This window comes from Rutidosis leptorrhynchoides, chromosome 1 (assembly GCF_046630445.1).
Source record: "Rutidosis leptorrhynchoides isolate AG116_Rl617_1_P2 chromosome 1, CSIRO_AGI_Rlap_v1, whole genome shotgun sequence".
In the NCBI taxonomy this organism is placed as follows: domain Eukaryota; kingdom Viridiplantae; phylum Streptophyta; class Magnoliopsida; order Asterales; family Asteraceae; genus Rutidosis; species Rutidosis leptorrhynchoides.
The window spans coordinates 166,982,239-167,054,327 of NC_092333.1; positions in this window are offsets into that span (position 1 = coordinate 166,982,239).

Genomic DNA, 72,089 nt, shown 5'->3' on the forward strand with positions numbered 1-72,089 from the left:
TCTTTTGGGTGAATTGAGGTAAGATTTTTTCGAATTTCCTAAATATTCTTTGCTAATTACTTTTTAGAAAAAAGAAAATTTTCAAAATTTGGCATTTACGGTTTTCTTGTGTTCTTAAATCTTTACCCAATACTTCACACTTAGAAGAACATTGTCCCTAATGTTCCCTAAAATAGAATATTTTAATACTTTAATAAATTAAGGACAATATCTTCTAGAATCTCTATGTTGGTTGCGGGAATTACCCCACACTTAGAGATTTTAGTGAGTAATAATTGAAAGAGGTTTGAGGACAGATTACTTCCCTACGGTCAAGTTATTCTCCTAGTGCTGGGCTTTCTTATGGTCGGGCTCCTAGTGCTGGAAAGGATCAGTCTCGTTGATAGAATTCTGCATGAAGAACAAAAGAGAGTAGTATTTCCACTATATATATTTTTGTACAATGCTTTTAAAGATAAAACTAAAAGAAAAATAAAGCAGTCTACGAAATACTGTCCTAGCCTATTTATAGAGCAGCGTCTGCGAAGTATCCATTAGGTCCGAAGATATCGTCCTCTCCTCGAGTCTTGGAAAATCTTTAAGCGGCTGTTCCGTATCCAACTCAGGGCCCAACAGTGTGTCTAAACATAGGTCTGATGGTAGCTCCAGGTGTGATACACTCGGGAATGGCTCCTCATCAGGGATGTTCCCGGTGATCTCAAAGACCTGGGCCATATGTGGCTCTACTGAAATAGGGATTGTGACCAAGTGGCAGCCCTCAGATAGCTCATGAATAGGGACTGTCTCAATGACTGGAGCAGGTGAAGCAGCTAAAACAGGTGGTGTGATAGGAGTAGCACTAACTAGGGCGACTGTTGAGGCTTCTGAATGAACCGAGACCGGAGTAGAGCGCCTAAGAGTAGCTTGTCATGTAGGTGGAACACAATGCGCTAATCTGAATGATAAAGGGCCTAGAATACTCTGGGGCATTCCTTCACACTGAAGATATGCTCTACAAGCTCTGTATAGTCTCTGATGATCTTTACGTAATGCCCATGTGACAATTGGATCACTTATGGTACTCCATGGTGAATCACAACATGCGGCTCATGCGACTCTAATGGCTCTGGATGCTTAGCAGGTCTAGCAGCTAAACGTCTGGAGCGTCGTACTGGAGGAGCTGGCAGTGTCATGGTGATATCCTCCTCAACACTCTTTAGAATCAAACGGCTCGGGCTTAGTTGTCCCTTCGAAGGCATGTGCTGATATGTACTGCTCTCTGATAGGTAAACCCTGGGAGTCCTCCTCCTACGGATGGGAATGGTATAGGAAGCTCTTGAACTTAGCATTTTTCCTGGATACATTTCAATAAACTAGTAAGTACTAAGTGCAAGTATGTCGCTTAGGGTTAGTGCACAGTAAAAATAAATCGGAGACTAAAAATAAATTGAAATAAAAATTAAATGGATAAGCAAGGGGTGCCTCCCAAGAGCGCTTTGTTTATCAAGTTGTTACAGCTTGACTTTTCCTGGCATGTCTTCAGAATGGATCAAGGGAGAATAGATATTCCTCCCTGTTGTGGTCTTCTAGATAAGCTTTCAATCGGTGGCCATTAACTTTGAAATTTTCGGTGGGTCCTTCTAATTCTACGGCCCCATGCATAAAAGCGTGTATTACTTTAAATGGTCTACTCCATCGTGATCTGAATTTACCATCGAACTTCTTGAATCGAGAATTGAAGAGTAAAACTTTATCTCCAGGAGCGAACTTTGTTAGTATCAGCTTTGCATTGTGTGTCAGCTTTGTCTGTTCCTTGTAGATACATGACGTTTCGTATGCTTGGTCTCTTAATTAAGCAAGTTCATTCATCTGCATCTTCTGATGCCTAGCGGTTACTGAAGGATCACTGTTACAGGTTTTCAATGCCAGAGAGCCTTGTATTCAATTTCAAGCGGAAGGTGACAGGCTTTTCCATAGATCATGCGATAGGGTGTAGTTCCTTGAGGGTTCTTGTTAGCAGTCCGGAATGCCCACTGAGCATCATCTAGTTTCTCGGCCCATTTATTCTCATGATGGCCGACGGTTCGTTCTAGAATACTTTTGAGCGCTCTATTAGTGACTTCTGCCTGTCCGTTAGTCTGCGGATGATAGGCAGTGGGCATCTTGTGGGTAACTCCGTATTGTCGCATCACCTCATGAATTGAGTATTACAGAAGTGTGTGCCTTTATCACTTATTATAGCGCGGGGAGCTCCAAATCGGCAGAAGAGTCTCTTCAAGAAAATGGTGACGACCTTGGCATCATTGGTAGCAAATGCTTGGGCTTCGTCCCATCTCGAGACGTAATCTACTGCTACGAGGACATATTCTTTCCCATTAGACTTGGGGAACGGCCCCATAAAGTTTAGTCCCCATATGTCGAAGATTTAGCAAGCTTGGATATTGGTCTGAGGCATCTCATTCTTTATAGAGATATTACCTTGACTTTGGTAAGCGTCACAATGCTTTACAAGATCTTGCGCATCTCGAAATATAGAAGGCCAATAAATTCCTGAATCGTAGACCTTTCTTGCGATTAAATTTTCTCCATGATGACCTTCAGTTGGTCCGTAATGACATTGATGGAGAATCCATGTTGCTTGTTTCTCATCTACGCATCTCCTGATTATCCGATCAGGGCAAATTCTAAATAGGTACGGATCATCCCAGTAGTAGTACTTAGCATCCCAGAAGAACTACCTTCTTCGGGATGTGCTCATTCCTTTTTGCACTACTCTCGCAACTATGTAGTTAGCTATGTCAGCGTACCAAGGGGTATCAACGAATTGTGATCCTATGCTTGCTTGTCCTAAGCTCATAAGCTGTTCTTTTGGAAATTTATCTCTAATATCTTGTTCAGCAAGTTGTTCCATCGCTGGATTTTCCAAACGACTAACATGATCTGCTGCGAGGTTCTCTGCTCCTTTATTATCTTTAATCTCAATATCAAATTCTTGAAGGAGTAGGATCCATCGTAGGAGTCTCAGTTTAGTATCTTGCTTAGTAAACATATATTTCAGGGCTGAATGATTTGTATAAACCGTAGTTTTGTACAAGATGAGATAGGAATAGAATTTGTCGAAGGCGAAAACTGCTGCTAGCAGCTCCTTTTCCATAGTGGTGTAATTATCTTGAGCTCCGATTAAGGTTTTGCTGGCGTAATAGATTGGATGGAAATGTCTATCTTTCTATTGTCCTAGTACAGCTTCGACTGCGAAGTCACAAGCATCACACATTATTTCAAAGGGTGAACTCCAATTAGGAGCTATCATGATGGGTGCCATGTGTGAGTTATTCCTTTAGATAGTTGAACGCCCGAACACATTCTTCATTAAAGATGAACGCAACTTCCTTTTTGATGAGATAGGCATTTTTATCCGCCCTCGCGCGAGATCAGGCTTTTGCCGTTTCACACAGGGAAGAAAAAGGTAAAGGTCATCAAACTTTAAGGATCAAACTTGCCAACATCAGAGGGTAAAAAGTGTACATATCCACAAAATCTGAAGGCCTAACTGTATCTTTCATATTAAATATAATAAACATTAAATAAAATCCACCCGAATTTTTAACGGGCTATATCCTTTTTCCCACTGCGCGTTAAATTTATCTGTCGTCACCGTTTAACTTGAAATAACTTTATGAACAAAATGCAACTAGCTATATACAAAATGGAGCTTCTTTTAAAAAAACATTCTATATATATATATATATATATATATATATATATATATATATATATATATATATATATATATATAGTAATAGGTCGTGTGACCTTTAAAAAATATTTGATAAAACGTCGGTAGAATCCGGCGTGTCCAAGGAAACTCCTTACAGATTTTACTGTGGTAGGTTCTTGAAGTTTGGTTATGGTTTCAATCTTAGCCTTGTCGACTTCTAATCCTAACTTTGATATCTTATGTCCTAAAACTATTCCTTCTTTCACTATGAAGTGACATTTTTCCCAAATTAGAACTAAATTCGAATCTTCACACCGGGTGAGCATCTTATCAAGGTTAGAAAGGCACGAATCAAAGGTACTACCAAATACGGAGAAGTCATCCATGAAGACTTCCATACAACGTTCGATCATGTCATGGAATATAGCCACCATACACCTCTGAAATATAGCAGGTGCATTGCATAACCCAAAGGGAATGCGTCAATAGGCAAATGTTTCGTAAGGACGGGTGAAGGTTTTCTTTTCTTGGTCCTTTGGATCGAGGGGAATTTGCAAGTATACGGAAAAACCGTCAAGGAATCAATATAACTCATTTCTTGATAGGCGTTCCAACATTTGATCAATGAACAGTAGTGGAAAATGATCCTTCAGGGTTGCATCGTTTAGTTTACGATAATCTATGCAAACCCTCCAACCGGTGACCTCCCGAGTTGAAATAAGTTCATTATTCTCATTTTTGATTACGGTCATTCCTCCCTCCTTGGGTACCACTTGAACAGGACTGACCCATGGCGAATCAGAAATAGGATAGGTCATTGGATTAACCCTTCTTTGCCTCTGAACTGATGGTTTGAAATCATTTTCCATGAAGATCTTATGGGTACAATAGTTTGGATTGATCCCTTTTATGTCGGAAATCTTTTAAGCAATTGCCCTCTTATGTGATTTCAGAACCTTAATCAATTCCGCCTTCTCATGTGGCGTGAGATCTTTATAAATGATTACAAGGAGTTGTGATTCTTCATCTAAGAATGCATACTCCAGATGTTTGGTTAACTTCTTCAACTCCAATTTCGGAGGTTCCTCGATAGACGGCTTCATTCTTGTTATCTCCTTTCTATCTAACGAGTCATATCTCTCCTCGAATTCTGATTCTTTTTCCTTAATAGCAGTCACTGATGCTATCTGTTCTTTGGTTCTGGAAATTGTCCTTCTTAATGCTTCGTCTTCAGAAACTTCTTCCTTAGTTTCAAAGATCGGCTCAGGAATTTCATCACAATCCTCTTTTAACTGTGGTTCCTAGAATACTGGAATGAAATCTGTTTCTTCATTCGGTCTTCTCTTTAACGGAGGTAGGGAATACCTTGACCTAGCGGTGCTATTTGGATAGTTTTGCCGAGAAAGTTACTTTCGGAGAGGGGAGATTTATATTGACCAGGATCTATAGGTGAATGGTTATCAAGATTTCCTTCAGGAGGTGTAAAGAACAGATCCTTAGAAATTTGATCTTGACTGCATATAGCCATGGTATCTTCCAGATATTCGTTGACGATTTCTTGAAAAGAATCAGCGAGATTGAGATCTTCCTCGCAAGGATGGGTCATGAGTCGGTCGACATTGAATGTTACTTCTTCATTTCCAAATCTTAATTTCAGTGATTTCTCGTGTACATCAATTATATCTTTGGCAGTATTAAAGAATGGTCTGCCAAGTATGAGTGGGACCTTCGTGTCTTCCTCAATATCCATAATGACGAATTCAAAGGGGGATCCAAACTTATCCACTCTGACTAGGACATCCTCAGCTATTCCTCGAGTAATCTTAACTTATATGTCCGCGAGTTAGATAGTCATTCTGGTAGGTCTTAAGTCATTATGTCCTAGCTTTTTGAATAATGAATATGGCATTAGGTTTACACTGGCTCCTAAGTCTGCTAATGCATTGCTGATTTGGACATCTTGCAGGTAGCAAGGTACCGTAAATCTTCCTGTATCTCCTAACTTAGGGGGAATACTATGTTGTAACACTAGTGAACATTCCTCACTTAAGGGTAAGCTAACTATCTCTCTTAATTTCTCTTTGTTTGAAAGCAATTTTTAAATAATTTAGCACAGTTTGGCTTTTCTACTAAAGCATCTACTAGTCGTACATTCACATGCAGATTCTTAATAATATCCCAATACTTAGCGAATTGCGCTTCTTGCTTTTCCTTCCTAAGCCTACCTGGAAAAGGTATGCGAGCTCGGGGAATAATTTTCAGAGCTTTAGGAGAGATAGGTTCCGATGGATTGACAACTGGGTCAATTGGCACAGGTTCCGTATCGGAAAAATCTTTATGGGTATATTAACAGTTGTTTCCTTCCCAACTCTAGCTACTACTAGGGCATCAAACTTACTACACTATATCTCAAATTTAGTGGTTAATCGTTTAAGAGTAAGCTGAAATTTGGATATTAATTCTTCAAAAGGCTTTATCAAAGTATCAAATTGACTTGAAGGTTTATCATGTATTGCTTTTTCATAAAGTCGACTAAAGTTTCCTTAGAGTGGAGAGTAGGTTGGGGTAATAGGAAGATTATGTTAGAGTCCGAGCTATTCTGTTTTTTATATGCCCATCTAGAGTAGGGTACCTTAGAGTGGTTCTAGTAGCATCGGGACTTTTAAGAATTGGTGAACTTTGAAGAGTGAGGGTGAGATCTTGTAACCTGGTTTCCAGCATTTTCACCGTTTGAGTGAAGATGTCATCCTTCTCAGCAGCTTCATTACTCCAATCTTCTTATTGTGCAGCTATTGTTTCTAAGAGATTCCATGCTTCGTCTGCTGTTCATGACATGAAATTGCCTTGCGAGGCCATGTCTAGGAGAGACTTATCATCTTTGGTCAAACCATTGTAAAGCGTGCAGATTATGTATGCCGGACTTAACGAATGATTCGGACATCTTTTAAGCATCACCTTTATGCTATTTCATGCTAGACATAATGACTCATTTTCTTTTTTAGAAAAGTTTGTGATGTCATTTCTTAAACTAGTTTGTAGGGAAGGTGGATAAATTTATTTAAAAACTTTGTGACTAATTCCTCCTATGAATGTATTGAATTTGGTTTAAGCTCATCAAACCATGTTAAAGCGTGTGTAGACAAAGAATATTGGAAAAGGTGAAGTTTCAAAATATTTTTCTCGTTTTCTTCCTTCTTAAAAGAGTCAACCAGACTGATAAATTTATTTAGGTGAAAGTTTGGATCGTCAGTCGGAAATCCTTGAAATTTACAGATCATACTGACCAGTTTGATCATATGTGAACTGATTTCAGGAATTCCTTTGGTTCCTAAGGTAATTGGATCTCCTCTTTCTTCTAAGCATGACTTTTGCATAGAAGCAAGGGTGATTTGTTGTTTCATTTTTTAAAAAAATTTCTGTTTGAAAGACTTGGAGAAGTGACTTTTAGAAAATATTGATATCGATAATTTAATTAAAATAATTATTCTTGAAATTCGGTCGCTAACCTTATCGGATATTTCAATTGATAGGATTTCTAACAGATTACTTTGTACCTAAGTGGCCAGATCGACTACGGAGATGCAGGATCATTTTGGTTCCAATATAATTGGAGACTGTTCGGAAAATCCAACAACCAAGTCCATGTATAATTATCTTTCTTAGACACCACCAAATAATACTTTTGTCTGTTTAAAATCTTTCTCTATCAAAATATTCGAATCCCCAGCAGCAGCGCCAAAAACTTGTTATTCCTATGATATGACTGAAACGAACGGTTTTATTTATGCTGTGTCGTTAGGCCACAAGGCGTCAGAATCAGCTATCTATAGGGAGAATAGTGGTTTATTATTTATATTTTGTGGGGCCTAAATTTACTTTTAACTTCTAATATAGAAGGTGTAAGTTAACCTAGGGTCGTATTTTTGAATGGTTTAATGAATTGAAGATCAAGTGGATAATTGTCTTTGATTAAATTACCTAGATTAAAGATAGTAGTTAGTTTTAAGCTAATAGTCCTAATTGCGGAAAAGTAAAGGTGATGAAGGGATATCCGGAGTATGCAGATCAGGGAAATGTTGACCAAGATATCAGTTTAGGTTAAGGAAATGTAAGTATGTTTATGTTAAAGCTATGATTAGAATGGTGTCGATCTGGTTGGATGAGCTAATTACACAGACTTACTTATCTCTAGACTCTCAGAGTTCTCGTTGAGCAATGAAAAGTATGTAACTTGGTTGTATAATTGAAAGGTAACTATACCTCGGAGGTTATCCTAAGTAAAGCACTAGGTTTATTAGTAAGTTGAGTTCTAATCCTAAACCTCGTTATCAGTTTGGATGACTGAATAACAACGTGCCGTGTTGAGTGATCACTGATCACAAACAGAAGGAGTCCGTCGGGTCAAGTTGACAAAATATTAATGTAAACTAACAACCATTTCATCATATTAATGAGGTCATACCAGTCTAAACAGTATACATCATTATAGTTGATAAACTGAAAGTAAAGCAGATAGAAACCTAATAGATACCTAAACAGTTGAGGCACTAACTAGATCGTAATATGCAATAGGTTTGGGTCACACAGTTAAGGCACTAACTAGATCTTAACAGCTCCTAAGAGGTCTCTTTGGAACAGTCAATAGGCATACTAGGTTTAACGACTCGTCAAAGTACACTTGACGACCATCATTATCTTAGTCCCACAGCTTGATCGAAACTCTATATGAATTTAATAAAACAACCTTGCGTTCTTTATTTAAAAATGATTTCCTATAAAGGAAACCTACCCAAAATGTATAAGTTTAGAAAAACTATACATAAATACTTTAACCAAAAGTTGACCAAAACAATGTCAACAACACCCACTATTTAATGTATCAAAATAGAATGCAAGTTAATGTTTAGCAAAAGCTGCCATCATAAATATGCAGACTCTCTAAGCACAGCGGAAGCAATCAATCATGAACCTGAGAATAAAACATGCGAGTAACTGTCAACAAAAATGTTGAGTGAATTATAGGTTTAATATTGCAAACAATATTTAATTTAAACCATCAAAATTTATGTTTGAAAACATAAAAACTCCTTTTTGGACCACAAAATTATATGCTAGAAAACATATAAAAATATTATTCCATTTACCGTGAGCCACCTGGTAATCACTTAACCATTTATTTACCCTTTCCAAACACAATAAATAATATACACCGAACAAGTGTATCTTCAACTAAATACGAAGTACTAAACATTCCGATTATAAATTGCTAGCGCGAATAGCTCGAAATGGGGTTGTCAAACCCGATAGATCTATCTGTAGGATTCGCGTTCACCAGTAGAAACCAGTGATTACAGTTACCAGACTAGGGAATATTTTTGTTCAACTCACAATGAATAATTTAAACCAACATCCACATGTGTCCAAAATATAAAATAAATTGCATGTATTCTCATCCCAAAAGATTTAAAATAGAAAAATGGGACTATAACTCACCTTAATAGCAAACGAAGTGACCATACAATATGCGAATAGCAAATGAAGTAAAGTGATCAGGAATGATCACGACGCAGACCTATAAATAAAGCAAGTCGATATAAATAACTAACTTAGGTCAAGTCTTAGTATGATAGCTATAGTACTTGTTGCAAGTAAACATAGAACAACACTCAGTATGCTTCGGTTCGATCAGGACAGCGTAGTAACACGTACTTTCTATTTTTTAGAAAGTTTCTATTTTTAGCAAGTTTCCATTTTTGGAAAGTTTCTATTTTAGGAAAGTTTCTATTTTAGGAAAGTTTCTATTTTCGGAAAGTTTTCAAATTTAGAAAGTTTCCATATTTAGAAAGTTTCTATTTTTAGAAAGTTTTTAAGTTAGGAAAGTTTCCTTAATTAGAAAGTCAACAAAAGTCAACTGAAAGTCAAAGTCAACCGAAAGTCAACTCAAAAGTCAACCTTGGTCAAACATAGTCAACATTAATTTTAAAAGTGTAAGTTGTAATAATAATATAAGTTATGATGTTAGTTAAAGTTAAATATGTATGATTATGTTATAACATAAGTTTAATTGAATTAAAATGAATTATTAGAGTTAACATAAGTTTAAATGATATAATTAATATAACATAAGTATTTAATTAATTAATTAAATATTAGTCATAATATAAGTATTATTAATTAATTAATTAATAATAAATTTTAAATCATACCATAAGTATTATTAATTAATAATGAATTACTAATCATATCATAAGTTTCTAATTATAATTATTAAATCATAAGTATTTAATAATTAAATTATAATTAAATAATGACTAACCCTTATAATAATTAAACAATTAATTAATCTCTATTATAAGTCTTATAATAATAATCCTATAACATAAGTTTAATACTTACCATAACTATTTTCCATTAATAATAAAAGTATTATTAATCATAAGTTTAATTAAAAGTTTAATTAAATCATAAGTAATTATTAAATGATATAATAAATACATATCATAAGTCTTAAATTAAATTAATTACTTCTTATATCATAAGTAATTTAATAATAATGAAAATCATTATTTATCATAAGTTAAATTTTATAACCATAAGTTTTATTAAACTTCTTCGGGTCGTAACTTGAGCCTCGGGTGTCGGTTTTTGACGAGTCTTATATATATCCTCATCCCAACAACTTTCCTGACATCTTAAGATGCTCAAGAACACCACAAACCAGTTCCTAGGTCGTGATAATCAGCCAACAAATCAGCCATCACTTTAATTCGATTTAAAATTCGTTTTAATCATTTCGGGTGATCCGTAGCTCGGATTTTGATGATCCGAACATATAAATTTGCCAAATCATCTATCCCAAAACATTGGATCACTCAAAAATATCAGATTATGGCTCAAACTTCGAGACAAAACCTGAATTCATTTCAATTCCAATTAAAACTTGTTTTACGCGTAGATTTTGATCCGTAACTCGAAAAGAGGTGAATCAAAAGCCTAAAATTATGTAATAAATGAGAGTAACTCATTTATACCCTTTAATTAACCAAAAACCTGAGTTAAGCTCTCTAATTTTAAAAAACAAGCTGATGTCCAAAGTTTTATTAACCGAAATCATACGTGATCGAACAATTCTATGCATAATAACAACAATACAATAACATACAAGTACCATAGCATCATTATAAGATCAAAATCAGTAAAAATGAATGAAAATTAAAAAGCTAGGGTTTATGATTATACCCAAATTGAAAAGCAATTGGTGTAGATGCGTAGAGAACGAAAAGAGGAATCCGAATACGCAAACGAACTATTGATCCAAGCCCTTGATGATGAACAAATGATGGTGATGATGATGATGGTAAGAAGTGGCCAAAAATGGAAGAGAGGAGGAGAGGGGAATCAAGTTTGATTAGGTTAAAATGTGATTAAATGAGAATTTTGATCAATTAACATTCAAGTTTCAAGAATTGGCATAATAACCCCCCCTCCTTTGGGGCTATCGGCCGAAATAAGGTGGGATTGGGCTCCCACTTAGCCCATCATGTTTAAATGTACAAAAGCTTGTGGCCTGAAAGCCCGAAACCTGAAACGCGAAAACACGACTACGCGATTGAAAATTCGGAGAGATAACAAATACGTGACGAAAAATATATAGAAATACTATATATAATCATATCACATTAAAATATCATATTTAAAATAATTAGAACTTAAAAATCCCAAAAGCTTGACCGTTGGTTTGAAAACCGAAAAGATTCGCCGGATGGAAATCCGCGACACGTAGAAACGTAAAACTTAAAATATGAATACAAATATTCACATAATACGTAAGAATTAATATATTATTACAAAAATAATAATATATAGGTCATAGAAATGACGTGGCACGAATAACAGTTAACAGTCATTAAATAATTAACGGCAAAAGATAACGGAAAAAGTAGGGTCGTTACAGTACCTTCCCATTACAGAAATTTCGTCCCGAAATATAAGCAGGTGCAGGGGTTGACTCAGCATCTGGGAACAAATGCGGGTACTCCTGCTTCATCTGATCTTCACGCTCCCAAATGAACTCGGGACCGCGTCTGGCGTTCCATCTAACCCGAACAATAGGAATTCTACTCTGTTTAAGAGTCTTAACCTCTCGATCCATAATTTCAACAGGTTCCTTATTAAAATGAAGTTGCTTATCAACATAAAGTTCCTCCAAAGGAATAGTTTCATCAGCCTCGGCCAAATACTTCTTTAAATTCGATACATGAAAAACATCGTGAACAACACTGAGTTCTTGTGGTAATTTCAAACGATAAGCCACTGGTCCAACTCTCTCAATAATCTCAAACGGTGCAACAAAACAAGGATTCAACTTTCCCATTTTACCAAAACGTACCACACCTTTCCAAGGTGATACCTTCAACATAACACAATCTCCAACCTGGAACTCAATATCGTTCCTTCTCTTATTAGCATAACTCTTTTTCCGACTTCTGGCGGTTCTCAATATTTCCTTAATCTATACGATCTTCTCAGTAGTCCCGTGAAGAATTTCTGAACCTGTGAGTTGAGCATCCCCCAACCTCATTCCAATAGACAGGAGACCTACACTCTCTACCATACAGAGCTTCAAACGGTACGATTTTAATACTTGCGTGATAACTGTTGTTATAAGAAAATTCAGCTAGCGGCAAATATTTATCCCACCCATTACCATAATCAATAACACACGCTCGTAACATATCTTCTAACTTTTAAATGGTCCTTTCACTCTGACCATCCGTCTGAGGATGATAAGCGGTGCTCATATCTAACTTAGTTCCCAAGGCTTCCTGTAAGGATCGCCAAAACCTCGATACAAATCGGCTGTCTCGGTCTGAAATCATAGATAGAGGAACACCATGTCTAGAAACAATCTCTTTCAAATACAAACGAGTAAGCTTCTCTATCGAATATGTTTCTTAATCGGTAAAAAGTGAGCTGACTTAGTGAGTCGATCTACAATCACCCAAATGGTATGGTAGCCACCCGCAACTCTCGGTAACTTCGTAATAAAATCCATAGTAATACCTTCCCATTTTCACTCGGGAATCTCAGGTTGCACCAGAAGTCTGGATGGTTTCTGATGTTCAGCTTTAACCTTAGCACAGTTCAAACACTTAGCCACATACGTAGCCACATCAGCTTTCAAATTAGGCCACCAATACAGCTCCTTAAGATCATGATACATCTTTCCTGAACCAGGATGAATAGAGTACCCAGACTTATGAGCTTCATCTAAAATAAGTTGTCGCAAATCACCAAATTTCGGAACCCAAAGACGTCTCGCAAAATACCGAGTACAATCAGTTCATACCTCTAACTGTTTACTCAAGCTTCGGACCATCCCGTTACAAAATTCTCCTCCTTCAAGGCCTCTTGTTGAGCTGCAAGAATCTGCCTTGCGAGGTTTGTTCAAATGGTCATATTCAAGGCCCTAAACCTACGAGGTTCAACTCTCTCTTTTTGACTCAAAGCATCAGCCACGACATTGGCTTTTTCCCGGAATGGCTAAAGGAGTTCACAATCATAATCGTTCAACAATTCAACCCATCTTCGTTACCTCATATTCCACTGTCTTTGATCAAAGATATGTTGAAGACTTTGTACACTGTACATTTGACCCCATATAAGTAATGTCTCCAATTCTTGAGTGCGAACACGACAGCTCCCCATTCTAAATCATGGGTTGTATAATTCTGTTCATGAATCTTCAACTGACGTGACGCGTAAGCAATGACTTTCTTTCGCTGCATCAAAGCACAACCAAAGTCTTGACACGAAGCATCACAGTAGATAACAAAATTATCATTACCCTCAGGTAGTGATAATATCGATGCAGAAGTTAACTTCTTCTTCAGAGTTTGGAAAGCAGACTCTTGTTCACTCTTTCACTCGTACTCCTTCCCCTTATGCGTTAAAGCAGTCAGAGGTTTCGCTACTCGTGAAAAATCTTGAATGAACCTTCTATAATAGCCTGCTAAACCTAGAAACTGACGAATCTGAGTAGGAGTTTTCGGAATTTCCCACTTCTCAATTGCCTCAATCTTGGCAGGATCAACTTATATTCCCTGTTTACCAACACTGTGTCCAAGGAATTGAACTTCTCTTAACCACAAAGCACACTTAGAGAACTTAGCATGCAACTCTTCTTTCCTCAACAAATCAGGCACCAACTTCAAATGTTCTTCATGCTCTTCATCACTCTTGGAATAAATTAGGATGTCGTCGATGAAAACAATAACGAATTTGTCCAGATAAGGTCTACACACACGGTTCATGAGGCCCATGAACATAGCAGGTGCGTTAGTCAATCCGAACGGCACAACAAGAAATTCGTAGTGACCATAACGGGTACGGAAAGTGGTTTTTAGAATATCGGTTTCTTTAACGCGCAATTGGTGATAACCAGAACGAAGATCATTCTTAGAATAAACGAACGAACCTTGAAGTTGATCGAACAGATCATCAATTCTTGGAAGAGTAACGGTTCTTAACCATAAGCTTGTTTAACTGGCGATAATCAATACACCATCGAAACGAACCACCTTTCTTCTTAACGAACAAAACAGAAGCTCCCCAAGGGGACGAACTGGGACGAATGAAATATAGTTGCAACAATGAAGGAATAAATATATGGAGTAGTCACATAAGTGGCATAGATATTTAAGGTAATTCTCTCAAAGGAGATAACGAGGATCATGGATTTCAAAGTAAATTTTCATTACATTTCTGAAAGGAAGACGTACGAAAGGTGTGATATTTCAACGAGAGTGAACTCCCTTGCTCAATGAGCGAGGAAATCTATGATTCATCCATATTCTTAAATTTATGTGCGGATGAAAAGAACGCGAATCATGGGTTATAAAGAATGGCCGACTCCAGGTGGGATGAATCTCCAAAAATAATTTCGTGCACCTCAAAGTATTGAATCCTAGGATTGATGTTTACGAAGGTGTTGCGATTGACAGCAAATATTGAGAATAGAAACTCCTCAAATGGTCTAGTGTAATATATATCCATGATATCCACTATAACAACAGTTGGGGTAGAAACCCTCCTAGCGCCTTTTCTACAATAGGGTGATCACCGAGTGTACCCCAGAAAATTGATTTATCGGTCCGCGTTTCGGCCATGTCCAACCATAAGAGGGAAATTTTGTGAGCGCAAAGACTTTCCAACAAATTTTATAAAACCGGCATCCAAAGTAGTGTAAGAGTTTCTATCAATGAACTTAATGGTAAGTTTCATCCTTAAAAGGAGGATGAGAAGAACTGTGATCCAAACACTCTGTAGAGTAATGCGAAAATTTGATAAAATCAATCAAAGGAGTTTTGATAAAAGCTTTAAACGTTTGATGTGACAACATAGATGGAACGAAGTTCTTAGTAAATTTAGAAGTATGTACAACGTGTACCATTTTATATAAAACAAATTGACTTAGTCAAACAGCTCAATAAATGAGTGGTTTTTAAAATAATTTTGAAGGTATGATTTAGTATATACTAGCCAAAATAGGTAAGGGTAAATTTATTCATTTGAATCCATACGTACATATATGATGGTATAAAATGTATACATGACAAAATATTTCATTACTTCTATTTGCCCATAAATCTCGTGAGAACCGTCTAATTAAACAAACATGTAAAACTCCCAATGATGAACAGAGTATCTGTATTTTGGAGGTTACAAGTTGAAGTAAGATCGTGAAAGATCGAGTAAAGGACTTGAATCGTCATGCGACATTTGACCAACAAATGTTACGAGGTCATGAAAACCAATGAGTTAAATGTTGTTTTGACTATTATCAGGACATAAGTCATTGGGCCAAAACTGTTCCCGAGCGAAGCTGTTGCTAACAAGCGAGTTATGAAGGATAGAGCATGAGATAGATAATCGGGTTAAAATGAGCTTCTCGTATATCAACAAATAAGATAATGAATATTTTCCCTACCCATATAATACATCGGAATTTCTGAATGGGTAGTGTAGAAATTTTCTTTGACTCGCTTTCTGTTCCCCATGTCACAATATTAGGACTTCTTTATGATTTAACGTAATATAATCACGTTGGCCTGACGCCATTATATTTCACTAATTCATAGTTCCATTCCAATAGCACTACATGAGGTCAGGACACGCGATCAACCTCGAATTTTCGCACAATTTCTCTAAAACGATTTCTTAAACAATGTTTTAAGGATAGCATAAGAGACAAAAACATCAAAAGTAATGAATAGGAGCAACGATGACATAAAAATGTTTTCGAAGTACCAAGAATCTCTAAAAGTCAAGAATGACGTTTTCCGGTTCAAAAACCAAAGCACATAGGCTCAACGGCACAAAGGCACGTAATATAACAAGAATGTCATATACCTAAACATAATAGCTGTCATTGAAATGTTGAGCCTTTAGAAGTCACGAATGACATCTCGCGTAATATAACTCAAACGTTGTATACCTAACCATAATAGATGACATAGAGATGTCAAGAATTTCAGAAGTCAAGAATGACATCCCTCGGTTTTACTACCCGAGGTGTTCTTATAAGGATAAGTTCGCATGAGTCAGAGAATACGTTTAAATCAGAATGGGAGTTCCTCCCGGATTCAGAACATAATAGGGATGTATGTATGATAACAATATACATACCAATACGATACAAATAATCATATATAATAATATATTATGGGCCGGGCTGTAGACTAGACTCACTAATGCACCCTATTGACTCGGGTAACGACATCAATGCAGCCTAATTCCCTACAACCAACGCTCTGATACCAACTTTAACGACCCGTCAAAGTACACTTGACGACCATCGTTATCTTAGTCCCACAGCTTGATCGAAACTCTATATGAATTTAATAAAACAACCTTGCATTCTTTATTTAAAAATGATTTCCTATAAAGGAAACCAACCCAAAATGTATAAGTTTAGAAAAACTATACATAAATACTTTAACCAAAAGTTGACCAAAACAATGTCAACAACACCCACTATTTAATGTATCAAAATAGAATGCAAGTTAATGTTTAGCAAAAGCTGCCATCATAAATATGCAGACTCTCTAAGCACAGCGGAAGCAATCAATCATGAACCTGAGAATAAAACATGCGAGTAACTGTCAACAAAAATGTTGAGTGAATTATAGGTTTAATATTGCAAACAATATTTAATTTAAACCATCAAAATTTATGTTTGAAAACATAAAAACTCCTTTTTGGACCACAAAATTATATGCTAGAAAACATATAAAAACATTATTCCATTTACCGTGAGCCACCTGGTAACCACTTAACCATTTATTTATCCTTGCCAAATACAATAAATAATATACATCGAACAAGTGTATCTTCAACTAAATACGAAGTACTAAACATTCCGATTATAAATTGCTAGCGCGACTAGCTCGAAATGGGGTTGTCAAACCCGATAGATCTATCCGTAGGATTCACGTTCACTAGTAGAAACCAGTGATTACAGTTACCAGACTAGGGAATATTTTTGTTCAACTCACAATGAATAATTTAAACCAACATCCACATGTGTCCAAAATATAAAATAAATTGCATGTATTCTCATCCCAAAAGATTTAAAATAGAAAAATGGGACTATAACTCACCTTAATAGCAAACGAAGTGACCACACAATATGCGAACATAAAATGAAGTAAAGTGATCAGGAATGATCACGACGCAGACCTATAAATAAAGCAGGTCGATATAAATAACTAACTTAGGTCAAGTCTTAGTATGATAGCTATAGTACTTGTTGCAAGTAAACATAGAACAACACTCAGTATGCTTTGGTTCGATCAGGACAGCGTAGTAACACGTACTTTCTATTTTTAGAAAGTTTCTATTTTTAGCAAGTTTCCATTTTTGGAAAGTTTCTATTTTAGAAAAGTTTCTATTTTAGGAAAGTTTCTATTTTCGAAATGTTTCCAAAATTAGAAAGTTTCCATATTTAGAAAGTTTCTATTTTTAGAAAGTTTTTAAGTTAGGAAAGTTTCCTTAATTAGAAAGTCAACAAAATTCAACTGAAAGTCAAAGTCAACCGAAAGTCAACTCAAAAGTCAACCTTGGTCAGACATAGTCAACATTAATTTTAAAAGTGTAAGTTGTAATAATAATATAAGTTATGATGTTAGTTAAAGTTAAATATGTATGATTATGTTATAACATAAGTTTAATTGAATTAAAATGAATTATTAGAGTTAACATAAGTTTAAATGATATAATTAACATAACATAAGTATTTAATTAATTAATTAAATATTAGTCATAATATAAGTATTATTAATTAATAATAAATTTTAAATCATATCATAAGTATTATTAATTTATAATGAATTATTAATCATATCATAAGTTTCTAATTATAATTATTAAATCATAAGTATTTAATAATTAAATTATAATTAAATAATGACTAAGCCTTATAATAATTAAACAATTAATTAATCTCTATTATAAGTCTTATAATAATAATCCTATAACATAAGTTTAATACTTACCATAACTATTTTCCATTAATAATAAAAGTATTATTAATCATAAGTTTAATTAAAAGTTTAATTAAATCATAAGTAATTATTAAATGATATAATAAATACATATCATAAGTCTTAAATTAAATTAATTACTTCTTATATCATAAGTAATTTAATAATAATGAAAATCATTATTTATCATAAGTTAAATTTTATAACCATAAGTTTTATTAAACTTCTCCGGGTCGTAACTTGAGCCTCGGGTGTCGGTTTTTGACGAGTCTTATATATATCCTCGTCCCAAAAACTTTCCCGACATCTTAAGATGCTCAAGAACACCACAAACTAGTTCCTAGGTCGTGATAATCAGCCAACAAATCAGCCATCACTTTAATTCGATTTAAAATTCGTTTTAATCATTCCGGGTGATCCGTAGCTCGGATTTTGATGATCCGAACATATAAATTCTCCAAATCATCTATCCCAAAAGAATGGATCACTCAAAAATATCAGATTATGGCTCAAACTTCGAGACAAAACCTGAATTCATTTCAATTCCAATTAAAACTTGTTTTACGCATAGATTTTGATCCGTAACTCGAAAAGAGGTGAATCAAAAGCCTAAAATTATGTAATAAATGAGAGTAACTCATTTATACCCTTTAATTAACCAAAAACCTGAGTTAAGCTCTCTGATTTTAACAAACAAGCTGCTGTCCAAAGTTTTATTAACCGAAATCATACGTGATCGAACAATTCTATGCATAATAACAACAATACAATAACATACAAGTACCATAGCATCATTATAAGATCAAAATCAGTAAAAATGAATGAAAATTAAAAAGCTAGGGTTTATGATTATACCCAAATCGAAAAGCAATTGGTGTAGATGCGTAGAGAACGAAAAGAAGAATCCGAATACGCAAACGAACTATTGATCCAAGCCCTTGATGATGAACAAATAATGGTTATGATGATGATGGTAAGAAGTGGCTGAAAATGGAAGAGAGGAGGAGAGGGGAATCAAGTTTGATTAGGTTAAAATGTGATTAAATGAGAATTTTGATCAATTAACATTCAAGTTTCAAGAATTGGCACAATAACCCCCCCTCCTTTGGGGCTAGCGGCCAAAATAAGGTGGGAGTAGGCTCCTACTTAGCCCATCATGTTTAAATGTACAAAATCTTGTGGCACGAAAGCCCGAACGAAACCCGAAATGCGAAAACACGACTACGCGATTGAAAATTCGGAGAGATAACAAATACGTGACGAAAAATATATAGAAATACTATATGTAATCATATCACATTAAAATATCATATTTAAAATAATTAGGACTTAAAAATCCCAAAAGCTTGACCGTTGATTTGAAAACCGAAAAGATTCGTCAAATGGAAATCCGCGACACGTAGAAACGTAAAACTTAAAATATGAATATAAATATTCACATAACACATAAGAATTAATATATTATTACAAAAATAATAATATATAGGTCATAGAAATGACGTGGCATGAATAACAGTTAACGGTCGTTAAATAATTAACGGCAAAAGATAACGGAAAAAGTAGGGTCATTACACTAGGTCATTCATGTCTCAATTCCTAGGTTCCATGTCCTAAAAGCGCATTAGATGCCTCTCGGGAACTCCGGCTATACCGAGTTCATAGAATCTTCAGATATAGTATAACTAGGGGTCTTAATCCTATGAAGTAGCTAAGTGCATATAGGTGGACAGGTCCTACCACAACCTAGGTTGTTCAATCCTTAAGATGCTAGCAAACAAATCTATCGGGGCACAAATTCAGCATAACAACTGTAATCGTACTAATTTAACATAACTTAGCTAACCCAAACTTCTATCATGGCAACATACAGATTAATTAAGCTAACATGGTAATATCGGAACGCATTATTAAACATAAATGATAACAATACATGTTAAGTAATAAGACAAGCGTTTCGGATAAAAACCTAAAAAGACTGAAGAAATCTGCCCGAGATCGAAGGGACTCACCGGGATATCCTCCGGAAAATAAAATCTAAGTTAGCTACTACTAAAAACTAACTAAAATACTTGAAAATCTAAATTGAAGTACGAATTGAGTGTGTGTAAAAATGAATGCAAAAAGCTACTTAAATAGGTAAATTTTTCCTGGCATACGGATGGCAGGCCGTATGGCAGGCCGTATGCCAGGGCAAGCCATTTTGTGTGCTCGGATGATGGTAGACCGTTTCCCATGGTGGCAAGCCGTATGGCTGCCCTGGTCTGCTGTTTTTCCGAGATCGTAACTTGATTTCATGGGTCTTAACTTGTCTTTCACCGTTTTAGCTCCATTTTACTTGATTCTTTTTGCATCACCTTTGTAATCATTTAATCTATAAAATTAACTGACAACGTGATTATCTTGCCAACAAAGTTTGGAACTTTATTGATTTAGGGCTTAATATCGGGGGTAAAAACGTGACATTTTGGCCGATATCAGCACTGCATCTGAAATTTAGACTCAATTGGAGAAAAGGTTTACATTAAGCAATGTTTCAAGGAAATACAAACTGCACAAGGAAACCTATTCCTTAGAACAGTCTGGAATGCCTATTAGTGAATACTATACTAAGATCAAGTGTATTTGGGAGGAACTAGATTCAATGAGTCAATTTCCTTCTCTTAATGCTGGTACTCCAGAAGTTGTAGTGTTCTTAAATGCACTAAATTAACAAAAGAAAGAAAAACATCTGTTCCGGTTTCTTAATGGCTTGGATGAACATTATAGTGCATTGAGAAGCCAGATGTTGTTGATGAGTCCACTACCTTCTATTGAAACTGCATGTTCTATGATTCAACAAGAAGAATCTCAAAGAGATATGTTTACTAATCTTGAATCTACTTCCTTATACAGCAAAGTTGATCAGAAGTCAAAGGACAAATGTGAAATTTGTGGCTATAAGTGGCATCCTCTATAAAAGTGTTAAGAGAAAGTTGGCTACCTTGTGTAGCACTATAAGTACAAACAGTCAAAGTTGAATGGTCAAGGTAAGTCAAAGAGTGGAAGTTTTACTGGTACTAAGAAGACTGTGGCTCATGTGCAGAGTAACAATGTGATCTTTACCTATGAGCAATTTGAAAGGCTGTTGAAAAGCATTCCACAGATGACTCAAAATGACATCACTTTTATGATGAGCTTGAGCATCCTTTTGCTGTAGGTATTATGCCTAAATATGTTCATAAAACTGAGTGGATATTAGATACAGGTGCCACAGATCATAAGACTCCTTTGATTGACAATATGTTTGATGTTAAGTCTTTGTGCTTTAAGCCTCACATTAGGTTACTGATGTGTGCAGCGGTGTATACGAAATAGTTATTATTTTTACTACGAAATACGATACAAATAACACAAGTTTTAGTAAGTCCGGTTCGTTCCACAGGGAGATGGCTTATTTCACACTATATTTTAATTAACTATATTTGTACAAAATATATATAATTATATATAATAATATATAAAAGGGGGTTTATCGTTTAATGACCGGTTTGTCGGTTTTATATTTTAAGTCACAATTAAAAAATAATGCAAAATATAAATGACGATAATTTAAGTGCGTAAAATAAATAACAATATAATAATTATGCTTATTTAAACTTCCGTAACCATGATGTTTGACGTTTTGATTATTTATTACCCTGGGTTAATTGTTCTTTGTCCTGGATGTAATTAAAACCTATCTGGGTTTTGCCCATAATAGTTCATCGGTCATAATTATAAAATGCTCGACAAATTTAACCTTATACCTGAAGTCAAATATTCCAACTAATTGGGGATTCGAACTGTAACAACGTCTTAATACTTTGTTTAATGAATACACCAGGTTATCGACTGTGTGTAATCCAAGGTTTTAATACTTTGTTAACAATTACACCAATTACCCTTGAATGTAATCCACCCCTGTTTTAATGAGTCCATTAACTATTAATCCATCCCCGTGTCCAGTCAAATGAACAATAATTCGTACTTATAAATATCCCGCCCATCGTGTCTGATTAAGTTTATGTGGTTATATATAGATACGTCAAATCATAACCTTTATATTAAATTAACGGGGTATCGTTAATTTAATATAAAGTCCATTAATAGCCCATAGTCTAATTTTCACAAGTGTCATTCTTTTGTCCAAACCCCAATTATGGTACAAAGCCCAATAACCCCATCTTTAATATTTAGTCTAACATCACGATTACTTTGGCTTAAATAAGCATAATAATAACTTAGTTACGAGACATTAATTTTAAAAAGGAAAACATAACTTACATTGAGTATTTATCGCGTAGTGTTACACGGACAGAATTTCGACTTCAAAACCCGTAAAATAACCTTTACATAACCCAAACTAATCTAATATAAAACTAAACTAATATATATATATATATATATATATATATATATATATATATATATATATATATATATATATATATATATATATATATATATATATATATATCTTACAGAGGGAGTAATATATTTATGGTATATATTTCGGCCAGAATTCTGTGGCTTTTATAGACCTGACCAAACTTTTGGGGCCATGCGATCGCATGGCTCCCCTTTGTTATTTCCATGCGATCGCATGGCATAGAAATCCAGCTCACATTGCCTTGGACACTAGCTTGTCGACATGATATATAAATATATATAATATATATATATAATTTATATAATTATATATATATATTATATTATATTCTTGTGCATAGTAGACTTGTAATTTTTGGTCCGTTGAGTCGGGCGTTGATAGTTGGCTCAGGTCCCGGTTCCGGATTTTTGAACGTCCTTTCGTACGATTTAATATCTTGTACTTTGCGTTTTGCAATTTGTAATTTGCACAAAAAATTATTTTCCTTAACTCCCAAAATCCGCGCAAGTCTTTTAACTCAATTTTTGGGACGCTTTTGAGTGCACTATGGCTTTAAGGACCCTTTTTCAGTTTTAGGATGCTTTTTCTTCATTTCTTTAATCTTCGTGCTTTTCGTTTCGTAACTTGTACTCTTGTCAATTTTAGACGTTTCTCATCATTAATTTGAACCACTTGAATTGTATCTTGTACATTTGAGCTTTTTGGACGTTTTTGTCTTCGAATCTTCATTTTCGCCTTTTGTCTTTGCACTTATTTATTATAAACGAATATCACTTGGAAATAGAACAATTGCAACTGAAAACTTTACATATCGGAAGGATATTGATACTAAATATATGTTTATTTGGAGCACTATCAGTTACCAAATGGATATACTTCTGTCATTTCACATATTGGTCAAGTCAAATTGGAAAATGGTATAATATTCAAAGATGTACTTTCAGTTCCTACCTTCAAGTTCAGTCTGTTGTCTGTTCCTAAATTCAAAAAAGATCACTCCTGTGTAGTTACATTTTACTCACAGTTTTGTGTGATTCAGGAATTGACAACAAAGAAGGTGATAGGACTGGGTAAAAGGAAGAATGATCTATACTTGAATGTACCTCTGCATCAGATTGATAAAAATTGGTTAAACTGGTTGTTTCTATTGTTGATGATTGTAGTTTGGTTTCAATGAAGAATGGGATATGTGCTAGTTCTAGTAAGCTTGTAAATGCCGATAGCCTGGGGCATCATAGGTTAGGGCATGTGTCTAATTCTAAGCTGAAGCACATTCCTTCATATAACGACCCATCCTAATCCATAACGACAAATACAATAACATATGGTTACATTGCGAGGTTATGACCTCTATATGATACATTTTACAAACATTGCATTCATTTATAAAAGACAAACTTTCATTACATTGAAAGTTGACAGGCATGCATACCATTTCATAATATGTCCCAATCTATAAATGACTTAATAATAATCTTGAACTCAATGACTTGAATGCAACATCTTTTGAAATATGCCATGAATGACTCCAAGTAATATCTTTAAAATGAGCAAATGCACAGCGGAAGATTTCTTTAATACCTGAGAATAAACATGCTTTCAAGTGTCAACCAAAAGGTTGGTGAGTTTAGTTTATCATAAACATTCATTTTCTTCATTTTAATAGACCACAAGATTTCAGATATTTAATTGTACACGTAACCTGAGTACAAAATAGTACGCATAACCTACGAATTAAAAATCATTCATATGGTGAACACCTGGTAACCGACATTAATAAATGCATCTAGAATATCCCCAAATATACAGGTACACTCATCTGTATATAAAATTGAAGTATTAAAGCATCCGTAACCCGGATGGGACGTGTCAAAGTCCATAGATCTATCTTCAGGATTCGCGTCAATTTGGGGGTCTGTTCCCAAATTCTTAGGCTACCAAGCTAAAAAGGGTGATATCCGGTATAATAATTCAACCATAGAATGTAGTTTTAGTACTTGTGTCTATTTCATAAAACGGTTATAAAAGCAGCGCATGTATTCTCAGTCCCAAAATATATATAAAAAGGGAGTAATGAAACTCACGATACTGTATTTCGTAGCAATAATGCAAATGATTACTGAACAATGCAAGATTGGCCTTGGATTCACGAACCTATATTAAATATATATATATATATATATATATATATATATATATATATATATATATATATATTGGTCAATATCTGTCTAACAATTTAGGTCAAGTCGTAGTGTATCACAATCCTAATGCTCGAGATTATCATGCATAAGTTAACAAAAGTCTTCTAATTCTAAAAATGTCTTTCAAAGTTTATACTTGTTTATTATATATCTCAAATATAGTCATTTTATATATTTAAATATATTTATCAGATTTTATTAGAGTAAATAATACAAGTCATTTATTAATAAATAAAAATTTATATTAAAATTTATATATGATAAAATATGCTTTTATATATTTCAAATAATAAAATTTACACAGTTTACTCAATATCATAAAAATATAGTGGTATGTATTATTAATGCAATTATATTACGTGTGGTAAAAAATATCTTTGTATCACATATTTATTTGATAAAATAATATTGATAATAATAATAATGAGTAAAAGTTGTATTACTTTGTAATAATAATAATTATTATTATTCTACTAATAATAACAATATTTATATTTACTAATGATGATATTAATTATGATAAAATGATAATTCTAATCATGATAATTTTAATCGATACTTTTAATATTAACTTTAATAATAATAATATTTTATAAAAATAATAATTCTATTCAAAATGATAATTTTTAATAATAGTAATACTAAAATGATAATAATAATGATATTTTATAATAACAATGATATTTCTATTAAAAATGATAATTTTAGTAAAAATGATAGTTTTAATATTAATAATACTTTTAATAATAACAATAAAAATAATGAAAATGATATCTTTCTCTTAAATAAATATCTTACAATATTTTAATTTCATCATGATACTCATACTCGTTATTTTCTAATCGATTTGTTTAATAGCTTTTAGTTCTCTTTAATATCGAATTCATAATAATGATAAAAATATTAATCATAATAATTAGTTGATACTAATATCGGTTTTTATGATAATGGTACTAATTATAATAATACTAATGATAATACTAATAATTATTTTAATAATAATAATAATAATAATAATAATAATAATAATAATAATAATAATATTGATATTGATAACGATAATGATAATAATAATTATTATTATTAGATAATAATAAAAACGTCGATAATAACGACGATAGTAATAATAATAATAATAATAATCATTTTTAATATTAATACTAAAATTCAGTTGACCATATCTTTTAATCCGTTCATCGAAATCACACGAGTTCTAAATGAAAAGTTCTTAATTTTTCGCCAGCTTTCCAACGACATGCATATCATATACCTTTTCTCAATCGCATATGTATCAAATTCGTGGTTTAATACCTTGTTAACGTTTCAAGTCATATAATGGATTTCATAACATATTTTCATGGCAACCAAACCGTTTAATGCTTTATTAATATATCACAATTTAATATACATATATATATATATATATATATATATATATATATATATATATATATATATATATATATATATATATATATATATATATATATATATATATATATACATATCTATTCACACATAATTGTTCGTGAATCGTCGGGCACGGTCAAAGGGTAATTGATTACATGAATGTAGTTCCAAAATTTTGAGATTCAACATTACAGACTTAACTTATCATGTCGGAAACATATAAAGATCAAGTTTAAATTTGGTCAGAAATTTTTGAGTTGTCACAGTACCTACCCGTTAAAGAAATTTCGTCCCGAAATTTGATTAGAATGGTCATAGCTGACAATAAGTATGTTTTCATGACGCATACGAGCTGAAAATAAAAGTTTTATCATCAACGAGTAACATGGATAAAAAAAATTTATTTATGTGAAGAGTATAAGTGAAGCTATCGCAAAAGAGTGAAATGAGTAAATGCAGATTCGTTTTAACCGATGACGTAGTCACGGTTGATTTCCGGAATTCAAGGGATTTTAGAGGAAATCTTTGTAATAAGATTTGGTTCTTCGGTAATTAAGGAAATTAGAATCTTCTTAGGTTATATGTGTAACGACCCGCACTTTTTCGATCATTCTATACTTATAAGATTAATATTTACATAAATTAAACCTTGCCAACATGATAAGCAATCCAAATTGTCGAGACTTATATTTCCGAAAAGAGTTTTACACAACGTTTGACCGTCTAGTTTGACCGATGATATCACGAACTATACAATATATGATAATTATACGTTTGTGTATATATATATGTATATATACATATTTAACATGATTAATGAATGTTTTAATATCTCATTTTGTATTAATAACAACAAGTTATATGTGTATTTTGAAACTACTAACTTAAGTTTTCAAAACGATAACAATACGTAACGTTATTTGACTTAAATACTTAAGACTATAATGTTTATACATATATTGTATAAGTAATGTATTTAATCACTTTTAAGAACTTAAATACATAAAATCATATAAGTGTATTCACAAAAGATAGCTATATTTGAATCCTCATTCCATTTTTCACAAAATTTCTATACGTATATTTAGAGTATTTGTACTCGTATCATACCTAGCTTCTATACGTATTTACTAATAGTAAATACACATCAAAATCACCACCTAACCAGCCATGTTCATGCCCTTAGAGCTAGGTAATTGTATTTGGAAACAATTAGGACTAGATACATAAAATGATTACTTGAAAATTTTGTCCATATACTCCTTATGCCACGTTTTTTTTGTAGTATATATACATGATCATTTTGCTTCATTTACTACTTCAATTTCCTAGCTAAAACACACACTCTTTCTTACTCTCTAAACTCCATAACAACCCAGCAAAATTCCATAAAGATCTAGCTTCAAAAACCATACTAAAACACCATAAGAAAACCATACAAAAACACTTCAAGAAAACCTTCCAAGAACACCAACTTACTACCAATCTTTCATCCATTTCTATCACCCTTTTGATTCTAGCTTCTTACTCCTCTTTTACAGCAAACTTATCCAAGGAACTTGAGGTAGAATCTATGTTCATAACCTTATTCAATTCATATATATATAGCTATCTTATTTTGTGGTACAAAAGTTTAACAACAAGAACATAGTTTGAATGTTTTCAAACTTGTTTGCAAACTAAATAGATCCTTCTAACTTAACTTTTAAAATACTTCAAGACATGTAATATAACTTATTTATATGTTAATTTAACAAGGTAAAACTTGGTTTTTCAAAGTATAAGTATTTTTGGAAAAATGGTCATTAAATGATTTTGTTGTAACAAAAATGTTTAACTTCATATGTTTCACTAAACTTTCACCTATGCCGTATGATTTTGAATACAAACCAAGGTATTTACAGTTCATAGTCTTAAAGAAGAACTCGATCCAAGAAGATGGCAATTTGAATCAACGAAAACGGACTTGTAACGAAGAAACTATGACCGAAACAAAATTGGCTATCCTAGACATTTTCAACTTCGGGATTCATTGGAAAAATTTACATAAAATCACATACTTCTAAGATAACATGATATTTTATATATATGTACTCATAATTCAATTTCATATGGTTCAGGATCACCCGTAAGCAACACGAGAAGATTAATCATAAGATCCCCGCAACACGTCATTTGACAACACCGGTACCATGGGTCAAGATTAATCTCGACCAATACATTTATGATGGGGTTTTACGGGAGTTTTATTTATTTCGTTGGGGGTTGTATTTATTCATTGCGGGTATATTAAACATCTAAAAATGAACCATTAAAATTGAATTGCTAACCTCGGACTGCTAACTTCGGACTAAGGAAATATTCAAAGTATTAAAAGTATAACAAATATATATATATATATAACGTTTGTTTAAAAAGAAAAGGTATTGATATATTATATATGGATAGGTTCGTGATATCAACCGGAAGACCGAGTCAAAATATATATATCATCAAGACAAGAGTGAGTATATAGTCCCACTTTTAAACTCTAAATATTTCGGGATGAGAATACATGTATTTTATGTTTTACGATATGGACACAAGTAACTGAAAAATATGTTCTACGTTGAGTTGTACCACTGGCATACTTCCCTGTAGCTTGGTAACTAATATTTACAGCGGTATTGTAAACGCGAATCCTGTTGATAGATCTATCGGGCCTGACAACCCCAACCGGACTGGACGACCAGTATTCAACGGTTGCACAGTACTTCGTTTTGTGACTACACTTGGTACGGTGTAGTAAGATTTCATATTAAAGGGAATATGCGACGTGAAAATGTTAAGTATGGTTACCAAGTGCTCAACCACTTAGAATACTTTTATTAAACTGTTTATATACGAAATCTTGTGGTCTATATATATATTGCTGCCGGCATTAAACCTATATCTCACCAACTTTATGTTGACCTTTTAAAACATGTCTATTCTCAGGTGATTTCTAAAGCTTCCGCTGCATCATGTTGGATCTAACCAGGATCTTGCGTACGCATGTTTGTGTCAAAAATAAAACTGCATATCCGAGATGTTGTATTGTAAAATATGCTAGAAACCGTGTTGTTGTCATCATTTGTAAAGTTTGTAAGTCGAAGATTATCGCTAAACGTTAATCTTCTTTTTATTGTCTTAAGCTTGTAACAAAAATAATGGTTATGGTTTGTAATGTATAATATATGCAGTTTTCTTTCAAAAATGTCTCATATAGAGGTCAATACCTCGCAATGAAATCATACGTTATCTAACGCGTTCTTATGGTTAAGGACGGGTTATGACATGTGGTATCAGAGCGTTGGTCTTAGCGAACCAGGTTTGCATTAGTGTGTCTAACCAAGAAGTCGTTAGGATACATTAGTAAAGTCTGGACTTTGACCGGGTCTGATTTTAAAAACCATTGCTTATCACTGTTGGTTAAAATTTATGTGTAAATATTATGTAAGTACTAATGGGTTAGTTGTTGTGTGATAGATGTCGGGCTCGAAACTTATTATCACATTCAGCGACTCCGAATCAGAACCTTCAGATTGTGTTTCAGTCATTAACATATCCGATGACGAAAGTGGTATTTTTGGAGAAGACTCACAATTTCCGGATGAACCGACTATAGAGAACCCGGAAAGTGAACCCGAGGAGGAAAGTGAACCCGAGGAGGAAAGTGAACCCGAGGAGGAAAGTGAACCCGAGGAAGAAATACAGGAAATTACAAAAGACGAGTTCGAACTAGGAAAGAAACGAAAAGCTAGTGAATTAGAAAATCCAAATCCCGAGTTTAATGAGAATAAAGTGGCACCAATTCCACTCAACACTACCACCCCTATCCCCGCTATTCCTATTAGTGCTATCCCCGCATCTAGTTCTTCGGCACCTCAGCCAAAACGTAGGGAGACAGCTAGGATTCGCGTTGGGGGATTCCCTGGACATAAATGTTTTGGGAAATAGACCAAATGATGCGCTGCCGTATTAAACCATGGAATCACATAATGTTTTGTATAATATTATTAGTGTGGTTTGTTTAAAGTTTGATGTAAGCATATGTAAAATAGCGAAGTATGAAATGCAATAATTTTCCATGGTTAAGTATTATTTAGATTGTAGTAATTGATTCTGTACTAAGCTATTAAGTATGAACATTAACGGGTAGGTACTACCCAAGATATAATTATAAAACGCTAATAAGAAGAAAAGGCTTTTATAATAATACCTGGTTCATATTATTAACAAGCTATAAATGTACTATAAATACACACTACATCTATAATATTCCATGTGAATAATTATTTTCTTTCATTAGGAAATGGCGCGATTGAATCGAATGACGGAACAAGAACTCGAGGAACTCATCAACCAGCGAGTGAACGATAGAATGCTATGGGTCGAAGCTGCAAGAGCTGCTGCAGTTAATCCAAATCCTCGTGTAGGATGTACTTACAAGACTTTCCAAGCTTGCAAACCTTCATCATTCAGTGGAACGGAAGGACCGATCGGTTTAACCCGATGGATAGAAAAGATGGAGACTGTGTTCAAAATCAGTGGTTGTGATGAAAAAGACATGACCAAGTTTGCATCATGCACTTTACAAGATAGTGCACTCACATGGTGGAAGAATTATGTGAAGGCGGTAGGAGGAGATGTAGCTTATGATACTCCATGGGAAGAATTCAAAGCAATGATAATCACCGAGTATTGTCCAAGGAATGAGGTTATTAAGTTAGAAGATGAGTTACGAAGTTTGAAGGTGGTTGGTACTGAAATCACCAACTACAATCAGTGATTCATGGAATTGGTTTTACTATGTCCTGAATTGGTTCCAACCGAAGCACGGAAGATTGAAATGTACAAAGGTGGTTTGCCCAAAAAGGTCAAGGCAAACGTTACGGCGTCGAAACCTAAGACAATTCATGAAGCTATAACCATGGCGAACGAGTTAATGGATCAGGTCATTCTGGATAAGAAAGCATTCACTACTGAGGTGAAGGTATCGAGTAACAAAAGGAAGTGGAACGGAAATTATGATCGAGGTTACCAACAACAACCTTATAAGAAACAAGAAACCACGAAAGGTGCGGGTAGCGGTTCAGGCTTTGGTTACAAAGGACAAAGTCCTTTATGCAACCGATGTCACAAACATCACTTTGGTTACTGTAGTGTGTTGTGCACCAAATGCAATCGACAGGGTCATCTTGCTGAAGATTGTAAGGCTCTCGTTACAAATAGTAACAAAACTCCTGCCACCAACGCAAATAGAACTGCTTTGGCTACCGTTACTTGTTTTGGTTGTGGAAAACAAGGTCACTATAAGAGTCAGTGCCCGAATCAGAATGGCGGACCTGCACGTGGAAGAGCGTTTGTTATTAATGCTATAGAGGCACGTGAAGACCCGGAGCTTGTTACGGGTACGTTTACCATTAATAACTTATCAGCATCTATTTTATTTGATACTGGCACCGATAGAAGTTACGTGTGTAGAAATTTTTACACTAAATTGAATTGTTCATCATTACCTCTAGATGCTAAGTACTTGATTGAGTTAGCTAATGGTAAACTAATTAAAGCCGATAAAATTTGTCGTGGTTGTGAAATAAATCTAGCCGGAGAAACGTTTAAAATCGACTTAATACCCGTAGAATTAGGAGGTTTTGATGTAATAGTCGGCATGGACTGGATGTCCAAAATAGGAGCGGAAGTTGTTTGTGCCAAGAAGGCAATTCGTATTCCTGGTAAGGATAAAATGCCAGTGATGATTTATGGAGAGAAGGGTAATTCAAAGCTAAAACTCATAACTGTTTGAAAGCCAAGAAGTGTTTAGAAAAGGGATGTTATGCTATTCTAGCACATGTTAATAAAGTTGAAAAGAAAGAAAAGTGTATCAACGATGTGCCTGTGGCAAGAGATTTTCCTGAAGTTTTTCCGGAAGAATTGCCGGGATTACCTCCATTTAGATCGGTAGAATTTCAAATAGATTTAGTACCAGGAGCTGCACCAGTGGCTCGTGCTCCATATAGACTTGCACCGTCCGAGTTAAAAGAACTTCAGAGTCAGTTAAAAGAATTACTGGACCGTGGATTCATACGACCGAGTACTTCACCGTGGGGAGCTCCAATTTTGTTTGTTAAGAAGAAAGATGGATCTTTTAGGATGTGTATAGACTATCGTGAATTAAATAAGTTAACTATCAAGAATCGATATCCACTACCGAGAATTGATGACTTATTTGATCAGTTGCAAGGATCAAGTGTGTATTCGAAAATCGACTTAAGATCGGGCTATCATCAACTACGCGTCAAAGAAGAGGACATTCCGAAAACTGCTTTTCGGACACGTTATGGTCATTACGAATTTTTAGTCATGCCGTTTGGATTGACGAATGCGCCAGCTGTATTCATGGACCTCATGAATCGAGTTTGTAGTCCGTATTTAGATAAGTTTGTTATCGTTTTCATTGATGATATTCTTATCTATTCCAAGAGTGAGCAAGAGCATGAAGAGCATTTAAGGTTGATATTGGAGTTGTTAAGAAAAGAACAGCTATATGCTAAATTTTCTAAGTGTGCTTTTTGGTTGAAAGAAGTGCAATTTCTTGGCCACGTTATTAATAGCGAAGGAATTCAGGTTGATCCAGCAAAAACTGAAGCTATTGAAAAATGGGAGACTCCTAAGACGCCAACACAGATACGCCAATTTTTGGGTTTAGCCGGTTATTATAGAAGGTTTATTCAAGATTTTTCCCGAATAGCTAAGCCGTTGACAGCGTTAACACAAAAAGGGAAGAAATATGAATGGACCTCGGAGCAGGAGAACGCATTTCAAATACTGAAGAAGAAGTTAACTACGGCGCCTATATTATCGTTACCAGAAGGAAACGATGATTTCGAAATATATTGTGACGCTTCGTGACAAGGTTTTGGTTGTGTTCTTATGCAACGAAAGAAAGTAATTGCATTTGCATCCCGACAATTGAAGATTCACGAGCGGAATTATACGACGCATGATCTAGAACTGGGAGCAGTCGTGTTTGCATTGAAGATGTGGAGACATTACTTGTATGGGGTTAAATTCACTGTATTTACTGATCATAAAAGCCTTCAACATATTTTTGATCAGAAACAATTGAACATGAGGCAACGTAGGTGGGTCGAGTTAATAAACGACTATGATTGTGAAATTCGTTATCATCCCGGAAAGGCGAACGTGGTGGCCGATGCTTTAAGCAGAAAGGAACGAGAACCAATTCGAGTACGAGCGATGAACATAAAAATTCGCATGAATCTCAACTCACAAATCAAAGAAGTTCAACAAGAAGCACTCAATAAAGAAAACATAAAGAATGAAATAATGAAGAAGTATGAGAAGCAACTCGTTATACGGGAAGATGGAATTCGATATTTTGCAAATCGTATTTGGGTACCGAAGTTGGGTGGATTAAGGAAGTTAATATTGAACGAGGCACATAAGACAAGATACTCGATACATCCTGGAGTTGGAAAGATGTATCAAGATCTTAAGACACGTTATTGGTGGCCTAATTTAAAGACCGACGTTGCAACATATGTTGGGGAGTGTTTAACTTGTTCTAAGGTCAAAGCAGAACACCAGAAGCCGTCAGGGTTACTTCAACAACCAGAAATCCCAGAATGGAAATGGGATGGTATTACCATGGATTTCATCACAAAGTTACCAAAGACTGCCTGGGGATACGACACCATTTGGGTGATTGTTGATCGTCTCACCAAGTCTGCACATTTCTTACCTATAAAGGAAACGGATAGAATGGAGAAACTATTACGATTGTATATAAAGGAAGTTGTTTCAAGGCATGGAATACCTATTTCCATTATATCTGATCGTGATAGTAGATTTACCTCAAAATTCTGGCAATCACTACAGGAGGCACTAGGAACTCGGTTGGATATGAGTACCGCATATCATCCGCAAACCGACGGGCAGAGTGAAAGAACAATTCAGACTCTTGAAGACATGCTCAGGGCATGTGTGATCGATTTTGGAAACGGATGGGATAAATATCTACCGTTAGCAGAATTCTCGTATAATAATAGTTATCATGCGAGCATTGGAGCTGCGCCATTCGAAGCATTGTACGGAAGGAAGTGTAGATCTCCTATCTGTTGGAATGAAGTAGGAGATCGACAACTAACTGGTCCCGAGATCATACATGAAACGACTGAGAAGATAGTGCAAATCAAGGAGAGATTAAAAACAGCCCGCAGTCGCCAAAAGAGCTACGCCGATGTTCGAAGGAAACCATTAGAGTTTCAGGTCGGGGACATGGTTATGCTAAAGGTGTCACCTTGGAAAGGTGTAATACGTTTCGGCAAAAGGGGTAAACTGAACCCAAGGTACGTAGGCCCGTTCAAGATCATCGAACGCATTGGACCGGTAGCTTATCGACTCGAGTTACCGCAACAACTCGCCGGAGTACATAATACCTTTCACGTCTCAAACCTTAAGAAGTGTCTTGCAAAGGAAGACCTCACCATTCCTCTTGAAGAAATTCATGTCGACGAGAAACTACAATTCGTCGAAGAACCAATTGAAATCATGGACCGTGAAGTTAAACAGCTCAAACAGAGCAATATACCGATTGTTAAGGTTCGTTGGAATGCTAGAAGAGGTCCCGAGTTTACTTGGGAACGAGACGATCAGATGAAACGAAAGTATCCGCATTTGTTTCTCGATGACGCAAAATAGGTACAATTTTAAAATTTCGGGACGAAATTTATTTAACGGGGAGGTAATGTAACGACCCGCACTTTTTCGATCATTCTATACTTATAAGATTAATATTTACATAAATTAAACCTTGCCAACATGATAAGCAATCCAAATTGTCGAGACTTATATTTCCGAAAAGAGTTTTACACAACGTTTGACCGTCTAGTTTGACCGATGATATCACGAACTATACAATATATGATAATTATACGTTTGTGTATATATATATGTATATATACATATTTAACATGATTAATGAATGTTTTAATATCTCATTTTGTATTAATAACAACAAGTTATATGTGTATTTTGAAACTACTAACTTAAGTTTTCAAAACGATAACAATACGTAACGTTATTTGACTTAAATACTTAAGACTATAATGTTTATACATATATTGTATAAGTAATGTATTTAATCACTTTTAAGAACTTAAATACATAAAATCATATAAGTGTATTCACAAAAGATAGCTATATTTGAATCCTCATTCCATTTTTCACAAAATTTCTATACGTATATTTAGAGTATTTGTACTCGTATCATACCTAGCTTCTATACGTATTTACTAATAGTAAATACACATCAAAATCACCACCTAACCAGCCATGTTCATGCCCTTAGAGCTAGGTAATTGTATTTGGAAACAATTAGGACTAGATACATAAAATGATTACTTGAAAATTTTGTCCATATACTCCTTATGCCACGTTTTTTTTGTAGTATATATACATGATCATTTTGCTTCATTTACTACTTCAATTTCCTAGATAAAACACACACTCTTTCTTACTCTCTAAACTCCATAACAACCCAGCAAAATTCCATAAAGATCTAGCTTCAAAAACCATACTAAAACACCATAAGAAAACTATACAAAAACACTTCAAGAAAACCTTCCAAGAACACCAACTTACTACCAATCTTTCATCCATTTCTATCACCCTTTTGATTCTAGCTTCTTACTCCTCTTTTACAGCAAACTTATCCAAGGAACTTGAGGTAGAATCTATGTTCATAACCTTATTCAATTCATATATATATAGCTATCTTATTTTGTGGTACAAAAGTTTAACAACAAGAACATAGTTTGAATGTTTTCAAACTTGTTTGCAAACTAAATAGATCCTTCTAACTTAACTTTTAAAATACTTCAAGACATGTAATATAACTTATTTATATGTTAATTTAACAAGGTAAAACTTGGTTTTTCAAAGTATAAGTATTTTTGGAAAAATGGTCATTAAATGATTTTGTTGTAACAAAAATGTTTAACTTCATATGTTTCACTAAACTTTCACCTATGCCGTATGATTTTGAATACAAACCAAGGTATTTACAGTTCATAGTCTTAAAGAAGAACTCGATCCAAGAAGATGGCAATTTGAATCAACGAAAACGGACTTGTAACGAAGAAACTATGACCGAAACAAAATTGGCTATCCTAGACATTTTCAACTTCGGGATTCATTGGAAAAATTTACATAAAATCACATACTTCTAAGATAACATGATATTTTATATATATGTACTCATAATTCAATTTCATATGGTTCAGGATCACCCGTAAGCAACACGAGAAGATTAATCATAAGATCCCATGATTGTACGCAACACGTCATTTGACAACACCGGTACCATGGGTCAAGATTAATCTCGACCAATACATTTATGATGGGGTTTTACGGGAGTTTTATTTATTTCGTTGGGGGTTGTATTTATTCATTGCGGGTATATTAAACATCTAAAAATGAACCATTAAAATTGAATTGCTAACCTCGGACTGCTAACTTCGGACTAAGGAAATATTCAAAGTATTAAAAGTATAACAAATATATATATATATATAACGTTTGTTTAAAAAGAAAAGGTATTGATATATTATATATGGATAGGTTCGTGATATCAACCGGAAGACCGAGTCAAAATATATATATCATCAAGACAAGAGTGAGTATATAGTCCCACTTTTAAACTCTAAATATTTCGGGATGAGAATACATGTATTTTATGTTTTACGATATGGACACAAGTAACTGAAAAATATGTTCTACGTTGAGTTGTACCACTGGCATACTTCCCTGTAGCTTGGTAACTAATATTTACAGCGGTATTGTAAACGCGAATCCTGTTGATAGATCTATCGGGCCTGACAACCCCAACCGGACTGGACGACCAGTATTCAACGGTTGCACAGTACTTCGTTTTGTGACTACACTTGGTACGGTGTAGTAAGATTTCATATTAAAGGGAATATGCGACGTGAAAATGTTAAGTATGGTTACCAAGTGCTCAACCACTTAGAATACTTTTATTAAACTGTTTATATACGAAATCTTGTGGTCTATATATATATTGCTGCCGGCATTAAACCTATATCTCACCAACTTTATGTTGACCTTTTAAAACATGTCTATTCTCAGGTGATTTCTAAAGCTTCCGCTGCATCATGTTGGATCTAACCAGGATCTTGCGTACGCATGTTTGTGTCAAAAATAAAACTGCATATCCGAGATGTTGTATTGTAAAATATGCTAGAAACCGTGTTGTTGTCATCATTTGTAAAGTTTGTAAGTCGAAGATTATCGCTAAACGTTAATCTTCTTTTTATTGTCTTAAGCTTGTAACAAAAATAATGGTTATGGTTTGTAATGTATAATATATGCAGTTTTCTTTCAAAAATGTCTCATATAGAGGTCAATACCTCGCAATGAAATCATACGTTATCTAACGCGTTCTTATGGTTAAGGACGGGTTATGACAATATGCAATAATCTATATCGATTGTTCTGTCGGTTATTTTACTATAAATCCACCCTCTTCGTTTCCGTAGTTCCACAGCTCATACCTTCTATTCTTTTTCCCTCCGTTCATACTTTAAGGCATTCATCAACATGCTCCATCCGGTTCTAATTCTCAATAAACTCCTAACTTTCATATCTATTGTTCTTCTTTTTCATATGCCGCCTAAAGAATCTATTCACTTCTACTATACTCTGGGTTTTATAGTGTTTTTAGTTCTTCCGTATCTTTATATTGCTATACACATCGATATACATGGTTTGTAATTTTTGGGTTGTTGTTGGGGTTTATATCCTTCCTTATTTTTTGGAGTCCCTGTTTCTGTTTTTCTATAATCATTGACATCTACAGTTAATGCTCTCTTATATTTGTTGCGACTTATACTCCCAATTATATTTCGAAACTTCATTCTTTCGTTTTCTCTTCTTGCCATTAAGAACCACATGTAATGGTCCAGAATTCGTAGATATGAATTTTGGAATGAACATGGTTAATGTTCTAAGAAAGAAATTGTAATGGCACGACCTTGATTTGTCAAATTACCAGAATACCTCGGAAAGACCAAATCATCAAGAAAATATTTTCTTGATATGTTTAGAGTTTAAGTAGAATACAAGAGTCGTGTAACATGGCACATGATGACGTTATGATCTGTGAATCATCACGTTCCATTTAGAAACTCAGCATGACTTATTGTAATATAATCACGTTGATCAAGTGTCATTATATTATACTAAATCATGCTTCAGTTCCCAACACTACTTCAAAAACATTCATATTTTAAACTCAGAGGTTTCAGAATTTTAGAAACTAAAATAGTTTCTTTTATGATGTAACACAGATAGCGCGAAGAGGTAAATGATTTCGGATAAAAATAGTTATGAAGATATCTTCAGAAATATCGAAAATATTTATAATGAAAGATATGATGATATCTTAGAATTTCTAACATCAATGGATGATGATGAAGATTTGTCCGTAAAGGTTTAGAGTCAGGAGTAAGGTATTCGCTAAAGGCTTCAGTAGACACTGAATCATTTGGATTCTTTGAAGGAAAATTTAGTCGTTGTGATTTGTCTACAACCTCCTTCATAGTTTGCTCAATCTGTTTTCCAGTTCCAAACCTTCTCTTTTTCTGAGCTTTGCCAACACACTATTCTTTATCATCAAACTTTTAACTATTACGGTTGTCTATAGTTTCTGCTGCTTCATTCAACTTTCCCAAAAATTCGGAGAACTAATTCGTAGATTGGGGTGTTTTTCAGAAACTTCACATTCGAAGTATATAAGTCTTGGAGATAGACGTTATATGTATATATATATATAACTATTGGCGTAAAATTGCTGCGAAATTTTAAAGAATTAATGATGCAACCTTTTTGGTATGGTAGCTACCATTACAAGATGCAGATGAATACATGATAGGGTTTCAATGAATAAGCATCGTGATTTTTCGGAGAGGCTTAAAGATCCATGAAGTTGATGGTAAGTTTACTGTTAATGTGGCGAGATATAACATGTTTCCCGGTAACAATGATGAAAGGGTAATCGTTATAATAAGGCTTATTCGAATGAACAATTGAAGTTGATTTGCTGGAGCTGTGACGAAACTGCCTATTTTTAAAAGGGATTGAAAAGTTATTTTTGTTAATAAATGCCAAAGGGTTTGACACGGATACGTGTTAAACTATGACTTTGGTTTCGAGAGTTTTTCAGGTGCAAGACTGTGGATAAAATGTGATTGGATCATCATCTCGATTGTTCATTATTCGAAGTGTCTTCAGGAATTTCGAAGAATTTGAACACGGATTGTAATCGTTAATATACATATGATTTTCTAGAATTTTGAATGATATGAATATTTTTCTGGTTAGAGGTGATGTTCTAGCACAATTTTTGAAGCCAAAGTATAGCTTTGAAAGACGTAGAGATTTAAGAGTGATGATACCGGCTATATCTCGAATTGAATTTTGAGATTTTAAAATCAGAATATGTAATTGGATTTGAATGAGTATGGTTGTTTTGATTTCTATAAAAGAATGTATCTCGTTGTGCAAGTAGTGAGTATAGTTGGTGATTTGTTGAATCGGAATCGAAAAATGTAACATATTAATTGTGAATTTATATATCTCTCAGGTTTTACCTATCCGTTAAAAGTTTCACAAGTAATATTTTGTACAAGAGAATTTTCATTACATTCTTTATGAAAATATATATATATATATATATATATATATATATATATATATATATATATATATATATATATATATATATATATATATATTTTCTTTAGATGTAATATAAATTTAATGAGTTAGTATTAAATTAAACTCATTTGATTTTTGGCTGAAATTAGAATAAATAATCTCTAAAACTTTAGAAATTTCGTAATCATCGCGGATTATCTCTTCAACGTAAATGAAATTATGAATCAATATTTCATTATTCATCTTTATTGATATTTCTTCGGTAAATGATGTTGGTGTTCCTAGAGTTCTTGTGAACTTCGCAAGATATAATGATGTTTTCTAGAAAGTTTCGAATACATCGAAAATGAAGGTGTAAAATCAAACATATAATTGAGTAATACACTTGGTTTATTTATGAAATGGGGTTCACTGAGTTGAAACAGATATTATAGTTAACGATGGTTAAGTTGTTAATGAAGGATGTACATCATTGCATATTAGTAATATGAATTAACCGAGTAGTATCTACCCTTATTTAATTCATACATAATAGCTTAGTACGGAAAGATTTATTATGATTTCAAGATTTATATATATAAGATATACATATAAATTCTTCAGTGGAAATGAGTTAATACTTCATAACTCGTTGATATTACATACTTGTTGTTGTTTAGTGATGTTGTTCGTGGTGATTATGGATATGGCAGAGCTTGTGATGTTGTAAGTGATGCTGGTGCTGATGATGCTGACGGCACTGTTGATGCTGCTGGTAAAACAAGTCTATCTTGTAAATCGTGCACCATACTATCAGGGTTTCTACTCTTCCTTCTATCATTTTGGTTCACTCATCTGATTTATGGTTAAGGCTAGAATAGATAATCTCTGAGACTTTGGAGATTACTTAATTGCACAGAATGTTTCTCCAATGAAGTTTTAGATTAATACTTCATCGGTTATTGTTGTTGGTACTCCTCGGTATCTATGGTGCGTGTGATGTTGATGCTCGAGGTACATATTGTGATGTTGAGGTATGGGATGCGGATGTTGCTGTTGGTGTTGCTGATAGTGATACTGTTGCTTCCGGTGCTGCTGCTGGCGCTTGTAACCTTTGCACCATATTCTCCAAAGTCACTACCCGAGCGCGAAGCTCGTTGACTTCTTCTATTACACCAGGATGATTGGCGGTTCGAACGAGCGGATGAATAAGATCTAGAATTTGAGACAATATGTAGTCGTGACGAGATACTCTGGAAATGAGAGAGAAAATGGTGTCTCAGACAGGTTCGCCGGTAAGTGCTTCAGGTTCTTCGCCAAGAGGGCAATGTGGTGGATGGAAGGGATCACCTTCTTCTTGTCTCCAATGATTTAGTAGACTACGAACCCATCCCCAATTCATCCAAAATATATGATGGCTAATTGGTTGATCCATTCCGGTCACACTGCTTTTGGAGCTCGAGTGAAACTCCATATCGGAATCCGAGGGAATTGAACTAGTGGCGAATTCCATTTTGTACGAGTGAACAAAGGATTTTTTTGATATGAAATAATTTTCGATTATCGGATGGTATTCTAATTACATAGAATATATATATATATATATATATATATATATATATATATATATATATATATATATATATATATATATATATATATATATATATATATATATATAGAACAAAAGATTTCGTAGATTACAGAGGGATTTACGGAATATGTTAGGCAAAGTTTACAATAACAGATATGCTAAGATATGAATTTTGTCTATACACTATCTATGCAATGAATGCAGTAAGATGCGTTTAGAATTAAGATGATAAACAGTTAATTTCTGACAAAAATGATAAGCAAAACTTTTGACATGCAGACACGGTCGAAGTCCAGACTCATTAATGCATCTTCATATCTATCAGTTAGACACACTAATGCAAGAGCTGGTTCGCTAAGACCACCGCTCTGATACCACATATAACGACCCGTCCTAATCTATAAGGACGAATACAATAACATATGGTTACATTGCGAGGTTCTGACCTCTATATGATACATTTTACAAACATTGCATTCATTTTTAAAAGACAAACTTTCATTACATTGAAAATTGACAGGCATGCATACCATTTCATAATATGTCCCAATCTATAAATGACTTAATAATAATCTTGAACTCAATGACTTGAATGCAACGTCTTTTGAAATATGCCATGAATGACTCCAAGTAATATCTTTAAAATGAGCAAATGCACAGCGGAAGATTTCTTTAATACCTGAGAATAAACATGCTTTCAAGTGTCAACCAAAAGTTGGTGAGTTCATTAGTTTATCATAAACATTCATTTTCTTCACTTTAATAGACCACAAGATTTCAGATATTTAATTGTACACGTAACCTGAATACAAAATAGTACGCATAACCTGCGAATTAAAAATCATTCATATGGTGAACACCTGGTAACCGACATTAACAAATGCATCTAGAATATCCCCAAATATACAGGTACACTCATCCGTATATAAAATCGAAGTACTAAAGTATCCGTAACCCGGATGGGACGTGTCAAAGTCCAAAGATCTATCTTCAGGATTCGCGTCAATTTGGGGGTCTGTTCCCAAATTCTTAGGCTACCAAGCTAAAAAGGGTGATATCCGGTATAATAATTCAACCATAGAATGTAGTTTTATTACTTGTGTCTATTTCGTAAAACAGTTATAAAAGCAGCGCATGTATTCTCAGTCCCAAAATATATATAAAAAGGGAGTAATGAAACTCACGATACTGAATATCGTAGCAATAATGCAAGTGACGGTACTGAACAATGCAAGGTTGGCCTTGGATTCACGAATCTATATTATATATATATATATATATATATATATATATATATATATATATATATATTTGTCAGTATCTGTCTAACAATTTAGGTCAAGTCGTAGTGTATCACAATCCTAATACTCGAAATTATCATGCATAAGTTAACAAAAGTCTTCTAATTCTAAAAATGTCTTTCAAAGTTTATACCTGTTTATTATATATCTCAAATATAGTCGTTTTATATATTTAAATATATTTATTAGATTTTATTAGAGTAAATAATACAAGTCATTTATTAATAAATAAAAATTTATATTAAAATTTATATATGATAAAAATATGCTTTTATATATTTCAAATAATAAAATTTACACAGTTTACTCAATATCATAAAAATATAGTGGTATGTATTATTAATATAATTATATTACGTGTGGTAAAAAATATCTTTGTATCACATATTTATTTGATAAAATAATATTGATAATAATAATAATGAGTAAAAGTTGTATTATTTTGTAATAATAATAATTATTATTATTCTACTAATAATAACAATATTTATATTTACTAATGATGATATTAATTATGATAAAATGATAATTCTAATCATGATAATTTTAATCGATACTTTTTAATATTAACTGTAATAATAATAATATTTTATAAAAATAATAATTCTATTCAAAATGATAATTTTTAATAATAGTAATACTAAAATGATAATAATAATGATATTTTATAATAACAATGATATTTCTATTAAAAATGATAATTTTAGTAAAAATGATAGTTTTAATATTAATAATACTTTTAATAATAACAATAAAAATAATGAAAACGATATTTTTCTCTTAAATCAATATCTTACAATATTTTAATTTTATCATGATACTCATACTCGTTATTTTCTAATCGATTTATTTAATTGCTTTTAGTTCTCTTTAATATCGTATTCATAATAATGATAAAAATATTAATCATAATAATTAGTTGATACTAATATCGGTTTTTATGATAATGGTACTAATTATAATAATACTAATGATAATACTAATAATTATTTTAATAATAATAATAATAATAATAATAATAATATTGATAATGATAACGATAATAATAATAATAATTAGATAATAATAATAACGACGATAATAATGAGGATAGTAATAATAATAATAATCATTTTTAATATTAATACTAAAATTCAGTTGACCATATCTTTTAATCCGTTCATCGAAATCACACGAGTTTAAATGAAAAGTTCTTAATTTTTCGCCAGCTTTCCAATGACATGCATATCATATACCTTTCCTCAATCGCATATGTATCAAATTCGTGGTTTATCATAAACTATTTTACGACAAAACTAAACATACAAGCATGCATAATCATATATACCCGAGCACTAATCAGGGATACACTATTAATATATAAAAGTTAAGTTATGAGTGCTCACGTATCAATATTGTGATTCAATATTGCAGGAAAGTACGTAGACGCAACAGAGATGATAAACACTAGATTTCACTCATGAGCATACCCCCAATCCATACCCATAAACTCCGTAGCTATAACCCATAATTTCCTTAGCTCTATCCCTCTTGAAAAACCCGTTTAGAAATCGCTCGCTCATAACTTCGTCGTAGTATTTTATGTAAAATAATAAATTATAATACTAATAATAATAATAATAATAAGATTAATAATAATAATCTTTATCAATAATAATAATAATAATATATAAATAAAATATAAATCATACGAGTAATATAGATGGAGAGAAATTGAGTGAATGAAATCAGAAACAGAATTCGGTCGTTTATAAAGAGACTTGACACACCTACTCCCCTCATGCGATCGCATGAGAAAGTGAGGGAGGACTCATGCGATCGCATGAGTTCCCTTTCCAGCCCATATGCTTCAATCAAAACTGCCGATACACATTTGCATATGTAAATATATATTATTTAATATATAATATATTTAATCTTTAGAATTAATTAAATATTATATTATATTCTCGTGCATAGTTGATTTGTAATTTTAGCACCCATGAATTGTACATTGACTCTCGACTTATGTGCCGGTTTCGGTTTTTCGAACGTCCTTTCGTACTCTTAGAAAACTTGTACATTACGTTTCGCGATGTATACCTTTAACAATAATTAAACTTATTTCACCAATAATTATACTAATTGAAATGTAACTTATACTTTTGAGTGTTATGGTCATTTGCTTCTTAAAATTATCGTCTAGTTATTTATATGTATGATTTAATTTAACTCAAAACGTTTTGTATCAAGTTAATATTATATTTAATCATTTTATATATATATATATATATATATATATATATATATATATATATATATATATATATATATATATATATATATATATATATATATATATATATATATATATATATCTTCATTTAAACATATTAAAATATTTATTTGATAATATAATATTTAGTTTTTCAAAACTAATTATATTTCCAAGTTTAAAATCGTTTAAATAATACAAATTATTATATCATATAACGTTTATATTTTTAAAACTTATAATTGATATAATTTATTCATGCATCAAATTCTCATAAGTTAACTTATCTATATGACGATCGATTCAATAATCGAATACTAATATCATTTATTAAATAACTCAAAATATATATAAACACGTTACACGTTATAAGTTATTTATATTTAATTAAATCACGGACCGTTATCATTTATAACTTGTCAAAAGGTTTCTAGAAAGATTCTAAATTCTAAGATAACGTTAAAATGGCTCGGTAACAGTTTGTCAAAAGTGGTTCCAGATATTGATAAAGTTATATTCCTTTTTAAAGAAGACGTGACACTCTAATCATTTATAATTTTTAAAATTTATAAAAGAAAATGATAATAACAATAATAATCTACTTCTTGTCATGTTGTAAAATGTACTAATCTTTCAAAATATATAGAAGTACGTTTTATGTCTTTGAAACAATATATATGTAAGCTTTAATATACTTTGTCTATATATATACACGTTTCACATAACACATTTATTACGTAGATGTTTAACTAAAACGAATAAGTATAACGTTATACGTTTAATACCTTGTTAACGTTTCAAGTCATATAATGGATTTCATAACATATTTTCATAGCAACCAAACCTTATAATGCTTTATTAATATATCACAATTTAATACACACACACACACACACACACACACACACACACATATATATATATATATATATATATATATATATATATATATATATATATATATATATATATATATATATATATATATATATATATATATATATATCTCTATTCACACGTAATTGTTCGTGAATCGTCGGGAACGGTCAAAGGGTAAAGTTACAAAATTTTGAGATTGAACATTACAGACTTAACTTATCGTGTCGAAAACATATAAAGATCAAGTTTAAATTTGGTCAAAAATTTTCGGGTTGTCACACTTCATTCTCAGATGTTGTTGTTGACTCTAATGAAAATGTGTGTATTACTTTTCCAATGACTAAATTTGTTAAGCTAACATATACTCTGAGTGATTCTCATTGTAATACTATGTTTGAGCTAATTCATATGGATATATGGGGACCCTACAAAGTGCCACCAGATGGTAAGTTTAAGTATTTTCTTACCATAGTTGATGATTGTAGTAGAGCTACCTGGGTCTATTTACTAGTTCAGAATAATGATTTCTATAGTGCTTTTAAGTCCTTTGTTTAGTTGGTTAAAACTCAATTTAACAAAGATAACAAGATTGTCAGATCTGATAATGCACTTGAGTTTATTAAAGGTAAATTGGGCAACTATCTATATGATAGAGGGATTGTGCATCAAACTTCTTATCCAGATAGACCACAATAGAATGGAAGGGTAGAAAGAAAACATAGACACAATTTCAAAGTGTCTAGGGCATTAAGATTTCAAGCACATTTACCATTAAATTTTTAGGGTGACTGTGTATCTACTGCTGTTAATCTAATAAATAAATTCCCTTCTTCTATTCTGCACAATAAAACTCCATATGAAGTGTTGTTGCAGCAGAAACCTACATATGATCATTTGAAAGTTTTTGGGTGTTTTGCTATGGCTTCAAATCCTTCAAGGGTGTCTGATAAATTTCACGAGAGAGGTGTGCCTTGCGTGTTTTTAGGTTATCCTCCTCATCAAAAGGGTTACAAATTGTACAATTTGCAAACTCAGTCTACTTTTGTTTCAAGAGATGTGAAGTTTTTTGATCATATATTTCCTTATTCTGTTCAAAATGTTCAACAGTTTCTTAAACCTTTACCCACTCAATTTCCAAATGCGAATAAAACTGATTTTTCAATGTGTGATGTGCCTAATGTTCTTAATGATGCACATCAAGAAAGTACTTCAGACTATACCAATTCTGCTTTGCAAGAGCAATCGGCGAACTGCTTTCTAAATCTAATCTTCTTTATATCTCAACAATCATCATGTTCTCAATACCCATCTCACCTTTTACACCACGTCCTCCATCATCCAATAATTCACTGCATCCTCATCCTAACACAATCAACCATATCAAATACCAACCGGACAATGTTAGTGTTTGGGTTAAAATCGATCGGAATAAAAATAAACAGCCTGCCCAACCGATGAATAAACAAGTCCCAAAACCAGACGATTTCCCTGATCTCAATCAATCTAACAGGAACCCTAAAAAACCCAACGTCACCAGATTCAACAATTCATCAAACTCCATCTATCAACGATTCAAGTTTCATGAACACGAAAAAAACTGATCAAGAACTTTGGATCTAGTGCCAGTCATCATCCTCATGATAAACCCGATCCTAAAAGCATCACATCATTCCTTTTTTCAATTTTCCCGACTCTTGGAATTCTATGAAGTTATGGGGTCTTTTCAAACATTATGGGGATATCACTGAAGTGTACATCCCAAAAAAAGGCTAAAAAATGGAAAACGTTTTGGATTCGTCCGCTATAGGAACATACCGAAACACCTTGTTGATTCTATGGTGAGGTAACTCAAGATGATTGATGCTGATGGTATATATCTTGTTGTATACAAAGCACACAACAGAAACATGCAAAACGAGTCTAATCCTCAACCTCCTGTGAACAGACCTAGCCAACATAATCCTCCACCAACAAACAAACTCACCGATGAATGCAAATTTTCCGATGTTACTGCTCCTCATTTTCATACTGAATCTGCCAAAAGCTCAGGTATCCCGAATAACAGTCTTAAAACTTTAGAAATTAACGTAATGCAAAATGAAAAGCTAAATGATCTACTTGGTCATGCTCTTGTCGGTGTGATAAAAAAATATTGATCATCTTGTATATTTAAATGAAATATGAAAATCAGAAAACCTTATTGGATTTGAGCCCAAATACTTAGGGGGTTGATATAACCAAAATGGACGGTTTTATTCTTGCGGTGTCGTTAGGTCGCAGGGCGTCAGATTCGGTATAGCATACAGAGGTGTTCGTTTAGTTTATATTGTGCGGGACCTAAATTTACTTTAACTTTCTAATGTAGAAGGTGTAAGTTAACCTAGGGTCGTGCTTTTGAATGGTTTAACGAATTGAAGATCAAGTGGATAATTGTCTTTTATTTAAATTACCTGGATAAAGGATAGTAGTTGGTTTAAGCTAAAGTCCTAATTGCGGTAAAGTAAATAAAGCGGGAGTATGTCCGGAGTATGCAGATCAAGGAAATGTTGACCAAGATATTAGTTTGGGCTAGGGAAAGATAGTTATGCTGATATTAAAGCTTATGACTAAAATGGTGTAGATCTGGTTGGATGAGCCAATTACACAGACCTACTTATCTCTAGACTCTCAGAGTTCTCGTTGAGCAGTGAAAAGTATGTCACGTGGTTGTATAACTGAAGCGTGACTATACCTTGAAGGTTATCCTTAGTAAAGCACTAGGTTTATTAGTGAGTTGAGTTCTAATCCTAATCCTCGTTATCAGTTTGGTTAACTGAATAACAACGTGCCGTGTTGATTGAACACTGATCACAAATGGAAGGAGTCCGTCGGATTAAGTTGACAAAACCTTAAATGAAAACTAACAAACATTTCATCATACTAATGAGATCAACCCAAGACAAACATTATACAGCATTAAAGTTAATATACTGATAGAAAAGCAAATAGAAACCTAATAGGTACCTAAACAGTTGATATGGCTTAATCCTAAGGCAACAATCAAACAAGAACATGCAATAAGTTTGGGTCATACAGTCAGGGCACTAGCTAGATCTTAAAAGCTCCTAAGAGGTCTCTTCGGAATAGTCAATAGGCATACTAGGTCATTCATGTCTCAATTCCTAGGCTCCGTGTCCTAAAAGCACATTAAATGCCTTTCGGGAACTCCAGCCATAGCGAGTTCAGAATCTTCAGATACAGTATAACCAGGGGTCTTAATCCTATGAAGTAGCTAAGTTAATATATGTGGACAAGTCCTGATCACAACCTAGGTTGGTCAATCCTTAAGATGCTAGCATACAAATCTATCGGACTTCCTAGTTCAGCACAACAACGATAACTGTACTAATTTAACATAATTACGTAACCCAAACTTCTATCATGGCAACATACAAATTAATTAAGCTATCATGGTAATATCGGAATGCATTATTAAACATAAAAGGTAAGAATACATGTTTAATACAAAAGACAAGCGTTTCGGATAAAAACCTGAAAAGGCCGAAGAAATCTGCCCTAGATCGCAGGGACTCACCGGGATATCCTCCGAAAAATAAAAGCTAAGCTAGATACTACTAAAAACTAACCTAACACTTGAAAATATAAAATGAATTGTAAATTTAGTGTGTGTTGAAATGGATGGAGAAGGCCCTATAAATAGACTTGGAATTCTGCCTGCAAACGGCTAGCCGGCCGTTTGGCAAGCCGTTTGCCAAGGCCGTTTGTCAGGCCAGCCCGTTTGTGAAGACCCGTCCTAATCCATCTGGACAAAGTCCATATCGATTATAAATTATCCACAACAATTGGTTACATCGCGAGGTACTTGACCTCTATATGATACATTTTACAAACATTGCATTCGATTTTAAAAGACAATCTTTCTTTACAACGAAAGTTGACGACATGCATACCATTTCATAATATATTCAACTATAATTGACTTAATAATAATCTTGTTGAACTCAACGACTCGAATGCAACGTCTTTTGAAATATGCCATGAATGACTCCAAGTAATGTCATTAAAATGAGCAAATGCTTTCAAGTGTCAACCAAAAGGTTGGTGAGTTCATTAGTTTAACATAAATAATCATTTTATAATTTTAATAGACCACAAGATTTCATATATCCATTTCTCAATAACATACGTCCCATGCATAGAGACAAAAATATCATTCATATGGATTAAACACCTGGTAATCGACATTAACAATATGCATATTAGAATATCCCCATCATTCCGGGATCCTCCTTCGGACATGAAATAAATTTCGAAGTACTAAAACATTCGGTACTTTGGATGGGGCTTGTTGGGCCCGATAGATCTATCTTTAGGATTAGCGTCAATTAGGGTGTCTGTTCCCTAATTCTTAGATTACCAGACTTAATAAAAAGGGGCATATTCGATTTCGATAATTCAACCATATAATGTAGTTTCGATTACTCGTGTCTATTTCGTAAAACAGTTATAAAAGCAGCGCATGTATTCTCAGCCCAAAAATATAAAGGGTAAAAAGGCAAATGAAACTCACCTAATGTATTTTGTAGTAAAAATACATATAACAACAATGGACAAAGGTAAGGTTGACCTCGGATTCACGAACCTATATCATTTGTATATTTATTAATACACATAATTATAATCGAACAAATTTATTTGTTATATTTTAATTTATATAATATAAATTTAACTTGTGTATATATTCCAAATGATTAAGATTTATGTAGTTATATATATCCATATTCATATACATAATTGTTTAGTGTTATTTTAAAAATCAAAAGTTTGTTATTTGTAAGTATTTATATAGATAATATTTATAGGTTTGATATATATATAGTTATGTAAAATATTGATATAATTATAATATATATATAATAGATATATTTTATGTACAAAGTATTTATCTACTTAAAAGTTAGTTTTTGATAATACTAATGAATTACTAATGATAATACTGATAATAACGTTATTAATAATAATACTAATAATGATGTTGTTAATACTTAATGACGTTACTTAATCAAAATAATATTAATATTAATCATAGTCTTTATGTTAACATAATGATAATAATGATAATACATTTATTAGTAGTTAATAAATGTAATAATAATAGTAATAATAGTAGTATTAACAATGTTCTTAGTTATAATTATAATTATAATAATAATAATGATATATGATAACTAATGATAATTCTAGTAATAATAACAATAATACCAATAATTTTAAAACGATGCAAGTCTTAATTTTTAATGATCTAATACTAAACTTTATTATTCTCATAAAAGTAATAAGGATACTTCTAAATATTATAATTAATAACAATTGTCATATTAATAATAAATACTAATAATAATAAGACAATAATAATAACAATAACAATAATAATAATAATAATAATAATAATAATAATAATAATAATAATAATAATAATAATAATAATAATAATAATAATAATAATAATAATAATAATAATAATAATAATAATAATAATAATAAGTAAAAAGATGACTACCTCATAAGACTTTCAATAAAAGAAATGCCTAAAGCCGGGCTCGAACCCAAGACCTCTCGCTCACGCTCTTACCCCCTTAACCATTTGAGCTGCGGCTCTTTTCTGTCTAATCTTTCTACCCATTTCAATTTAACCCGACTTCTTTCCTGGCTCCTTCTTCTTCTTAAAATCAAGATTAAACCAGAGGTATTATTTCTATATCAACAAAAAACCAATTTAGTTTATGTTTAAACAATCAGAGGGAAAAAAAAGAAAAAAAATGTGTTTGTTCGAATCAATAAAACGAAAAAAATTAAATAAAAAAAAATAAGACCCCTGCCCGTCGCTGTTTATATCATAAAAAAAATTGATTTCGATTCTAGAGTACGTATTCAACAAAACTTATAACATGAATTACATTTCAATTCAATCCTAAAAACTAATGGAATCGTCAATTTAACTTAACTCATAACAAAATTGTCGAATTCATTCAAGAACACAGGTTTGACTTTATTTTTCAAAAACATTGACTCATAAATTCGATCTTGTTTTGAAGAATTGGAATTTCATATTTTGCAGATAGATTCAAAGAAAGATTTCTAACCTTTCTGCATTTTTAGATTTTGCTAGTTGGTACGAAATCGAAATATGAAGAAAATTGTCAACAGCAGAGGTTTCTTAAAAAAAAAATTAGTTAAGTTATTGATTTGATTCTGTTTGAAAATGTTAGTAATTGATATAGAGAGTAATAATTCGACTGGTAATGCATCACACTGTATTCGATCAATTTTATAACAATAAACCTCGACAACAAAATCTCCACGTACAGAAAAAAATAAAAGAAATAAAAGAAATAAAAAGCTGCAAGAGTTGGTAACTAGTTTTTGGATTCTTCATGTAATTCCAACACTACTTGGTACGATCAATTAGCCAGTAAAGCAATTCACTATTCTTTGAAAATGATTTACAACATATTATATATTTAATTTTGTTTATATGTTTATCCAGTATTTATAAATATATATATATATATATGTATTTTTTGTATGTATATATATATATATATATATATATATATATATATATATATATATATATATATATATATATATATATATATATATATATTTATATTTGTAGTTGATACATGTATATACATATATATATATATTTGTATGTATATATTTTGATTATATAACTGTATTTATATATTTACTATTAATAATGTAAATTTATTAATATATCGATTACTATTATTAATTTTAATAAGGATACCAATAATAATAATAATAAAGTTAATATTAATAATATAACAATTCACACATATCAACTGTATATATATTTGTATCTCATATAAGATTCAATAATATTAATAGTTTAAATATTAATATTAATATTATCATTAACAATAATAATGAACGTAGTGATAATAATATAACCTTTATGTTTTAACGTATACTATATTAACTGTAAACTATGTTATATAATAACACTTATTGAATATATTAAGTTTCATAGTATATTTTAATTAATAATACTAATAGCAGTACAATAATAAGATACTAATAATATAACAAATTACATGTAACAATTTTTATGTTATAGTTTCAATGATACTAGTAATGATAATAATTAATCTACTAACTATATTTTAACTTATAATTTAATATATTACAATTATTAATTATATCCTATCTGTAATATATATTATATAGTAATATATATATATATATATATATATATATATATATATATATATATATATATATATATATATACATACATAATTATTTGTTCGTGAATCGTCAGGAATAGTCTAAGGTCAAATGCATTCCTGAAAAATAGTTCCAACATTTTGAGACTCGGTTTAATAGACTCTGCTTATCGTTTCGAAACTATATAAAGGTTAAGTTTAAATTTGGTCGGAAATTCTCGGGTCATCACAGTACCTACCCGTTAAAGAAATTTCATCCCAAAATTTGAGTGAGGTCGTCATGGCTAACTATAATAATGTTTTCATGACGAATATGAGCTGATAAATAGAGTTTTATCATTATTGAATAATTTGGATAAAACGATTCGATTACTCGAAGCGTACAAGTGAAGCTATCACAAAAGATTGATATAAGACATTAGATATTCGTCTTAACTGTTGACGTAGTCATGGTTGAATTTAGAAAATAAGGTGCGTCTAAATCTTTGACGTGGTCACGTTTGAATTCCGGAATTCAAGGGATTTAAAAGAAATCTTGGAAATCTATAAGATCTGATTCTTCGGGATTTATGGAAATTAAGATCTCTATAATTAAATGCGGTTATCTGCCTTGATTGCTCTGTCTGGTATCTCCACTATAAATGAACTTCTTCCATTCCATTATTTTCACCACTCCTATACTTTCTTTCTTAGTTCATATATCCCAAAAGATTATGAAAATGCTTAATCCAGTTCTGATCCTTGATATTTTCCTAATTATTATTTCTGTCACCCTTCTTTTCAATCTTCAACCAGAAAAATCTGTTTACTTTTACTATTACCTTGGGATGATACTATTCTTAATTCTACCGTGTTTTTATATTGCTATTCGTATTAATATCCATGATTTGTGACCTCCGTGTTGTTATTGGACTTTATATTTTCTCTTATATTTTGGAGCTCTTTGCCTTTTTATTATCCTCCCGACCCCTAGTAAAGCGAGAAACGGTCCAGAATTCGTAAGTATGGAATTTTGAATAAATATCGTGTTCTAAATAAGAACTAATGTATTAGCACGATTTGATTTATCAAATTACCAGAATCACTAAGAGTAGAACTATCAAGAATATACTTTCTTGATATGTTCAGAAGTTAAGCATAATGAAAGAGTTATGTAACATGGCACGTGATGACGTTAGGATCTGTGAATCATCACGTTTCATTAGAAACTCAGCATGATTTAATGTAATATAATCACGTTGATCAAGTGTCATTATATTATACTAACTCATGCATCAGTTCCCAACATTACTTCAATAACATTCATATTTTTAAGCTTGAAAGTTTGCAGAATATAGAAACTAACAGTTTCTATATGATGTAACACTGATATCAGGAAGAGATTAATAATTTCAGATAAGAATAGTTATGAAAATATCTTCAGAAATATGGAGGATATTTATAATGAAAGCTACGATGATATCTTGGAATTTCTAATATCAATGGATGATGAAGAAGATTTATCCGTAAGGGTTTAGAGTAAGGAGCAAAATGTTCGCTAAAGACTTCAGCAGGCATTGAATCTTTTGGATTCTTTGAAGTCAAACTTATTCTTTGTGATTTGTCCACGGCTTCCTTCATAGTTTCGCATAATCTGCTTTTCGTTACTAAATTTTCTATTGAATGTTTCCAATATAATGATACACAGGACGCACGAAGAGGTATATAATTTTGGACGAGAATATTTATGAAAATATCCTAAGAAATATCGAAGATATTGATGATGATATTTTGGAATTTCTAAGTTCGATGGTTGATGGAGAAAGATTTTCCGCAAGATTTTAACATGACTTCGGAGCAAGATATTCTCTAAAGATTTCAACGGATCTAGATTTATCTAGGTTCTATGAATTTAGGGTATGTTATTTGTATTTCTCTTTGGTTTCCTTTATGGTTAGCTCAATCCGCTTTCCAGTTCCAACTTTTTTGAGCTTTTCCAACATACTAATCTTTATCATCAAACTTTCGATGATTATGGTCGTTTACGATTATCTACAGTTTCTACTGCTTCATTCAGATTTTTTCAACATTCAGAGTATTGATTTGTAACTGAGTGTTTTTCAGAATTTCAGAATGAGAGATCATAATTCTAAGATATAAATGTCATACATATAACTGTTGATGTAGATATGCTGTGAGTTTTCAAAGTACTGATTGCTGATTCCTCTACATTTACTGCTACCCTATCTGAATCATTAGTTATCGATCCAAGATGATTTAAAGAAAATTGTGTTTTTAGATGATTAAACGCTGACGGTAATATGGTGGAATATAAAAGGTTCCCGGTAACAATAAATGAACATACATATTAGTCAAGGTGATAATAAGGTTGTTTCGAACGAAAAGTCGAAGTTGATTTGCTGAAGCTGTGACAAAATTTGCTACTTTGAAAAGGGATCGTAAAGTTATTTTTGCTAATAAATGCCAAAGGATCTGATGCGGCTACGTGTTAAACTTTTACTCAGTTGCCGAGAGTTTCTCAGGTGCATAACTATATGCACAAATATTTTATTCCGTAGATGAAGTGCGGTTGATTCATCCTCTCGATTGAGGTGTTTTCAAGAATCATGAAAGGTTTGAACGCAGAATGTAATCGTGAAGATACAAATGAGGTTTAAGATGAATTCAAGTGGCAAACTTGAAGAATTGTTTAGTTTCATATATTATAATCAATATTTTAATTCATTTTAATTGTCCAATGTTATTAGTCTACAGTCGATAGTCCACAGTTAACAGTACAATAATTCATTTTCATATATAATTTAATATATAATATTCGAATTAATTAATACGTATCGTGACCCGTGTACATGTCTCAGACTTGATCACAACTCAAAGTATATATATTATTATAGAATCAACCTCAACCCTGTATAGATAACTCGATCATTACTGCATATAGAGTGTCTGTGGTTATTCAAAATAATATATATAGATGTGTCGATATGATATGTCAAAATCTTGTATACATGTTCCGATATTTAAAGTGCATGAAATAAATACAGAAACTAAATGACGATAAATAAAATGCATAAAGTAAATAATAGAAATTAAATGACGATAAATAAAATTGCGAGGATGTAAATTGCGATAATTAAATTCTGATAAATAAAGTGTAATCAATTAGTTGGGAACAATTAGCTAGGAACAGTTAGCGTGAATTCTTAACAAAATTTCTCATAGTTAATTTGTTTGTTTCTAACAAATTTTATTATGTCAAATGTTTTCTTCATTATGCCACTTGTTGGATTATTATAGATCAAAATCCAAATATGAAATTGAATGAAAATGGTTATTCTGTGGTGAACGGATTCTTATATCGGTGGATGTAAGTAGGATAGTAAATGATCGTTGAATCAGCTTCGAAGAATGTACAGTGGAACTTATTAATGTAGAATCTAAATATTCCTCGGGTGTTACCTACCCGTTAAAATATTTTCACCATTAACAGTTTGTACAATAAAAATTTTAATTACAATCTCTATGAAAACATATATACATATATATTTTCTTCAGACGTAATCATGGATTTAATGAGTCAATGGGATATTAAACTCATCAGATTTACGGCTAGAACTATACTACATAATCTCTAAAACATTAGAGATTACATAATTGCCATGAAGGACGAAGATAGTTTATGTAAAACGATTCGTAGAACGATGATTATGCTTGAGATATAGATTGCGAGGTTGAGACGTGTGAGGATGTTGTTGTCGTTGGTACTGGTTATGCTGCTGGTGCTGCTGATGGTGGTACTGTTGTTGTCGGTGCTACAAGTGTTGTTGGTGCTGAGGTTGGTGATGATGTTGGTGTATTAAGTAAAGCTTGTAGATCACGCACCATTCTTGTCAGGTTTTCTATCCTACCCTCTATCATTTCTATCCATCCACTCATTTGATTCGATAGATCTTGATTATCAATTCAAAGTTCCCTAACTTCTTCTAATATTCCCCTTTGATTGGTATTCAGAAGTAGAGGTTGAATATTTTCTGAGATTGCAGTAATGCGACCTTCGAGGTGGAAAACTTTAGCAAGAAGGGTGAATACAGTGTTGCGCATAGATTCGCCGGTAAGTACATCGTTTTCTCCAATGTTAGGAGGTAAGTTTGGTTCACGGTAGGGCTCGCCTTCTTCATTTCTCCATCGAGTGAGTAAGTCTCGGACCCACCCCCATCTCCTCCAGAAAGAAAAATAACTAAATGGTTGAGGCACTTCTGGTTCATTGACTTCGGAGTCTGCTTCAATATACATCTCGAAATCGCTTCCGGAACTAATGGAATCCAAACTAGGTGTAGGATCCATCTCTCACGATCCGTTAAAGGGTTTTGATATGAAATGATTTTCGAATATCGAATGATATTCTAACTATATATAGAATATCTAATATAGTACAGAAGATCCCTTAATTTACGGAGGGAATTAAGGAAACGTGTCAGATAAAGTCTACAGTAACGGATACGCTAAGATATGAATTTTTGTCTATACACTATTCATGTAATCATTGCAGTAAGATGTGTCTAGACTAAGAATGATAAACAGGTAATTTCCTAAGGATGATAAGCAGATGATTTCCGACTAGAAATGATAAGCAAAACTCTTAACATGCAGACACGGTCGAAGTCCAGACTCACTAATGCCTCCTAACAACTTATCAGTTAGACACACTAATGCAGACCTGGTTCGCTAAGACCTCTGCTCTGATACCAACTGTGAAGACCCGTCCTAATCCATCCATACGAAGTCCATATCGATTATAAACGATCCACAACAATTGGTTACATCGCGAGGTACTTGACCTCTATATGATACATTTTACAAACATTGCATTCGATTTTAAAAGACAATCTTTCTTTACAACGAAAGTTGATGACATGCATACTATTTCATAATATATCCAGCTATAATTGACTTAATAATAATCTTGTTGAACTCGACGACTCGAATGCAACGTCTTTTGAAATATGCCATGAATGACTCCAAGTAATGTCATTAAAATGAGCAAATGCACAGCGGAAGATTTCTTTCGTACCTGAGAATAAACATGCTTTCAAGTGTCAACCAAAAGATTAGTGAGTTCATTAGTTTAACATAAATAATCATTTTATAATTTTAATAGACCACAAGATTTCATATATCCATTTCTCAATAACATACGTCCCATGCATAGAGACAAAAATATCATTCATATGGATTGAACACCTGGTAATCGACATTAACAATATGCATATTAGAATTTCTCCATCATTCCGGGATCCTCCTTCGGACATGATATAAATTTCGAAGTACTAAAGCATCCGGTACTTTGGATGGGCTTGTTGGGCCCGATAGATCTATCTTTAGGATTCGCGTCAATTAGGGTATCTGTTCCCTAATTCTTAGATTACCAGACTTAATAAAAAGGGGCATATTCGATTTCGATAATTCAACCATATAATGTAGTTTCGATTACTCGTGTCTATTTCGTAAAACAGTTATAAAAGCAGCGCATGTATTCTCAGCCCAAAAATATAAAGGGTAAAAAGGCAAATGAAACTCACCTAATGTATTTTGTAGTAAAAATACATATAACGACAATGGACAAAGGTAAGGTTGACCTCGGATTCACGAACCTATATCATTTTTATATTTATTAATACACATAATTGTAATCGAACAAATTTATTTGTTATATTTTAATTTATATAATATAAATTTAACTTGTGTATATATTCCAAATGATTAAGATTTATGTAGTTATATATATCCATATTCATATACATAATTGTTTAGTGTTATTTTAAAAATCAAAAGTTTGTTATTTGTAAGTATTTATATAGATAATATTTATAGGTTTGATATATATATATAGTTATGTAAAATATTGATATAATTATAATATATATATAATAGATATATTTTATGTACAAAGTATTTATCTACTTAAAAGTTAGTTTTTGATAATACTAATGAATTACTATTGATAATACTAATAATAACGTTATTAATAATAATACTAATAATGATGTTGTTAATACTTAATGAAGTTACTTAATCAAAATAATATTAATATTAATCATAGTCTTTATGTTAACATAATGATAATAATGATAATACATTTATTAGTAGTTAATAAAAGTAATAATAATAGTAATAATAGTAGTATTAACAATGTTCTTAGTTATAATTATAATTATAATAATAATAATGATATATGATAACTAATGATAATTCTAGTAATAATAACAATAATACCAATAATTTTAAAACGATGCAAGTCTTAATTTTTAATGATCTAATACTAAACTTTATTATTTTCATAAAAGTAATAAGGATACTTCTAAATATTATAATTAATAACAATTGTCATATTAATAATAAATACTAATAATAATAAGACAATAATAATAACAATAACAATAATAATAATAATAATAATAATAATAATAATAATAATAATAATAATAATAATAATAATAATAATAATAATAATAATAATAATAATAATAATAATAATAATAATAATAATAATAATAATAATAATAAATAAAAAGATGACTACCTCATAAGACTTTCAAGAAAAGAAATGCCCAAAGCCGGGCTCGAACCCAAGACCTCTCGCTCACGCTCTCACCCCCTTAACCATTTGAGCTGCGGCTCTTTTCTGTCTAATGTTTCTACCCATTTCAATTTAACCCGACTTCTTTCCTGGCTCCTTCTTCTTCTTTATAAAATCAAGATTAAACCAGAGGTATTATTTCTATATCAACAAAACACCAATTTGGTTTATGTTTAAACAATCAGAGGGAAAAAAAGAAAAAAAAATGTGTTTGTTCGAATCAATAAAACAAAAAAAAATTAAATAAAAAAAAAGAAGACCCCTGCCCGTCGCTATTTATATCATAAAAAAAAAATTGATTTCGATTCTAGAGTACGTATTCAACAAAACTTATAACATGAATTACATTTCAATTCAATCCTAAAAACTAATGGAATCGTCAATTTAACTTAACTCATAACAAAATTGTCGAATTCATTCAAGAACACAGGTTTGACTTTATTTTTCAAAAACATTGACTCATAAATTCGATCTTGTTTTGAAGAATTGGAATTTCATATTTTGCAGATAGATTCAAAGAAAGATTTCTAACCTTTCTGCATTTTTAGATTTTGCTAGTTGGTACGAAATCGAAATATGAAGAAAATTGTCAAGAGCAGAGGTTTCGTAAAAAAAAATTAGTTAAGTTATTGATTTGATTCTGTTTGAAAATGTTAGTAATTGATATAGAGAGTAATAATTCGACTGGTAATGCATCACACTGTATTCGATCAATTTTATAACAATAAACCTCGACAGCAAAATCTCCACGTACAGAAAAAAAATAAAAGAAATAAAAAGCTGCAAGAGTTGGTAACTAGTTTTTGGATTCTTCATGTAATTCCAACACTACTTGGTACGATCAATTAGCCAGCAAAGCAATTCACTATTCTTTGCAAAAGATTTACTACAGATTATATATTTAATTTTGTTTATATGTTTATCCAATATTTATAAATATATATATATATATATATATATATATATATATATATATATATATATATATATATATATGTATTTTTTGTATGTATTTATATATATATATATATATATATATATATATATATATATATATATATATATATATATATATATATATATATATATATATATATTTGTATGTATATATTTTGATTATATAACTGTATTTATATATTTACTATTAATAATGTAAATTTATTAATATATCGATTACTATTATTAATTTTAATAAGGATACCAATAATAATTATAATAAAGTTAATATTAATAATATAACAATTCACACATATCAACTGTATATATATTTGTATCTCATATAAGATTCAATAATATTAATAGTTTAAATATTAATATTAATATTATCATTAACAATAATAATGAATGTAGTGATAATAATATAACCTTTATGTTTTAACGTATACTATATTAACTGTAAACTATGTTATATAATAACACTTATTGAATATATTAAGTTTCATAGTATATTTTAATTAATAATACTAATAGCAGTACAATAATAAGATACTAATAATATAACAAATTACATGTAACAATTTTTATGTTATAGTTTCAATGATACTAGTAATGATAATAATTAATCTACTAACTATATTTTAACTTATAATTTAATATATTACAATTATTAATTATATCCTATCTGTAATATATATTATATAGTAATATATATATATATATATATATATATATATATATATATATATATACATAATTATTTGTTCGTGAATCGTCAGGAATAGTCTAAGGTCAAATGCATTCCTGAAAAATAGTTCCAACATTTTGAGACTCGGTTTAATAGACTCTGCTTATCGTGTCGAAACTATATAAAGGTTAAGTTTAAATTTGGTCGGAAATTCCCGGGTCATCACACCGTTTGCATGGCCCGTTTGCTGAAGCCATTTGGCAGGCTGTTTCTGAGCCAGGCAAGCCGTTTGGCAGGCCGTTTGGCTTTCCTGGTCAGCCTGATTTCCTGGATCGTAACTTGTTTTCTTGTCTTTCACCGTTTTCGCTCTAGAATCTTCGTTTTAGCTCCGTTTTACTTGATTCTTTTTGCATCGCCTTTGTAATTACTTAATCTACAAAATTAACTGATAAAGCGATTATTTTTACGATAAAGTTTGAAACTTTATGGGTTTTAAGGCTCAATATCGGGGGTAAAAACGTAACTTTTTGGCAGATATCAAATACCCCACACTTAGCTTTGATTGTCCTCAAGCAAATAGCGGGAATATAAGGATCTTTCTAATAGATTCTCCCTCGCCTATCCTCGGTTCTTTTATTATGCCTTCATCAGAAGTCGTTACATCTTTCGAAAGTATTAGAAAAAGTTTCGAACTTCGATGGTTTTAGTCACTATATTCCAATCACGTCCATAGTGAGAAAGGCGTACTTTCCAACTCTTAGATGTAGAGTATACATGACCAGGCTTCTCACTAGCGGATCACTCATATCACTCAAGTGTTTAGGGTTCCCTAATCTAGTTGTATTATCGCTCAGAAGCCAGTCGTGCATTAGTTCTCATCACAGGCTTGGTAGAGCATCGATATCTCCACCGGTTAAGTAAGGACGGCACTGATCTTCTTCCTAGGCATTCTTTCAAGAGGAAGACGGGTTATCGGGTTTGGAAATTTTATGGATGGGTAAAAGTTATCCAGATCTTTTGACTTTTGAGAGAATTGATAGATTTCGATTCTTCAGGGTATCTTTTTTTGGATAGAAAACGGCTTAAGATTCCGTAAGAGTTTTTCTCGAAAGATGCGGATTTCGCTAAGACTTTGTCTAGAATTTTCTCGGCTCTTCCGGTAGTTCTCTGGGCAACTTCTTGGGTTTTTCTTGCCTTTATTTGAGACTTTGCTCTTAAATATATATTATTATATTTTTTTTTTTATTTTTTTTTTGCATACCCTTCATTCATAACTTTTTTTATTTGTTCCTGGTGCCCAGAGAGGAAGTGATATTTCACCAAAAATAGGTCTTTGACCTATCAAAAACAATCAGGGATTTGCAATCTTCTCAACAAGTGCTTTTGAAGCGAATTTGATCGATTTATCTCTTCATCAATCTCTGGATAGGGAATGAAGGTGAATGGGTAGTGTATTTTCGGGAGTGAATTTGGGGTGAATATTTCTGATTCATCAACTCTTTGTGTGAGTTGGTCGGGTTTAAATTGCGTGGAGTGGAAACAAAAATGGATGGCTTTTTGTCTTTCTCTATTCAGAATTATTTCGGAAGGAGTATCGCACCTACACCACGTATGGCGCTTACTAACCATTGGCCTCGAAACGAATGTCAAAACCAAGTTCTAACTTGAACCGTACACCGGCACGCTCATCAATTGAATTGACAAAGTGTTGTAGAGTTGATGGGTCATACAGACACGTTGGGTCCAAAGGTCCTCACTTTTTGGGAGTAGGGGTCGTGCCTGGTCATGCGTAGCCTTTAACATATTTTGTCGAAAGAAATATTTTAACGTAAACCATTAGTTTTTAACTTAATCGTTCCGTTCTAGTAAATGTTTAGAAAACTGATTTCTAGCAATTTTATAGAATCCTTTGGGTAAAACGAGGTAAGAATTTTTCAAAATTACCGAAATATTCCTTGCTAGTCACTTTTAGACAAAAGAATTTTTCAAAACCTTTAGCGTATTTTAGGGTTACTTATCCTTAAACCTTTACCCAATACCCCACACTTAGAGGAACATTGTCCCTAATGTTCTTTGAAGTAGAATATTTAATATTTAATAAATTAAGGATAGCGCCTCTAAAATCTCTGAGTTTGGTGCAGGGATGACCCCACACTTAGAGATTTTAGTGCGTGATAATGGAAAGAGATTTGAGGAAAGATTACTTCCCTACGGTTAGGTTACTCTCCTAGTGTTGTGCTTTCTATGCCCAGGGCTCTCCTAATGCTGGAAAAGACCAGTCTCTTGATAAATTTCTGCATGAAGAACAAAAAGAGAAAGGCAGCATTTCCACTATATATAACTTTTCATACAATGTTTTTTTTTTAAAAAAGATAAAATTAAATAAAATAAAGTAGTCTATCTTGGCCAATCTACTGAGCGGTGTCTGTGAAGTATCCGAAGAGATCATCATCATCCTCAAGTGTCAGAAAATACTCTAATGGTTGCCCTGCATCTAGTTCGGGCTCAGAAGCGTGTCTAGACAAAGGTCTGATGGCAACTCCAGATGTGATAAACTCATAAACGGCTCTTCCTCGGGAATGTTCCCGGTAATCTCAAAAACTTGAGCCATGGGTGGCTCTACTGATATGGGCACTTTCACTAAGTGGCAGCCCTCTGGTAGCTCATGAACAGGGACCGTATCCAGTACTGGGGAAGGTGAAATGGCAAGTACAGGCGGCGTAATGGGAGCAGCGTGAATCGGAAAGGCAGCTGGTGTGGCTGAACGGACCGAGACTGGAGTGGAGTGCCTGGGGGTAGCTTATCGTGTCAGAGGGACACGGCATGCTATCCTGAACGATGAAGGTCCTAGATTACTCTTAGGCATTCCTTCACGATGAAGGTACGCTCTAAAAGCTCGATAAAGTCTTTGCGGGTCTCTAAGTACTGCCCAAGTAACATCTGGATCGTTCAAAGTGGCTCCATAATGAATCACAGTCTGCGGCTCACGTATCTCTGGTAACTCTGAAAACTCAGCTGGTCTCGATGCTAAACGTCGGGAGCGTCGCATCGAAGGAGCTGGTGGTGCCGTACTAGTGTCCTCCTCAACACTCTTAAGGATCATACGTCTTGGACCTAACTATCATGTGGATGGCCTAAACTGGTCTGCACTGCTCCCCCTGAGGAGTAAACTCGAAGAGTTCTTCTCCTGTGAACTGGAATGCAATAAGAAGCTCCTGAACTTGGCATTTTTGCATGAATACATTCAACAAACTTGTAAGTACTAAGCGCAAGTATGGCGCTTAGGGTTAGTGCACAGAAATAGTATATTTGTAGACTAAAAATAATTTGAAAATAAAATAAGTAAAATAAAAAGGATAAGCAAGGGGTGCCTCCCAAGAGCGCTTTGTTTATCAAGTCGTTACAGCTCGACTTTTCCTGTCAGATCTTCAAAATGGATCGAAGGAGAAAAGGTGCTCCTCCTTGTCGTGGTCTTCTAGATAAGCCTTTACCCGATGGCCGTTGACTTTGAAGTTACCAGTGGGTCCTTCTAGTTCCATAGCTCCGTATGGAAAAGCGTGAATAACTTTGTATGGGCCATTCCATCTTGATCTGAATTTTCCAACGAACTTTTTTAATCGGGAATTGAAGAGTAGAACTTTATCTCCAAGGGCGAACTTTGTAGGAAACAATTTTGCATCATGCGTCAGCTTTGTTCATTCCTTGTAGATGTATGACGTCTCGTAAGCTTGGTTTCTTAATTCAGCGAGTTCGTTCATTTGCATTTTCGTATGTTTAGCAGTTACTGAAGGATCGAGGTTACAGGTTTTCAGTGCCCAGAGAGCTTTATACTCTAGTTCCAGAGGAAGATGACAAGCTTTTCCATAGATCATTCAGTAGGGTGTAGTTCCTAGGGGATTCTTGTAGGCAGTCCGGAATGCCCACAGAGCATCATCTAGTTTCTCAACCCATTTATTTCCATGATGGCCGACGGTGCATCCTAGAATTCTCTTGAGTGCTCTGTTTGTGACCTCTGCTTATCCATTTGTCTGCGGATGATAGACAGTGGACATTTTGTGGGTAACTCCGTATTGTTGCATCACTTTCATAAACTGGGTGTTACAAAAGTATGTGCCTCTATCACTTATTATAGCGCGGGGAGCTCCGAATCAGCAGAAGAGTCTCTTCAGGAAGTTGGTGACGACTTTGGCATCATTATTTGGAAATGCTTGGGCTTTGACCCATCTGGAGACGTAATCTACTGCTACGATGACATATTCTTTCCCATTAGACTTTGGGAATGGCCCCATAAAGTCTAATCCCCATATATCGAAGATCTCGCAAGCTTGGATATTAGTCCGAGGCATCTCATTCTTCATAGAGATAATACCTTGCCTTTGGCATGCGTCGCAATGCTTTACAAGCTCTTGCGCATCTCGGAATATAGACGGCTAATAAAATCCTGATTCGTATACTTTTCTTGTGGTTAAGTTTGCTCCATGATGACCTCCTGTTGGTCCATGGTGACATTGTTGAAGAATCTCTGCTGCTTGTTTATCATCTATGCATCTCCTGATTATCTGATCAGGTCAAATTCTAAACAGGTAAGGATCTTCCCAGTGGTAGTACTTGATATCCCTGAAGAACTTCCTTCTTCGGGATGTGCTCATTCCTTTCTGTACTACTCCAGCTGAAATGTCCCGTTCTTATTGATTAAAAACGTTCCATATTAATTGATTTCGTTGCGAGGTTTTGACCTCTATATGAGACGTTTTTCAAAGACTGCATTCATTTTTAAAACAAACCATAACCTTTATTTCATAAATAAAGGTTTAAAAAGCTTTACGTAGATTATCAAATAATGATAATCTAAAATATCCTGTTTACACACGACCATTACATAATGGTTTACAATACAAATATGTTACATCGAAATCAGTTTCTTGAATGCAGTTTTTACACAATATCATACAAACATGGACTCCAAATCTTGTCCTTATTTTAGTATGCAACAGCGGAAGCTCTTAGTATTCACCTGAGAATAAACATGCTTTAAACGTCAACAAAAATGTTGGTGAGTTATAGGTTTAACCTATATATATCAAATCGTAACAATAGACCACAAGATTTCATATTTCAATCCACATCCCATACATAGAGATAAAAATCATTCATATGGTGAACACCTGGTAACCGACATTAACAAGACGCATATATATAAGAATATCCCCATCATTCCGGGACACCCTTCGGATATGATATAAATTTCGAAGTACTAAAGCATCCGGTACTTTGGATGGGGTTTGTTAGGCCCAATAGATCTATCTTTAGGATTCGCGTCAATTAGGGTGTCTGTTCCCTAATTCTTAGATTACCAGACTTAATAAAAAGGGGCATATTCGATTTCGATAATTCAACCATAGAATGTAGTTTCACGTACTTGTGTCTATTTTGTAAATCATTTATAAAACCTGCATGTATTCTCATCCCAAAAATATTAGATTTTAAAAGTGGGACTATAACTCACTTTCACAGATTTTTACTTCGTCGGGAAGTAAGACTTGGCCACTGGTTGATTCACGAACCTATAACAATATATACATATATATCAAAGTATGTTTAAAATATATTTACAACACTTTTAATATATTTTGATGTTTTAAGTTTATTAAGTCAGCTGTCCTCGTTAGTAACCTACAACTAGTTGTCCACAGTTAGATGTACAGAAATAAATCGATAAATATTATCTTGAATCAATCCACGACCCAGTGTATACGTATCTCAGTATTGATCACAACTTAAACTATATATATTTTGGAATCAACCTCAACCCTGTATAGCTAACTCCAACATTCACATATAGAGTGTCTATGGTTGTTCCGAAATATATATAGATGTGTCGACATGATAGGTCGAAACATTGTATACGTGTCTATGGTATCTCAAGATTACATAATATACAATACAAGTTGATTAAGTTATGGTTGTAATAGATTTGTTACCAATTTTCACGTAGCTAAAATGAGAAAAATTATCCAATCTTGTTTTACCCATAACTTCTTCATTTTAAATCCGTTTTGAGTGAATCAAATTGCCATGGTTTCATATTGAACTCTATTTTATGAATCTAAATAGAAAAGTATAGGTTTATAGTCGGAAAAATAAGTTACAAGTCATTTTTGTAAAGGTAGTCATTTCAGTCGAAAGAACGACGTCTAGATGACCATTTTAGAAAACATACTTCCACTTTGAGTTTAACCATAATTTTTGGATATAGTTTCATGTTCATAATAAAAATCATTTTCTCAGAATAACAACTTTTAAATCAAAGTTTATCATAGTTTTTAATTAACTAACCCAAAACAGCCCGCGGTGTTACTACGACGGCGTAAATCCGGTTTTACGGTGTTTTTCGTGTTTCCAGGTTTTAAATCATTAAGTTAGCATATCATATAGAAATAGAACATGTGTGTAGTTAATTTTAAAAGTCAATTTAGAAGGATTAACTTTTGTTTGCGAACAAGTTTAGAATTAACTAAACTATGTTCTAGTGATTACGAGTTTAAACTTTCGAATAAGATAGTTTTATATATATGAATCGAATGATGTTATGAACATCATTACTACCTCAATTTTAGTAGGTAAACCTACTGGAAGTGACAAGAAATGATCTAGCTTCAAAGGATCTTGGATGGCTTGAAAGTTCTTGAAGTAGGATCATGACACAAAAACAAGTTCAAGTAAGATTTTTACTCGAATTAAGATAGTTTATAGTTATAGAAATTGAATCAAAGTTTGAATATGAATATTACCTTGAATAAGAAAGATAACCTACTGTATATAACAAAGGTTTCTTGATCTTAGATGATTACTTGGAATGGATTAGAAAGCTTGGAAGTAAATTAGTAAACTTGAAGGGATTTTTGAAGTGTTCTTGAAGTGTTCTTCCTATGATGATTATAGCTTGATTCTTGAAGTGATTTTTGATGAAGATGATGATCAACTACTGGAAAAATACGTTCATAATAGTGTGTGTGTGTGTGTTGAGAGAGAATTAGAAAGAGAATTGGAAGTGAAATGGAGTGAATGATGAGTGGTAATTGGTGAGTGGTGAGTGGGGTTAAAAGGAGTTCTAGTTAGTTGACTAGCTCATGGTAGAAGTTAAAATTGATTAGTCATACATGATATAATCAAGAGTGGAATCCCATGCTAGTTCCTATTGGTATATACCCATAGTAAGTATGTTTTGAAGCTGTGTATAATACGGGTAAGAATACGACTAGAATTCTTGATGAAAGAAAAGAATGGGAAAGTAACTGTAACCATTTTCGTTAAGTATGAGTGTTTTGATATATGTCTTGAAGTCTTCCAAAAGTATTTTAATACATCTAAATACACTACATGTATATACATTTTAACTGAGTCGTTAAGTCATCGTTAGTTGTTACATGTAAGTGTTGTTTTGAAACCTTTAAGTTAACGATCTCAATTAATGTTGTTAACCCATTGTTTATTATATCTAATGAGATGTTAAATTATTATATTATCATGATATTATGATATATTAATATATCTTAATATGATATATATATACATTTAAATGTCGTTACAACGATAATCGTTACATATATGTCTCGTTTCGAAATCCTTAAGTTAGTAGTCTTGTTTATATGTATATAACTCATTGTTAATATACTTATGAAGATACTTACTTATCATAATCTCATGTTAACCATATGTATATCCATATATATATCGTCATGTCATTTTTACAAGTTTTAACGTTCGTGAATCGCCGGTCAACTTGGGTGGTCAATTGTCTATATGAAACGTATTTCAATTAATCAAGTCTTAACAAGTTTGATTGCTTAACATGTTGGAAACATTTAATCATGTAAATATCAATCTCAATTAATATATATAAACATGGAAAAGTTCGGGTCACTACACCGGCAACTAGGTAGTTGGCTATGTCAGTATACCAAGGGGTATCAGTAAATTGCAATCCTATGTTAGCTTCTACTAAGCTCATAAGCTGTTCTTCTGGAAATTTGTCTCTGATATCTTGTTCAGCAAGTTATTCCATCGCTGGGTCCTCCAAACGACTGAGATGGTCTACTGTAACGTTCTCTGCTCCTTTCTTATCTTTGATTTCAATATCGAATTCTTGTAGGAGTAAGATCCATCGTAGGAGTCTCAGTTTATCGTCTTGCTTAGTGAACAGATATTTAAGGGCTGAATGATCTGTGTAAACTGTAGTTTTGGACAGGATGATATAGGAACGGAATTTATCAAAGGCGAACACTACAGCTAGCAGCTCCTTTTCTGTGGTGGTATAATTCTCTTGAGCCCCGGTCAAGGTTTTGCTGGCGTAATAGATCGGATGAAAGTGCTTATCCGTCCGTTGTCCTAGTACAGATCCAACTGCGAAGTCGCTCGCATCACACATGATTTCGAATGGTAAGCTCCAATCTGGAGCAATCATGATGGGTGCATGTGTGAGCTGTTTCTTCAGATAGTTGAATGCTTTTCTGCATTCTTCGTCGAAGACAAACGGAACTTCCTTTCCTAGGATATGTGTGAGAGGTCGTGTGACCTTTGAAAAATCCTTAATGAAATGTCGATAAAAACCGGTGTGTCCCAGGAAACTCCTTACCACTTTTACTGTGGTAGGCTCTGGAAGTTTAGTAATGGTCTCAATCTTAGCCTTATCAACTTTTATTCCTGCTTTTGAAATCTTATGTCCTAAAACTATACCTTCTTTCACCATGAAGTGACATTTTTCCCAATTCAGAACTAAATTCGAATCTTCACACCGGGTGAGCATCTTGTCAGGGTTAGAAAGGCACAAATCAAAGGTACTACCAAAGACTAAAAAGTCATCCATGAATACTTCCATACAACGTTCAATCATGTCGTGGAATATGGCTATCATGCATCGCTGGAATGTAGCTGGTGCATTGCATAGCCCAAAGGGCATGCGTCGATAGGCAAATGTTCCATAAGGACAGGTGAAGGTTGTCTTTTCTTGGTCCTTTGGATCTAGAGGAATTTGAAAGTAGCCGGAAAAACCGTCAAGGAAACAATAGAATTCATTTCCTGATAGACGTTCCAATATTTGATCGATGAAAGGTAATGGAAAATGATCTTTCCGAGTTGCATCGTTAAGTTTACGGTAGTCTATGCAAACCCTCCAACCGGTGACCTCCCGTATTAGAATAAGTTCATTATTCTCATTTTGGATTACATTCATTCCTCCTTTCTTGGGTACGACTTGAACAGGACTGACCCACAGTGAATCAGAAATAGGATAGATCAGACCGGTGTCCAAAAGTTTGATTACTTCTTTCTTGACGACTTCTTGAATCATAGGATTGACCCTTCTTTTCCTCTGAACTGATGGTTTGAAATCATCTTCCATGAAGATCTTGTGGGTGCAATAGTTGGGACTGATTCCTTTTATGTCAGAAATCTTCCAAGCAATCGCTTTCTTATGTGATTTCAGAACTCGAATCAATTTTGCCTTCTCCTATAGCGTAAGGTCTTTCGAGATGATTACAGGGAGTTGCGATTCTCCTTCTAAGAATGCATACTCCAGATGCTCGGGTAACTTTTTCAATTCTAATTCTGGAGGTTCCTCGATAGATTGCTTCATTCTTGCTATTTCTGCTCTGTCTAACGAGTCATACCTCTCTTGGAATTCTGATTCTTCATCCTTAGTGGCGATCATTGATGCTATCTGTTCTTCGGTTTTGGAAATTGTCCTTCTAAAAGCTTCTTCTTTCGAAACGTCTTCTTTAGTTTCGAAGATAGGGTTTTCCACACAGTCTTTGCTTGACTGGGGTTCCTGAAATACCGGAATGAAATCTGTTTGTTCATTTGGTCTTCTCCTTAACAGAGGTAGAGGAATGCCTTGACCTAGTGGTGCTATTTGGATAGTTTTGTCGAGAAAGTTACTTTCAGAGAGGGGAGATTTATTTCTACCAAGATCTATAGCTAAATGAATGTCGAGATTTCCTTCAGGAGGTATAAAGAACAGATCCTTAGAAATTTGATCTCGACTGCATACAGCCATGGTTTCTTCCAGGTATTCATTGACGAGTTCTTGAAAAGAATCAGAGAGATTGATATCTTCTTCGCGGGGGTGGCTCATGAGTCGGTCAACATTAAATGTGACTTTTTCACTTCTAACTCTTAGCTTCAATGATTTGTCATGAACATCGATTACGGCCTTGGCAGTATTTATAAATGGTCTGCCAAGTATGAGGGGGACCTTCGTGTCTTCCTCAATGTCCATAATGACGAAATCGACGGGAAATGCGAACTTATCACTCCAACTAGAATATCCTCAGCTATTCCTCAAGGAATCCTAACTGATCTGGCCGCGAGTTGGATAGTCATTCTGGTTGGTCTTAAGTCTTTTAATCCTAGCTTTTTGAATAACGAATAGGGCATTAGGTTTACACTGGCTCCTAAGTCTACTAAAGCATTGCTAATCTGGACATCTTGCAGGTAGCAAGGTATTGTAAATCTTCTTGTATCTCC